Source organism: Magnolia sinica, chromosome 8, assembly GCF_029962835.1.
Source record: "Magnolia sinica isolate HGM2019 chromosome 8, MsV1, whole genome shotgun sequence".
Taxonomy (NCBI): Eukaryota; Viridiplantae; Streptophyta; class Magnoliopsida; order Magnoliales; family Magnoliaceae; genus Magnolia; species Magnolia sinica.
This window is the reverse complement of record NC_080580.1, coordinates 11318750-11390838: the sequence shown is the minus strand read 5'-3', so window position 1 is coordinate 11390838 and position 72089 is coordinate 11318750. Positions and strand designations below refer to the sequence as shown.

At 41.3% G+C, this 72089-nt stretch overlaps 1 protein-coding gene and 1 non-coding gene across 2 annotated transcripts; one reads left to right on the top strand and one right to left on the bottom strand.

Moving 5' to 3' along the window:
* Nucleotides 1-28411: 28411 nt before the first annotated feature.
* LOC131252867 (ATP-dependent zinc metalloprotease FTSH 10, mitochondrial-like) lies at nucleotides 28412-51508 on the bottom strand. The gene is made up of 8 exons (XM_058253625.1): nucleotides 51193-51508; nucleotides 50853-51090; nucleotides 50657-50728; nucleotides 43822-43955; nucleotides 33953-34438; nucleotides 32766-33533; nucleotides 30318-30545; nucleotides 28412-29049 (listed from the first exon to the last, which is right to left on the bottom strand). The coding sequence occupies exons 1-8, from the start codon at nucleotides 51250-51252 to the stop codon at nucleotides 28561-28563; spliced, it is 2475 nt and encodes an 824-aa protein (XP_058109608.1). The 5' UTR covers nucleotides 51253-51508; the 3' UTR covers nucleotides 28412-28560.
* A 16578-nt stretch (nucleotides 51509-68086) lies between these two features.
* Nucleotides 68087-68193, top strand: LOC131254417 (small nucleolar RNA R71). The gene has a single exon (XR_009175532.1). It is a non-coding gene; the product is annotated as a small nucleolar RNA R71 (small nucleolar RNA).
* The last annotated feature ends 3896 nt before the right edge of the window (nucleotides 68194-72089 follow it).

Here is a 72089-nt window from a genome sequence, read left to right as displayed (position 1 = left end):
AACAAATCCGCTCGATCACTTAAACACCCAATTTAGTCACATGATTTGCTCACACAGATCCTAAATCTAAACGACCTAACACTGATTAATCAAAACAATCGTAACTAAATTAAAAGATCTACTCGAAGCCGAGTTAGATAAGGCCCAGATCTTGACTAATGGACCAAATCAACCCCGTCACTCTTTTAGCCTAAAACTGACGGTTTAAAGTAGTCATATCAAATCTCCACTTTCACTAGTTATAAATAGGCCACTTTATGAACATAGTTAATCCAAATCCTAATCATTGCTCACGAGAAATCTCAATACGTAATTCATTTCATAAATGCCTCGATTTTCCGAACAAGCTCTAGACCGCTCGTTAGTGGGCCACTAGTTCCAAAACTATAGAATAACGTCTGTCTTACTGGGCTTGACATCCATCGTGGGAGTCGGACATGGGTACTGTCCAGAACCGCTCAACTTGAGCCAAAGGACGAGTGCATGAGAAGTGCAAATACCCTAAAGGAAGAAGGTGAAACTTAAGTGAATTGGGTCGTCCACTCTTATACAAAGTTGAGGATTTCGAATCATCGGTTTACGAACAAACTCCACACATGGAGTAAGGATATTTTTCTACTTATATTTGTATAGTCGCGGCCCCGATCAACCATCGGTGACCGTTGAACAGACTTCTAATCATATCTGTCGATCGGCGTATCCAAATAGTGGGCCAAACATGTTCATACGTAGATCATCATTAGGGCTAACTATCATACGGTGTATATCAATATGTACACCCCGTAGTGGGCCCTAGAGGCTAGAAAAACCCTCCTATAAGGCTAGTATAGTAAAAACTCAACCATTAGGGCCATTTACACCAAATCTGACATTATAAAAGGGCCTCATTTAGGCACCCCCTCTCCCCATACGAATTTGCCCTGGAGAAAAGAAAGAGAGAAAGAGGAGAAAAGAGGAGAAAGAGAGATGGAGAGCTTGGAAGCATGAGGATTTGTACACCTTCACCCTCTCATCTCCTCTATAGCAACATCGTCCTTCATTGGTATCGATTCGGCGACGATTGAAGGTAAGTATATAGTTATGTTTGTAAGTTTAGGTCTTGAGTTAAATTCCTTCCAATTCTTACAAGCTTGTATGCTTATTTAGGCATTTCAACAATGATTTCCTAATACTATAACCCTACGGGCGCCGTAGATCGAGCGGTTCATCACAAGGTGCGGACTATTATCCTTAGGTGGCCTAGTACCAATTTTACTATGAACTTAATGATTATGAATGTTAGGATGAGGTGCTCGAGTAATCTAGAGAGAGCCTAGCCAAGACCCTACATGATAGGTCCCCTTAACTTCCATGAAATGAATAAGTGTTGTTTATTTATTCTTCAACATGATTGGATTTGATTTTGATATGGCATGTTCATCCCATATATGATTTTACTAAACTCCATGACATGATTGAGTGTTGTTTATTTGCTCTTCAATATGATTAGGCTTGATTTGGTATGGTATGTTCATCTCGTATGCGATCCTAGTATAACATTTCTTATAGCATGCATGATTGCATTAATCCTTGTTGTATGTTTGTCCTATGAATGATGTGTAGCTCTTGTTCTCTTCGTTAACCCCACACAACACACATACACATTTATTTCATATTATTGTTAGTAGTTGCAATTGTAGAAAATCTGAATTTATATGTTTAATGCATGAGTGTATGACATCACTTATGTTAGATGATGAATTCTGATTCGTTGAAATGTTATTGAATGTCATAAACCCCTAGGTTGGTCAGGGAATTGAAATGGGAAAAGGTGGTCCCATTGGTAGGACCATCCTACGGCTAAACTAGCGGGTTTGGGCGGATGCGAATGGGCGACAGTAGTTAGACTACATGGGTCGCTTGCACTCTATGTCATCCGTCACGTATTAGTCTGAACTCGCACGGTCTAGTTCGCTTACCGACCAACCATATTTGTTAGCCATGTCTGCTCACACCTGTATGGAACTTGAAACACCCTTCAACCACTGAAGCCTATTGATAAACATTCGACACCGATCCACTAACTCGAGAGCCGGGCATGGTGGAATGGGATATTGTGTCCTAGCTGTCGGCCTACGCTAGGGTGACAAGCCTCCCTATACTAACCACGAGTGATCCCTCTTCTCAGCACTTCCCATGTACTTGAAATCGGAGATGGGGAACCCAATGGGATCAAGGATCGTAGGGTCCTGGCCTCGCACGTTGAGGGGCCTTGGCCTCGCAATGATATGTGGCTAGTTTCCCCAATCTGCTGGATGAAAATTAATTAAAAACTTGGCTAAGACATTCACAATCGCATCGCACTAGTTAGGTTGGCGACTCGACAGTTGAGGTCGCAATGAGGGAGTGTTGGTTATGCGCGATCATTAGACGAAGTCGTTCAAAGGAGTGTTGTTGCGAGAGCATACATCATATTATAAGACATGCATATGCATTAACAAGACTAATTAGAGATCTGTAAATGTATGTCTTTTATTAAATTTATCATATAATTGATGCTTGTTGTAACTTGAGGCTAATAGTAACCACTGAGTTAGCTACTCACTCCCACTCTAGGATGGTGTTTTAAAACACCAACCAGACCCTTTACTAGATGCAGGTGAGGTAGAGCTCGATGAGTCGAGCGAGGTGAGCATAGATGAGGAAGAGGAGGTTCCTACTTCTAGCTTGTGGGCAGTTCACCGTAGACTGTGTGGGTTGATTATGAGTTATGGAGTTGTGGATCTAGCGCATCATTTCTTTTGGACATTATTTTATAAGAATTTTGTCGGGCGACGCCTTGTGCGACCCGTTTGATATTCTTATAGACTTGTATTTCTTAGTCGTATTTGTTTCAGTAGATTAGTTGTGGTGGTGGTTTATGATCCAGCCGATTCCTTTACTGCTCATTTAAACTGCTTTATATACAAATTACCATAATTAGAATATAAGCGACACTCGAGAATTCGGAGGCTGAGTTTCTATACGACCCCTAGAAACCCGGGGTGTTACAAAGAGAAATATTGACTCAAAGCGAAAGTGGGGGTCAAAAATCAAAGTGATAAAAAATTCATAAAAACTTCAAAAAAAAAATTAAAATGTTATATGGATTATGAAAATCCATATCTATACATAATCTCATGCATTGACATGCATTTATGGCAAAAAAAAAAAAAAAAGAAATCAACATCTTAATCTAAAATTACAGAAATTTGAAATTTCTTAATTTCCTCTATTTTTAATCCTTAAATTAGTAATAGATATGCAAATTTAAGATGTTCGAGGGTGAGAATTTATCTACCAATTAGCTATATATATATATATATATATAATATATATATATATATATATATATATATATATATATATATATATATATATATATATATATAATAGCTGTGCACCAGTTCGCATAGAATTGGTGCGAAATTTTTTGAGCACTTAACATATATGATGTGAGTCCAAAATTTGAACCGTCCATATGATGCAGAACATCATGAAAGCCCCAAGTCCCAACTTTCATTTTGATCCATAACTTTGGTGGCTATGAGAAAAGAAAATAGTTTTCCCCCTTTATTTGCATCTCTCTTTGCTATGGCCTACCAGAGTTTTAGATCAGGGTGAAAATTGGTCCACTGGGGTTTCATAAGATGCCACATCACATGGACCATTCAGATTAGACGCCCATAACATGTGTGTAACGATGCCCATGTGAGCATGCATATATATATATATATATACACGGTACTATGAGGTCAACCTCATGAGATGTAAGACCCGTACCCTAGTCCGTACCGTTCCGTAGGCTTCCGTAGTCCTCCCGGTCGAATTCCGGCAACCCTCGACCCATATCTGACATTTGTGCGCGATCCTAAGCCGAGTCCTGCATACTAAGGTCAGCTCGATTCTAAACTTGTATCTTAGCGACCGCGCCATTGCCGCGGTTCTAACACCGCGACTTGCGCACCGAACCGATACCCATGTCAGAAGATGTGGACCTGCATTCATTCCGAAGAAACGTCACGCGTTGCGAATATCGAGGGAATCTCTACGATATGTCTCATCAATTAATGTCAAGTACAAGTCATACCCCAAGTACAACAACCCATTCCTATCCTTTCAAAAGTTAACTCTCTCTCTCCCCTCACCATTCCTCTTTTTCTCCATTTTCAACCACAATCATACCTCCCATCACCCTTTCCTTACAACCACCACATCACCCCATCCCTTAAGCCACTACTTCTCTTTCTCTCTCTCATTTCATCCCTTCACTTCCTAAGCAACACACCATCCCACGTCCAAGCTCTTCCCCTTCCAAACAACAAGTGTGGGCCACTTTCCCTATCCTCTTATCTCACATCTCAACCATTCATTCATTATCTACCACCATCAAACTTGAAGGCAAGGAGCTAAGGAAGCTAGGGGAGCAAGGAGAAGGCCTAGAGGTGGGTAATCCACCGTTGATTTCAACTTTTGGGCCCACTTGTTGGTGGGACCCATTATGATGTATGTGTATTGTGTTCATGAGGGGCCCATAGTGGCGCCTCCCCCCCCCCCCCCTCTCTCTCTCTCTCTCCCTCCCTCCCTCCCTCTCTCTCTTTCTTTAAATGATAATGATGATGAAGGGGTGAGTGTGGCCCACCATGAATCACATATTTCATGTGAGACCCATCGGATGAATGCGTTGGATCTACACCATTCAGCCCATTAGCGGGCCCGGATGGAAGGAAAATATAAATATCAGGTGGTCCAAACAGGTGGGCCACGTGCATGTGGGACCCACCATGATGTCCCTGTTTATCCATGTCGTCTAGCGTCTCTGGACGCTGGACATGATAAGGGTGGCTAATGTGGAGTGCGTGTACTGACATGGGAGTGTACTAACGAGCTAACCAAAAAAATAAAAAAAGGGAAGGAAATTGTGGGCCGCTCATGCAGGCCCCACCTTGATGTATGTAGATAATCCACACCGTCCATTCTGTTTCTCTGCCTATTTTAGGCGTTGAGCCGAAAGATGAAGCCAATTTGATCATCTGGCGGGCCATAGCATAGAAAACAATAGTTTTCACTGTTACGAATACATTTTGACCTTTCTACACACCGAAAAATGCCAAATATTGGACTTGTTTGGCTTGTCTCGAGCCATAGGAGACAGTTGATGGGGTGGATTCTGCTGATGCGGGCCCCACCTAGGAAAATCCCCAAAACCCAAGGAAAATAAAAAAAAAAAAAGAGGCAGCAGCAGCTGCTGCCGCCGCTGCCAGTTAGAGGACGCCAACAACGTCCTGCTGCCTGATGCTGGAGGCAGCTATGGGCCCCACCGTGATGTGTGTAACACATCTACACCGTGCATTTGAGTTGGGCCCCTTAGGGCAGTGGGCCCCCTCCCAAAAATCAGCCGGATACAAACTCAGGTGGCCTACATGGTTGAAAATAGTAAGGATTGAACATCTGCCATTAAGACCCTTTTTGGGGTCAGAAGTTTTGGATCAATACGAAATTTGTTTTTCCTCCTCAATCCAGGTCCACATGACCTTATGAACAGTTTGGATGGCAGATAAATATTTCGGTGGGCCCAAGGTCCACGTGACCTTATCAACAGATTGGAGGAAAATAAACATTTTGATAGGCCCCTGGTCCGTGTGACCTCATAAACAGGTTGGATGCAAATAAACATTTTGATAGGCCCCTGGTCCATGTGACCTCTTAAACAGGTTGGGTGCAAATAAACAATTCCATGGGCCTCAAGTCTGTATGACCTTATCAACAGGATTGGGTGGAAAATAAACATTGTGGTGGGCCCCACACGGGACCCATTGATGTGTGTGTTCCACACCTTCCATCAGTGTGGTCCCCACCATGAGGTATGTGTATTATCTATGTTATCCATCCCTATCGGACCCACCATAATGCATGTGTTGCATCCAACCCGTCTAACCATTTGAAAGCTCATTTTAAGGCTTGAAATTAAAAGTAAGGCAGATCTAGGATTAGGTGGGCCACATTTCAGGAAAGCAGTGGGTTTGAACGTCTACCATTAAACCCTTGGGAATTCTAATGGTGGAAATCCTTATCATCACTCATTTTTGGGTGTAGCTCATTTGATATACGTGTGGCCCATGTGATGTGGCCCACTTACCTTAATTATGGCCCATGTTATGAGACCCATTGTGATGTATGCAAGGCCCACGGGCTATGGCCCATTGCAATGTATGTAAGGCCCAATTGGGGCGGCCTGTTTGATATATATATATATATATATATATATATATATATATATGAGAGGCCCTTGTGAGGCAGCCCATTTGATGTATTTGAAGCCCTTGGGTCGAGGCCCAATGAGATGTACATAAGGCCCATTGCAATGTGCAATTCCACCATGGTTAATGTGATGATGCCTTGGGAGCAATGTTGGTCTGACATCCACATTGTAGGATGATGTTGGTTAAATGTCCGCATTGTCACTCTCCCTAGGGCCCATTGTCAGGCCCATACTGGTAGTGTAGGCCATCTAAGCCCATCTTCGTTATGAACAGAGCCCATCACCATATAACATGTTTAGTATAGATCCACGATTCATGATCATACGCATCATATGTATACCTGATGTGAGGAGTGACTGATCATAGCATATGCCTTCGAGCGAATCGTTTATAGGCTCCCTGATAGGTGGAGTTGCCCTACATGAGCGCGCGGTACGCACAAGGTTGTTGCATGACTGGTAGTATGATTCATGCACTTGCATTTGTGTGATTGTGATTATTGTATGCCCTAGCGACATCAGGGCCATAGCCTCCGCAGACACATCGTGGATGGCTGGGTTGGATACTAAAAATACTGTTTCTAGCATCGAGACGCCATAGATGTCCCTGGGTGAAAATTCCTAAACCCGATGGTACCAAAGGATGACTCCAACGTCGAAACCGAGTGGATATATGAGCGCACAAGGGCCGAATATCAGGAGGCCCCGTCTCTCACTGTGTCGTGATCGATTAGAAAGGGGTGTGGCCTTACTCGCCCGAGAGTAGGAGGCAATACTAGGTTGAGTTTGACCAGCTCGTGAATGGGTCCGCTATCGACGTGCCAAATAGGTATTGGCAGACTATTGGCCAGGCGGATAGTGAGGTTTCTTACGCTCACTTGGACTGTGCGGCTAGGAGAGCGGCAGTGCCATTTGGAGTGCACTAAACCCCGGTGATTATACAGATTGAGAATTGTACTGATATATGATGAGGATTGGCATGCTTGAGTTACATCTCGCATCGCATGGCCGTGTTATGGCCGAAAGCATTCATATCTTGTACCTCATAACCTTGGTACAGCTGATTGCATTCATGTACTCATCACCATGATTCCGCATTACTCTGACATTGCATTCTGAGCACGCTTATATTGCGCACACACTTACACCACCCTCTAAGCTTTCTATAAGCTTATGCACGATCGATGCATGCAGGTGACGTCAGGACGCAGCCGTAGCCTCATCAGAGTTAGAGCATGCAGTCGAGCTTTTGGAGTTTCTGTTATTATCACTATCTTGTATTTTCCTTTCATATGGCTTGTACTTAAAGTTTTTTATCATAGTGGATTTTGTGAGGTGTTCTTGTGGTTATTGTTCGTGGGTTATACTTATACTAAATCAAAATCATATTTGAAATCCTCCTTGTAAGATCATAGGATCAGAACATGTTGTATAGATGCCGGGAGCCAAGAATGGGGTACTGCGGAGGCTGTCGGCGCCAGATTCGGCAATCGGGAATTTTGTGAGCTCGGTTTTCGAGTTCATGGTGTGACATGAGAGGTCAAGTTGTTTGGCCCCACTGTGATGTGTGTCGATCATCAACACCGTGCATTTGATGGGTCCCCTTTAGTTTATGGGGCATCCAAAAAATCCGCCCTACAAGGAACTAAGATGGGCCATGCCATCTAAAATCATGTGAAGACATGCCTAAAACTTATCAAAGCACTTGGTGGGGCCCACCTGAGTTTTGGATGCTGCTAAAATTTGGTCTAACCCCTTGTCCAATTGGGACACACATAATGGATGGTCTGGATTTATGAACTACATCTTTGTTGGCCCAATAAATTATTATGAATGTTTTAATGGGAGGGTAACCACTCTCGATCATTATCCCACACACTGTGTGTGTGTGATGTTCTATGCGGTCGAGCTCATGAGAACTTCCAATGAGGTCGAGATGTGTGGGCCCCACCATGATGTATGTCGAACATCAACACCGTGCATTTGATGGGTCCGCTTGAAATTATGGGATATCCCAAAAATCAGCTATATACGGAACTATGGTGGGCCATACCATCTAAAATCATGCGAAGACATGCCTAAAATATATAAAAGCACTTGGTGGGGCCCATCTGAAATTTGTATGCATCTGAAACTTGGTCTGACCCCTCATCTAAGTAGGACACACATAACGGATGGTCTGGATTTGTGAACTACATCTTGGTGGGCCCAAAAATGATTACGAATGTTTTAATGGAGGGTAACACCTCTCAACTTTTGTATGTGGTGTGGCCCACATAAGTCACAGATTGACTTGACTTTTAAGCCCTATGCACACCATCGAATGGTGCATGTGACTGATGGGGTAGATGTTCGACATACATCATGTGGGACCCACACAGCTCGATCTCATGGGAAGTTCCCATGAGCTCGACCGCATAGAACCTTTTCCATATGTGTGTGTGTGTGTGTGTGTGTGTGTGTGTGTGGCTCATATCATATATTGGCTCATATCACTGTGTGGCCCACTTGAGCCTTAAATCTACTTAATTTTTAGGCTGATATTCTAACATAATCTGGAAAAATGGATGAACAGTGTGGATAAAACCTATACATCACAGTGAGTCCCACAGACCCCTGCGTGTATCGATTCTATCCAGGCGGGGGCAGGACGTAATCCGCCTCCCCTCAAATAATACCATGTAAACTCAATCTGGTGTGTTTGGGGTTTGGCAGCCCCGGACTTACTTCTACACGTGTCACGTGTGAGACATCTAAGCCGTGCATATTGTGGGCCTCTAGTGTGAAGACGGCCTGGCAGAGAAATCAATCCAGTCCAATGTACTTTGAATGTGAGACCACTGGTGAGTTTCTTGATAATGCCTATTGTTTTGGGACGAGATTGGCTCAACCGATGGTCAGACCGGTTCGCACTGGATCATGGTGGGGTCTACCTGATCAGAGCTGAGATGTGGGAAGTGATAGCTTGGCACGTGCACCGCAGGTGAAGGTGCATGTGGGGCAAGAAAACCTTTTACATGATTCATGTGTGGACTTATAGAAGTGTGGGACCCTAATTGAATCTAGGGTCTTCTACAATCTCGCCTGTACACGTGTCCTACGGAAAGTGATTGAATCCTAAAAAACTGTACCTTGATAAAAAAATCCATCTCAGCAGTGGTTTGCCAACGAAGATTATGAAACATGAATGGCTAGGATTATAATTAGCTTTTGTGCAATTTTTTGGGCCATACCACCCCTGGTGGGACCCACTAGATGAGCAATTGCAATTACTGTACAAGTGGGCCACAGTGCTGGTGAGATTACCATCACATCTACCTACTTTTGGAAGAGATTTCCCAATGGGAAGGACACCGTATCTAGTCTGTTTATTTCTCAATAAGATTTTCTTAAAATTTTAGAGCATAAGTATTTATTATATTGGTGCATGTGACACACACGATAGTCTTAAAGATTAAGAATGGCACATGTGGCATACGCCACACGTGAGGGACTTGAAGTTGAATCCCGGCACATCTGTCACGCCTCGAAATTCGGTACCCGAGTTGGCCAGGCCCGAACCCAAATTTCAGGACTGTGAGTTGTACTTAAACAAAATATACATCGCAACCCACATTATTTTCATGCATTTTCAAGGCAATCAAAGCAACTAAAAAGGATCAAAATAATTATCATTAAATAACATCCACAAATCAATCATTGAATATTTAGTTACATTGATATTCAAAAATAATTAATAACAACATACATTAAATTTTAAGAAATTTTCAAATAAACAAAAAAAAAAGTCTTCAATCTTGTCCAATTGGCTCTTCATACACAGACCCTAGAAAACAATCTAAAAGGGTGTAAGCGCGATGGCTCGTAAGGTCACATCATTCCCAAAATTAAAAATTCTATTTTAACACCAATACAACTCAATAAAATAAATAGGATTAATTGCGAGTATTGAATTGACATTTTACATGATAACAATAACAAGTCATCTAAAATCCTTTTTGGTTCAATCCAGGGCAAAGCACCCATGCGTGTTGATCCTTTTAGGGAATGACCCTCAGCACAGTACCGGTGTTGATCCTTTTAGGGAATGACCCTCGGCAAAGCGTCTGGTGAATAAACTTTTAGGGTAAGTACCCATGGTAGAGCACCCGTGTGTATTAATCCTTTTAGAGAATCCTACAGGGTAGAGCACCCGTGCCGATCCTTTTGAGAATGACCCTGGGCAGAGCACCCATACCGTATTGATCCTTTTGGGAATGACCCTAGGCAAAGCACCCAAAAAAATATAACGATCCTTTTAGGGCAGAGCACCCATAAAAATAACATGGTGATCCTTTTGGGGCAGAGCACCCGTAATATAATTAAAAGCATTTAACAATAATCAAATGAATTTATTTCACATATTAGAAATTAAATAATTGCATTCTACATCATATAAAACCAAAATTAAATGTCTTAAATCAGCAATACGAAATAAATAAATAATTAAATGAAAGTATATAATAATGTAGTCTTTTCAATCGGGAAAATCACCTACCTAGTGTGTTGAGTGGAGGTTGAATGACATAGTTTGGATGTTGCAGATTGGAGATGGATCCAATAAACAATTGAGATTTCCCGATTTATAGGTTGGCTTGAAAAATCGGAAACGTTTCAATCTGTGTGGATTGCATTGTGGAAGCCTTCCAAATTCCTTACTGTAACGGAAGCTAGGTGGGTCCAACGAGATGTTTGTGAGAAATTCATTCCGTCCAACCACTTTGTCGGGTCGTGATAATACATGATTCAAAATGTAAGGTAGATTTGGAATTTAGGTGGGCCATAAGATTGGAAACAGTGGGGTTGAACGTTTGCTGTTAAAACCATCTTGGGTTGATGGTGAGTGGTCTAGATTGTTTGGTGGGTTCCGCCGATGAAGAATGGTGGAAGAAGAAAGAGGAGAGTTTGAATGGGAGAGAAAATTGGGGAGAGAGGTTAGGTCGTGTGGTGACGTGCACTAGCACGTCACTGCATTGTTTTTTTTTTCTTTATTTTTTTAACGACGGTGGGCCCTGCAAAAAAGGCAATATAAATCCACTCCGTCCATTATTTTTGCTCGATCATACTAGGGCATGGGCCCAAAAATGAAATCCATCCGAAGTTCCAGTGGACCACACCATAAGAAACAATGAGGATTGAGATGACCACCATTAAAAGAAATAGGTTGTTACATTTGGTGCATTGGCACATTTGAGGATCTTTACATAGGTGGTTTTTTTTTTCTTATAAATATTCACACCCATATATACCATGATGGACACTTAAACCCATGACCTCATTGTTGAAACTTACAGAATTGACACTTAAACCCAAGACCTCAGTGTTTACCATTGAGCCATCGGTAGGAAACCCACAAGGGGTGTGTTAAAGTGGTTTATAATGTCTTCGATAGGGTAGCCCTTGGGACTATCATATCTTCATTAATCATGTAAACATGAGAGAGAGAGAGGACTAGATCACCGTAGCCCTCATGCCATATAGGTGGTGGACAAATTATAGCTAGTGTTCTCTCTCCCATTTGCTATTATCCATAAGAATGATAGAATATGGTCATCCATAGGATTACCCAATTGAATACATCTTATACCACTCTAATAAGGTGCAAGAAAATTGTGCGGTGGCACATATGAGGGAAAGCAATTGCATACTATTGACCTCGGTGATGTGTAGATGTTACCAAGTTCTATTCGACCCACCATGATGTATGTATTATATCCAAACCATTCATCCATTTAACAAAATCTTTTCAGGGCTCGAGCTAAAAATGAGGTAGATTTAAAGCTCGAGTGGACCACACCACAGAAAGTGATTGAGATCATACGTCTACCATTGAAAATTACTTAAGAGGGTAGTAGAAGTTTTGGATTAATTTGGTATTTATACTTTTTTTCCTTCATCCAAGTTCATGTGACCTTAAACAGGTTGGATGGCAAATAAACATCATAGTAAGCCCTAGGAAAGTTTCAATGATGAGAATCTTTGGTTTCACTCTCTCTTGGTGTGGTCACTTGAGCTTTGGATCTGCCTCATTTTGGACTTGTGACTTGAAAAGATCTGAACGGACAGTTTGGGCATAACATATGCATTATGATGGGGCGTACAGCACTTGGCAATGTCAACACATCACTTCGGTCGGTGGCACACCACACAATCTCTTACCCATATGAAGTGCTTGAAAATGGACAGTGCCATATATATATATATATATATATATAGCACATAGATGCTTGAAGCTGAATCGTTGCACATATGACACGTGGGGTGCATAAAGTTATCTTATGACACATGTGGAAAAAGACACAGATCGGCACATATGAGACTTGAAGTTAAATGGTGACACGTGAGGCATATATGGAATAATTGAAGATCAGCAATGGCGTATATGGCACACCAGCACATGTGGGATACCTTTCACATGATGAGTGCGAGAGAATATGGACACCATATATAGGCTGCCTCGTTACACGTGGGGTGTAAGAGAAGACAAATGGTGACACCTGTGCGTGTTAGCATATATGGCTTCGCGGCATATGTGGGGGCACAGATGAAGATGGGCAGTAGCTCATGTGTCACATCTGCATGTGTGGTACATATGAGATAATTGAAGATGGACAGATTGGACATGTGATCAACTCTCGAGTAATTCATTTTTTTCGTCTACCTTGGAATACAAACTTTTTTAAGAAAAGAGCTGAGAAAATAACATTATTGATTTTTAACTTAAAAAAGAAAGAAAATTGTGTTTCCCACTTATTCTCCCATTGTATCTCGTAACAGTAGAGAGTTACTTTCATGAAAAATGGAACGTCCTTTTCTTTTCGAGTATGTTTGATTTTTTAGAGTAAATGTAAATACATTTGAAATGGATAATAATTATTTCCTTGATAATTACCGCACCGCTCCTGAGGTTGATTTGCCTCTCACTTTTTCTGACATTAGAATGGAAGATGTTGTCAAATACATGTGGGGCTCACCATTATATATGTGGATTATCCACACTGTCCATTTGTCATGCCAATTGAATTTAGGGCATGAGCCAAAAAATGAGGTAGATTCAAAGTTCAAGTGGACCACACCACAGTAAAGATGGAATCGAACACTCACAGTTAAAAACTTCATGGGGCCACTGTTTACTTTGGTGTGGGCCACTTGAATGTTAGATTTGCCTCCTTTTTTGGATTCATGCCTCAAAATATTATGATGAAATGGATGGACAATACAGATATGTCATATACATGACAGTGGAGCCCAAAAATTTATGTCAGTCATTTTGAACCATAGTATTTTCAAACAAGTGAAACCGTAATAATTTGCTATTTATAAGGCATTTACACTGAATTTGGAAAATCAAAGAGGCCCAGTCATGAATCGAAACATCCTACATGAGGAGGGTGAATATGTGCCGGAGATCCAAGATTACAGTACGTGTTAGAGATTTGGGCCATTCATTAGGTAGGGCGCCATGTTTTATTTCCCACACCAATGTGTCACATGCATGGAGCATCCGAGCCGTATAAAAGGTGAGCTGCTCAACAAAGGTTACCTCCATCAAATATTAGAATAATGCACTTTCTAGATGGGCCAAGACCCTAACTTGAGTAAGACCATTGGCTATATATTGATTTCTAAGGTGCAGCCTGCATGATGAGAGAACCATCCTGATTTTAGATCCAAGTGATCTTTATAGTGGGGTCCACCTTCTGCACTGCTTAGATTTTTCGCCCAAGTGACATGTTGGTGAGAAAGAAAGCCTTGCATGTGAAAATGTCATGATATTCTTTTTTCTTTACAAAATAATAAAGTTTAAAAATTAAAATTAAATTAAATTAAATTAAAGCCTATATGACATTCGGTCCGTCAAACATACACATCCAACCATCATAATCACACAGACTAAAATCCTTTCTAAATAAATCACTAAATGATTCCCAAATGCATATAATGTTTTTGAGTGGTGTATATTATTTTTTATGGTGTGAGTTACCAGGTGTTTAGATTGACAGAATTTTGTTGTTCTCGTGATCATTATGGGCGGATTATGTTTATTAGACATGTTAGACATCATAAAAGATGATATACACCTCTCAATTTTCTACTTTACCACTTTCTAAAGAAAAAAGTGCAAAGCGGGCACACAGGTAATGTCCCCTACTCAAAGAGCATTTTGGTTCATAGGATCATTATTTGGTAAAATTCTAATTCAGGAGGAATTTTATTAAAAAAATCTCTAATATAAATAAATTTTTTAGATAAATAAAATGGAATAAATATTCAATAAAATATGTGGAATATTTACCCCAAAATTCTTGTGGAATCTATATTTTACGGAATAAGGCCTCCATGGTCAAAAATTACATGGAGGTGCTTTTTAGGTATGAAATTACAAAAATACTTTAATTTAGTTTTTCTTTAAAAAGTGAAAGTCAAGACTTGTAGGGCCCATATGGTGTGTGTATAACATCCAACCTCTAAAACATATGCAACAAAACATTATATCAATCGGATCAACAAATGGGCTACACTTGAATTGGGATATTTTGAATGATATTAGTTATTTTTTAGGGATTGGTCCACTTTACATTGGATCTACCATATTTTTCATTCATTTAATAATAATGTTGGTGTGCATCTATTAGATGGGTTGAATGTGAGATAGATAGGACGTGAGCCCCACAACTCTCAATTTTCTACTTTGTTATAAAGAAAAAGCAAAGGATGACAATAATGCAAATCCTCCTCTTTTATAAAACATTGTTTAGGAATACTAGTTACTGGTGGTACTATTTGGTAAAATCTAACTCCTTGAGAAATTTTACAATAAAAATCCCAAATATATATTTGCGAAAGAATTATGAATATTTCCAATGTACGAATAATTATCATGCGTCTGAGCTGTGTGGGACTCATTATGATGTTTATGATCAACCTGTCCATTAGATGCACTCTAATGTTAAGCCTAAATTCTAAAATCTAACTAAATCCATATTCTTCATTGGTCATGCCAAGAGAAACAATGGGCTTTGAAGGATGGTGACACCCACCATAGACACTTCTAGATAAGTTGTGGGGCCACCATGTTATGTCATCTAACCTACTCATTAGGTTCACCCCATGAGCATTAGGGGACACATCAAAACTCACGTCCTTCCAAAATTTAGTTCGGCCACAAAAAGCAAATATTTATGGTTTTAAGAGTGATTATACATTGCTCCATATGATGTATCGAATCTTCCAAATATCAATGATATTATAAACAATATAGTTGATATTATCGGTATAGATTAGTGGTATCATTAGGTCACCAATATTGAAATTGCTAATATTTAAAAATCAAAAAATCAAAAAAATGCAATATATTTTGAGAAGGTTTTTTGCTATTGGCAATGCAAACATACACATCCAACCATGATAATCACACGGACTAAAATCCTTTCTAAATGAATCACTAAATGATTTCCAAATGCATTTAATGTTTCCGAGTGGTGCATGTTATTTTTTACTGTGTGAGTTACCAGATGTTTAGATTGACCAATTTTATTTTTTTCCTCATGATCATCATGGGTGGATTATGTTTATTACACATGTTAGACATCATAAAAATATGAGATACACCCCTCAATTTTCTACTTTACCACTTTCTAAAGAAAAAAGTGCAAAGCAGGCATATAGGTAATGTCACTACACAGAAAGTATTTTGGTTCATAAGGCATTATTTGGTAAATTTCTAATTTATAAGGAATTTTATGAAAAAATCTCTAATATATATGAATTTTTAGATAAATAAAATGGAATAAATATTCAATAAAAAATGTGGAATTTTTACCCCAAAATTCTTGTGGAATGTATATTTTCCCGAATAAGGCCTCCATAGTCAGAAATTACATGGAGGTGCTTTTTAGGTATGAAATTACAAAACTACTCTCATTTAATTTTTCTTTAAAAAGTGAAACTCAAGACTTGTAGGGCCCAAATGGCATGTGTATAACATCCAACTTCTAAAACATATGCAACAAAACATTAGATCAATCATATCAACAAATGGGCTACACTTGAATTGGGATATTTTGAATGGTGTTTGTTATTTTTTACGGATTGGTCCACTTTACATTGGATCTACCATATTTTTTGTTCATTTAATAATAATGTTGGTGTGCATCTATTACATAGGTTGAATGTGAGATGGATACCACGTGAGCCCCATAACTTTTAATTTTCTACTTTGTTATAAAGAAAAAACAAAGGATGACAATAATACAATTCCTCCTCTATATAAAACATTGTTAAGGAATACTAGTTGCTAGTGGTACTATTTGGTAAAATCCAATTCCTTAAGAAATTTTACAATAAAAATCCCAAATATATATTGGCGAAAGGATTATGAATATTTCCAATGCACTAATAATTATCATACGTCTAAGCTGTGTGGGACTCATTATGATGTTTATGATCAACCCGTCCACTAGATGCACTCTCATGTTAATCCTAAATTCTATAATCTAACTCAATCCATATTCTTCATTGGTCATGCCAAGAGAAACAATGGGCTTCGAAGGATGGTGACGCCCACCATATAAGTTGTGGGGCCACCAAGTTGATGTCATCTAACCTACTCATTACGTTCACCCCATCAGCATTAGGGGACACATCAAAACCCACGTCCTTTCAAAATTTAGTTCAGCCACAAAAAGTAAATATTTATGACTTTTCTACAATGCTCCATATGATGTATTGAATCTTCCAAATATCGATGATATTATAAACAATATAGTTGATATTATCGGGATAGATTAGCAGTATCATGAGGTCACCAATATTGAAATTGCTAATATTAAAAAAAATCAAAAAAATTATTAGCAATATTATCGACTTAACAATATTTTGAGAAGGTTTTTGGCTATTGGCAATGCAAACAATAATGTTTTGTAAATATCAATAAATACACAAAAATCAATAGAAAATTAGGAAGTTTCATAAACAAGAAAAAATAATAATAATAATTTTTTTATAAAAAAATCTGTTTTCATGGTATCTGGGGGAAGTTTGTTCTTTTCAATCACCCCTTCTGATTTTGGTTGAATAAAGGCTACCAGGGAGTGAAATCTCAAGTGGAAGCCAAGAGGAGTCTGACATTATGGTGATGAGGAATTGATTAAAGCTTCATCTTCTTCTTCTTCTTCTTTCCAAATGTTACATGGATTGCAATGAAAATCCATATCTATACATTTTCTCGTGCATTGACATGGATTTATAAGCAAAAAAGCAACATCTAAGTGGAAAATAAGGAAAACATGAAAATTCTTAATTCTTCTATTTATACTCCTTAAATTGAGAATAATTCATCATTGAGGTTGATCTATCGATTAGCCATAATTTTTTCTTTTAAAAATTATTTTTAATTATTTAAAATATAAAAATTAAAATTTTGTTTATTTGAAAAATATACATTTTTCACTATTAATTAATATAAAAAAAATTATAAATTGACAAGTTTCACGATCTATATTTTTCCAATAACAAATGATTTAAGCCTTTATAAAATAAAAACTTATTATGTATAATTGTTTTTAATACCTCACCAAGTTTTGTCGAAAAATCCACCTTTTTTCAATGTTTCCTTTAGACAACTATATTTCTCAAGTAAGAATGATAGTATCAGCTATACCTATACATGTTTCTGTATCCTTGGCCATTAATACAGTGTACCACTTGAATTTTTGACATGGATGGTTCTTGAGATATAATCCCTCTGTAGTGACAAGTCTTTTAATATACAATTTCTCAAATTGAGGTTCTGTATGGATATTTCATATCAGGATGTTTTTCTCATAGGGAAAATCTCACTAAAAATAAGATGTTGAAAACTATGGATTATAAATTAATAAAGTATGTGTATAAAATGAATTTTTTTAAAATATAAATATTTTTTTACAATACTTTCATGATTAAAAAAATCAAAAATAGCAAGATTTCAAAATCACAATATTATCAAAACCACATCATTAATTCAGTTTTCCACAAAAATGCTATGAGAAATTCAAAAAACTGTCAATATTTGCACAATGCTGCCCACAAGGAGACACACCAAATTCATGGTTTGGATTTCACATACACATCATGGGTGGGTCCTACGCAGCTGGAATATATGGTTATGTGATCATTCTCCTTGTTATAATGACCGTTGAAAATAAAACCATGGGCTATATATGACTTATGTGTAATGGTCTCGCAAAGTCCCAAAACAAGTCATTGGCCGTTCGAAAGAAGAATCAAATGGTCCTCGCAATGAAAAGACATTGATTGATTGAGGAAATGAAATATTTTTGTTTTATTTTAAGAAACTTCTTCTATGTTTGGGTCACCATTAAATGGATGGATGAAAAGGACACCCAAAAAGATGTCATTGGCACCTTTGAAAGAGATTTTTTCAAATGGGTTTTGTAGCAATTCCCTGTTTAGTTTTCTTGAATCTCAGGTATTCAAATATTCTAGATTTCAACGGGGCAGAATCCATATTCCACTCCTCTAGAACCTTTGGCTTGACCTTGTCTGATTACGCGTAAGCAGCTACTATTAACTGAGAGGCACGTGGGGAGAATTTGCATTAGATCCACCCCTTCCATCAGGTGCATTGCCTCGTATTCGTCCTGGGGGCCAAAAATTAGACAGGTTGAAGACTCAGGTGGGCCACACAGTAGGTATGAATTGGGATAGGGTGCATGCCATTAGTTGATTGTGGGGATCACCGTGGTTTATATTTGCCATCCAATACGTTCATCTGATGAGAATCACCAGGATGAATAGACTTTCCAAAGTTCAGGTTTTCCTGAAACTAGGGTGGGTGACACCAGGTTTTAGGCATGATTTTACACCGTTCCTTATGATGTGGCTCACATAAGTTTTATTTGACTTTGATTTCATCTGAAATTATAAATATTGGGCTGCAAACTGATGGACGGTGTGGATCTCATGAACATGAAGTTGTTCGCCCCACAGAAGCGGTAGGCATGCCCCCGTGGGCCTAAGCCGAGTAATACGCTCATGCTAGAGTTCTCCGAAAAGGGGAAAAAAAAAAAAGAAATTGGATGATCTGGGGCATATGATTGGATTGCCAGAAGGAAAATCTCTACCGAACAAAATCAGCAGGCAAAATCAAACGGTTAAGATCTCTTGATATGTTGTCATTTTTCACTGTTGTCCTTACATGTCGGGGCCCACGATTTTAACGGTCTAGATCAGTTTGCAAGTGGGCCACATGAAAGGTGTCAAATGCACGCTGTATTATCTAGCCTGTTTTCCATAATATCCATCTGTACCATTGTTTCGGGACGCGGTTTGGCTAATGACCCCAACACTAGCCAGCTAGCTGTTGTCAAAGCTCTGTGGGCCCCACCATGATGTATGTGTTTTATCCACACCGTCCATCCATTTTTACAGATGATTTTATGGCATGAACGTAAAAATCAGATAGATCCAAATCTCAGGTGGACTGCATCACAGGAAACATTGGGGATTGAATGCTTAGCATTGAAAAAAATTTGTGGACGACATATGTTTTGTATCAAGATGATATTTATTTTTTCCCTTCATCCAGATTTGTATGACCTTATCAACCGGTTGGATTGAAAATAAACATTACAGTGTACCCTAGGAAGATTTTAATGGTGTACATTTAGTCAACATTTTTTCCTATGGTGTGGTCCACCTGAGATTTATATCTACCTCATTTTGGGTCCTGTACCCTAAAAGGATATGAAAAAATGGATGGACGGCGTGGATAAAACACGTACAACATGGTGGGGTCCACAGAGCTTTGATATCAGCCAACTAGCTGATGTTGGGGCCACTAGCCAAACCGCGCCCATTGTTTCCTACGTCGCGACCCCACCTGATGAATTGAATTGACCTGATTTTTAGGTTTGGTATATTTCATGAGTGGGCACGTGTTGGACAGATGTCATGCACACATCTCAGTGGGCCCCACACCGAATTCGAAGCTTCTGGGTCATTGTCCGTTGTTCTCTTCTCTATGGTGTGGCCCACCTGATAATTGAAACAGCATGTTTTTGAGTGCCGCCACGCATGAGTTTGGATCTATCTATTGGATGGGTTAGATGCCATACACACATCATGTGGGCCCCACAACAGCTGGATTGCAGTTGTCAGTCGCCACAACAAGAGGACTTATGGGTTGGCTAGCACCACGTGCACACTGCCACCTACTAGGTGGGATGCATCGGTAGATCCGTTGCCAAAACCTCTGGCTGTTCAACCATCAGGTGGGCCACACATGAAAGGAAAACAAAAGACGATCTGAAAAGGGGGAGAATTTGCAATTGCTTTAAACCCTTTATTATTTTCATTCACTGGTGGACTATGTCTGATGGTTTGGATTATCTGTTTGGGTGGGCCAGGATAGGATAGGGCCCACTCTAACACTTGAGACCCGTGGCCCAACCCTAGCATGACCAGAGGGGGAAATCGGTGTAGTCAATAGCTTTGTGGGGCCTCCTGTGATGTATGGGTCTTATCCACACCGTTCATCCATTTTTCTAGATCATTTTAGGGCAGCATCCTAAAAATTAGGTGGATCCAAGGCTCAAGTGGACCACAGCATAGGAAGCAACAGTGATAATAATGTCCACCGTTTAAACCTTCCTAGGGCCCACCTTGATGTTTATTTCCTATCCAAGCTGTTCATAAGGTCACACAAACTTGGATGAAGGGAAAACACAGATATCAGCTTGATCCAAAACTTCTATGGCCCCCAAGAAGCTTTCAACGGTCTAGATTCAATCTCCACTCTTGATCTACTTGAGCATTGCGTCTGCCTCATTTTTTGTTCAAAGCCTAAAATGATCTGGAAAAATAGATGAACAGCGGGGATAAAACATGGCGGTCCAATCCACCCGTCCAAAAAATCAATAATTCCCTCTTTCCGACTTGAATGTTCTGATTAAGCAAGTTACATATACACGAAGAAATAGAGTTGTAGGAGAATGAAATCAATGGTCTATATTCAAGATGGATGGATCACCGGTCAAAATTATATATTTGTAGGATATAAGATATATATCTATAAATTTGAGTATGATCTGACCAGATTGGGCTAAAATGACATGAGCCTGTGGCCGATCACAAAATCAACGGGCCCAAGCCCGGCCTGGCCCAAATCCAGGTCAAACTCAGGTTGGGAAGGCTCCAAGGCCCACTTCCACCCTTTATTCAACCAGCCTCTTTATTTAGTACTTCATTTCTCTCACGTAAAGGTGTACACGAGTCAAATTGGTGAATGAACAGTCTCAATTGGTGAATGAACAGTCTCAGTACTAAAAACCGATCTTTATTTAGTACTTCATTTCTCTCACGTAAATCACCCCATCACTATAACAATTGGTGAATGAACAGTCAGATCAACTCTTCATAGATATAACTAATTTGACACTCATGATCACAACCGTTCAAACAAGTCGAGTCCAATACAACTCTTAACACACCGGACATTAATCTCATCACACAAATTTAACTAAATTTCCTAAGGCCTACAATAATGTTCATTTGTCATCCGCTCAATAGACCCAGATGAAGGGGGAAAAAAATCAACTTCATCCAAAACTTTTGCTCTCCGAAGAAGTTTTTAACCGTGGGTGTTCAATCACCACTCCTTGTGGTGTGGTCACATGAGATTTGGATCTACCTCATATTTAGGTCCATGCGAAAAAAATTAAAAATGGATGGACGGTGGGGATAAAACACATACAATAGCTACCTGGAGTGTGAGTAGGGCAACCAGCATCCCTAGCAGCTAGATTTTGCATGCTAGTAGTTTTTGAGAGGGTTAAAACTTTGCAATTTTTGAGTGCACATGGCAAAATGCTATATAGGTCATTTTGTTTACGTTTGAATTGATGTCAGTCCACGTTGTCTAGTGAGAAGTTATCACATGCCGGTACTCATATACAGGCCAATCATACTTGGATCACAAGAAATCATTGATCCTCATATCTCTATGACAAAGATAGGAAATATCACTAAGAGGATATGATTGACGCACAATCAGTCCACGTTGTCTAGTGAGAAGTTATCACATGCCGGTACTCATATACAAGCCAATCATACTTGGATCACAAGAAATCATTGATCCTCATATCTCTATGACAAAGATAGGAAATATCACTAAGAGGATATGATTGACGCACGTACGACACGTGTGACCCTTGCATAAAAGTTTTCAAAGACATGTCGATGCCGAATTTCGACAATAAAGCATATGTACGGCATGGCCATCCCCAAATCAGTACCAATAAGTGATTTTCCATGGATGATTATTACTCTCTCTGAAGCAAACAGGCAATTAACAAAAATTCAATTTAGAATTAGAATCATATCATATATGATGTCATAAAAAGCAATAATTCCAAATCCTATTACTTCAATGCAATGCTGCCTATCCTTCATCCCTCATAGATGCTCTTGGTTTAGTTTGGATTTAACTCCTCCATTGTTAGCCAATGCAATGCTGTAGAAAGCATGGATTAATTAGATTACTTATTCCTCCATCCTACGTCTATAAACACACTGCCAGATTGCTAGGAAGTGTTGGGGATTTGGCCTGGGGAATCAAAGATCTAGATCTAGGATAGCAATCCAATGATACTAAGCACTATTTAGTACTTCATTTCTCTCACGTAAAGGTGTACACGAGTCAAATTGGTGAATGAACAGTCTCAATTGGTGAATGAACAGTCTCAGTACTAAAAACCGATCTTTATTTAGTACTTCATTTCTCTCACGTAAATCACCCCATCACTATAACAATTGGTGAATGAACAGTCAGATCAACTCTTCATAGATATAACTAATTTGACACTCATGATCACAACCGTTCAAACAAGTCGAGTCCAATACAACTCTTAACACACCGGACATTAATCTCATCACACAAATTTAACTAAATTTGAGCCATTAATATTACAAGTATGCTACGTGTTTAGATTGAACAGCGACAAACTTATGCTCATCAACATCAGCATACAGTTTAGATTCTGCCCACTTACAGCTAACAAGTGGCTGTTGTAGATTTGACCTGCTCACCTTAAACAATGGCTCAGAATCCTTCTGCTATCATGGAAATCGAATACAAACATGTTTGTTTGAGATCACCGTCCACCAAACGTCAACGCTTATCTCCACCCTACATCTAAAATATCTCCGCAATCAGGTGTAACTCTCAGAAAACTTTGGTGTAAATACACATAAATGGTGGTAAATCAAGCGCTGTGTGTTTTCAAAACCCAACCTCATAACAAGTGGGCCCCACTATGATGCATGTGTTATATTTATACCTTCATTCATTTTTCAAATTATATCATTTTAGGTATTGAGTCCAAAAATTAAGCAGTTCGAAAGCTCAAGTGAACTACATCGAAAAAAGCAAGGATTGAACACCTATCATTGAAAACTTCACATGGGCTACAGAAGTTTTGGATCCGCATCACTTTTGGGCTCATACCTTAAAATGATCGGACAAAATGAATAGGCCAGGCGGATAATTACATCATGATGGGGATTGAACACCTATCATTGAAAACTTCTTATGGCCACAGAAAAAGTTTTGGCTCAGCATTACCTTTGGGCTCATTTCTTAAAATAATATGAGAAAATGAACTGGGTGGATAATTACATCATGGTGGAACTTAAGAGTTTATTATATCACAATTAAGTCTATTTTCAAAATGCATACCTCTATAAATAATTAGGTTATTATTATTTATTTACCACCTTTTACATGCATTTACAGCTAATCAAACATGCTCTTAAAACCTCTATATTAACATGGTATAGCCTACTTAAATTTTCTGGAAGTCACACCTGATAAACAGGTTATATGCAATGTATCCACTATTGTGGGCCCCACACACAAACCTATAGCTGGCGGCCTATTATAATTTTTTACTTTTTCATGTATTGTCGCCTTCCTAAGATGTGGATCGGACAAGTATTTCGTCCCAAGCCCTAACAAAGCGTGATGCATCTGATGAACAGAGTGGATGTTACATGCACGCACAAAACAAAAGGGTGGGCCCCACATAAATTGTGTACAGCCCTAATATTCCAAATTAGGGTTGTACACGAACCAAGTTAGTTTGGTTAACTCGCTCGACTCGACTCGACTCGAAAAAGCTCGATTCAACTCGGTTCGAAACTAAGTTTGAGCCGAGTCATAGTTTGAATCGAGTCGAGTTGATTTTTTGAGCTCAAAAAATTTTCGAACCAAGTTCGAGCTTACCCGAGCTCAACTCAAGTTAGATTGAACCCAACTCGAATCGAACCAATACGATGACTCGGTTACTTTGATATTGATGTTGCTCACCAAGTGTTTGATGAAATGACTCAACGAAGTGTCGGCTGGTGGCAAGGAAGGTATGTTTCGTCTAACAAATACTATTTTTTCTTGATTTTGATATTGCCTATACGGTGTTTGATGAAATACCTACAAAACTGTTGCTTCTGTTTTATATTAAGTGAGAATTTGAAGGTGCAGTCCATGTGTTTGTGAAAATGTTGCACAGGCGAGCTTGACTCAATCTTGGTTTGAACTTGGCTTGAACTAGCCCAAGCTGCTGACCGAACCGATTCAAGCCGAATTCAAGCTGACGTTTATGTGATACAATTGAGTTTGTTTTCAAAATGCGCACCTCTAAAAATAATTAAGATATTATTCTTTATTTACCATCATTTACATGTATTTACGGCTAATCAAACATGCTCTTAAAACCTCTATATTAACATGGTATAGCCTACTTAAATTTTCTGGAAGTCGCACCTGATAAACAGGTTATATGCAATGTATCCACTATTGTGGGCCCCACACACAAACCTATAGCTGGCGGCCTGTTATAATTTTTTACTTTTTCATGTAGCGTCGCCTTCCTAAGATGTGGATCGGACAGATATTTCGTCCCAAGACCTAACAAAGCGTGATGCATCTGACGGACAGAGTGGATGTTACATGCACGCACAAAACAAAATGGTGGGCCCCACATAATCGATTGCTGTTCCAAATGCTTACAAAAGGTTGCAGTCTGCTCTTTTAAATAGCTTTCAGTACACGTACAAATATTGTACTCCTAACATGGAGCGTGTGTACTGACATGGGTGGGTACTGAAAAGCAAACAAATATATATATATATACTCTCTCCACGTGAATTGCCATATACAATACGAAATGTAGTCACATGCACTCGGTTGCATGTCAACTTCGTTAATACAACGGGAGCAGATTAGGCGCGGCCCTGACTGTGTGGTCCACCTTGATGTATGTGATGTATATCCACACCGTCCATCCGTTTTTATAGCTCATTTTAGGGCATGAACCCAAAAATGAAAGCATATCCAAATCTCAGGTGGACCATTACAGTGGTGATTGAACGCCCACCATTAAAAACTTCTAAGGCCCATTTATTCTCCATCCAAACTGTTGATAGGATCACAAAGACTTGGATGAAGGGAGTTTTGTGGTCCACGAGAAGGTTTTTAATGATCAATCACCAGTATTTTCTGTGGTGTGGTTCACTTGTGTTTTGGATCTGCTTCATTTTTTGGCTTATTTCCTAAAATGAGATGGCAACATGGATGGACGGTGTGGATATACAATACATACATTAAGCTGGGCCCCATGGTTAGGGCCGCACCTAATCCGCTATCTAATACAGCAGATATTACAGCACAGCTACAACCGTCCCCAAATATCATCTTCCTCTCCTCAGAATACACAATCGGAATAAAATACTATAACAATCTTGTACTTGTGCTACTGTCAAGAAAAGAAAATAAGGGCGCATCTATCAAAAAAAGGGGTGGTTGTGCTCTATTTATTTATTTATTTATTTTCTATGTTCTTTCCTATCCGCTATTGAGAGAGATCCAAACCACTTCCTAATGACAGCTATTTCCATTCTTCATGTGAGTAGATTGGAACCCAATCAGCTTTTTCTTTTAAGCGGTTCGCTCCAGTGGCACCGGCCAGATGTGGGGGCCACGTGATGTATTCGCACCATCCAATCCGTCCATTAGATATTTCACATCAAAAAATCCCTAAAACCGAACGAGTTTCCTGATGTAAGACTGAGGTGGGCCACAGGAAAAGAAACAAGCTGAGAGGGAACTCTCACCCTTAAATTTCGTACTGGCACACCTGACTAATAAAACAGCCTGATTTTTGGGCCGGCCCTTCATCTGGCCTAGATGAAGGGTCTGAACGGACTGAATTCAATATATACAATACAGCAGGCTCCCAATTATAATCAACGGTAGGCGTTTCCTCTCAAAATGTTCCATGTGTTATGGCCCAACTGAGTTTTGGATCGGGCCGATTTTGGTGGACTAAGGTTTTTTTGAGGTGATGCATCTGATGGATGGGTTGGACTCAGAGAAAACGTCACTGGGCCCCACATCTAAGCCGGTACCAATGGAGAGCTGATCATGTCCTACACAGAGTCTACTGCCAACCTGGATTCCGGACTTCTGAAATCTTGGTTCGATTATCCAAGCGGTTGGTATGATTGTCCTTGCTAAGAGGGATTTTGAAATTATAAATGTTCGATCTTACTTATTGACGGTGTTAGAGAAAAATTACAACAACGGCTCACATTCAATGGAAAATGGTCCAGCGATGAAAGGTTGGGTCTAAGAAATATTTTGGGCGTCCCTAATCCACAGCTCGCTCAGATCGACAGTTTGGATCATTGAACCATGGTCCCACTTTTGCTGATAACGAGGGCCGTAGAATTGGGAAGCGGATTGGGTGGTGTAGGTATGTGTCATGCGAAGACGAGCGCTGACGTTCCTCGAGCTCCGAGTTGTACGAACGGTTCAAAGGAGATCAAAGTTACATGGACCCCACAGTGATGTATTATATCCACACCGTTCATCCACTTTTTCAAATCATTTTAGAGCATTTTACAAAGAATGAATCATATCCAAAGATCAATTGGACCACACCATGAATAGCAGCGGGGATAATGATTTTCACCGTTAAAAAATTCGTAGGGCCCATCATAACGTTTATTTTCCATCCAATCTGTTCATAATTTCACAAACACCTGGATGAAGAGGAAAAACAAATTTCATATTGATCCAAAGCTTGTGACCCCAGAAGGGTTTCAATGGTAGACGTTCAATCCCCACTGCTTTTTGTAGTGTGGTCCAACTGATAGTTATATCTGTCTTATTTTTCGTCTCAAGCCTTCCGACTGGCTCGCCAAATGGATGGACGGTTTGGATATAACACATACCTCATGATGGGACCCACAGAACTTGCTGACGTCGATACATCAGCCGTATAGCTGGTGTGTGGTACACTAGCCAATCCGCTTCCGTAGAATTGGGAAGCGTATTGGAATCCGTGCTGGCAGGTGCTGTGGGGCCTACGATGATGCTGCGTTTTATCCATGCCGCCCATTCCTTCCCACCCCACCCCCCCCTTAAAAAAAAAAAAAAAAAATCAGGCTGAGTGATTACCCTTCATCCAGGTCTGTGACCTTCTCAACAGGTTGGATGGCATAAACATCGTGGTGGGCCCTACGAAGGTTTCAACGATTGGTACCATCATCCCCACTCTCCTATGGTATGGTCCACTTGAGCTTTGAATCTGCTTCATTTTTGGGCTCATGCCCTAAAATGTGCCAGCAAAACGGCACGGACAAAACACATACATCATGGTAGGCCCCACCGCATCTGCCACCAGGGATATCCCTTCGAATCCGCTTCCATATCATTCCCACCAATGGAAAATCCAATTGCATCCATATGAATTGATAATTCCCCAAAAACCTTCCCAATGCAACTACCCTGACCGTTAATCAATGGCCTGCAATTAGATGGCTGAGAAAAGAAGGAAAATTTAAAAAAAAAGGAAAAGCCCCCGGTCGAAGGCAAAAAAGACGTAGTATTTCCATGGATAGGATATCCCAATCTGGGAGTTCTGGGAGCATCCACCGTCGAGAGTGCGGCCCATGTGATCAAGTTTCAGATCATTGATTGTAGCCCAGCTCCTTGGAACGGAAGACCAAACATGCCTATGCATAGAGAGATTAAATGACTTATTCTAAGCACTATTTTAGAACAAATAAACACTTGTAGCAATGTGAATGTTGATTTGTACACAATTAGTTTGCGCAAACAAAAAGGGTGAATTTTCTCATCTCCATCTCATATACAAAAACATAAACCTGTCTTTTGGCTATGTGGGGACCACCACCGGCCCGAGTGGTGATGGCGTCGATGTATCATCATCATCCACAGTCCCACCCTCCGATGGCTGTCCAACCTGCTCGCTCTCCTCTTGAAACCCTTGCTTGAACCTGTCATAGTTCGTGGGCTCGCTTGACTTGAACGGCCGCTCTCCCAGGACCCGGAGCAAGTCTTCCTGGTGCAGGACCTCCTTCTCAAGCAGCAGCTCCGCAATCTGTGCGACATGCTCCTTGTGCTCCTCAATCAGCTGCACTGTCCGATCATAGGCCTTGCCGACCCATTCCCTCACCTCACTGTCGATTATCGCGCCGGTCTTGCTGCTGTAGGGCTTGGTCATCTCAAAGCCATCCTCCCTCTGGGGGAAGGAGAGGAGCCCAACCTTGTCGCTGAAACCATAAACCGCTACTTGGGCATACGTCATCTTGGTCACTTTCTCCAAGTCATTCTGAGCTCCGGTCGAGATCTTCCCTATCAGGACCTGCACCCAATGGGAAAACCAATCAAATATTAGGAAAGCAAAATGACATTTGATGTGGACCACTTGATGAATGGACCGCCCTGATGTTTGGTCCAGGGATTTACACAGCGAGGCCCACCTGATGGACACCTTAGATCTCAAACCTGTGTAACATTTGCATGTGCAGTTGGGTTTTGTCTTGTAGGTTCAGTCTGGAAGTAGCAAACTACCAAAGAGTTAGCTTTTCCCAATCGTAGTCATAACCGTTTGCATGAGATTTGAACCCACAAGCCCCTCTCTTCATGCACCTCTGCAAGTATGGGATACAAGTGGTGCAACAGGTGGGCCCTGCTCTTTAGATGACCTGAACCATCAGACCGGTGGGGTGAGCTTTGAATATGGACCATTGGAATTTTCTAGAACCGTATAACTAAGCAAGCGGATACAAAAGGAATTCAAGAGCAAATTGCATGGCACATCAACAGAAGAAATTGCATGTATTGAATAGATCAGAGAAGGTAGGGTTCCCCTACAAACCATTCGATCTAAAACTGATCATTGTTCCTGTACGGTTCGAACATCTACAGGGTATTAGGCTGTAGGCACTAGGCACCAAAAATTCAATATTTTTAAATGATTCTTATAGTACCGTTTGAGGAGTGGATGAGCAAATTCCTATGGATGTTTATTTGCCGGGCTGCCCACCTAAACCCAGAGGCAGATATAGATGATATAACAAAACTTCACAAGTGTGCCGAGATATCCATGAAGATAGAATTGGGTCTCAACACGATCCAATCACAAGTGTTTCATGTTGGACGCAGTACTCATACTGACCATCAGACCAATCGGGTGAACTTCGAATATGAACCTTTGGAATTTCTTAGAACCATCCCCCTCCGTATGTATGTGAACCACCTGATGAGTTGAACAGCCTGAATTTGGGCCAGGTAATCTGGATCTCTAATTCACGACTCAGATGTCGTGAACTGGCTGCATGCAGAACTGCACGGACCCAAGCAAAGCACAGACCAATTGGGTGAACTTGGAATATGAACCATTTGAATTTTTTAGAACCACCCCCCTCCGTATGTGTGTGACACACCTGATGAGTTGAACGGCCTGAATTTGGGCCAGGTAATCTACATGGTGAAGGATCTCTAATTCACGACTCAGATGTCGTGAACTGGCAGCATGTGGAACCTCATGTGCCCAAGCAAAGCTCCTACCTGGCACACACTTGAGTATTGCAGGAAGCTGTAAGGGTAAAGAGGGAAACATTACTGTACCTGTTCAGCTGCTCGTCCGCCTAGAGTCATGCATGTCATGTCAAAGAGCTGTTCTTTGGTCATCAGGAGGTTCTCGTTAGGAACATATTGAGCAAATCCCAAAGCTGCAGTCCCACGGGGAACAATTGTGACTTTAAGTAGGGGCTCTGCATGCTCCAAAAACCATCCAGCAACCGCATGCCCCGATTCATGGTAAGCAACGGTCCGGCGTTCCAGCTTGCTGATTACCTGCCCACCATCAAATGGATATAAAAGGCTTAGCCTAGCTATAGTAGTTATAAAGGAATCTGGTGCTATCATGTTTTCTAGGTTAGCTATTAAGCATTAAAATCAGGAGGAAAAAATTTTGATCGTCTGACAGAGTGTGATAGATGCACAGGCACATAGAAATTGCACACATGGCATTCCAGCAGTCAAATTAAACTGTCCTTTTTTGAGCAAATAATGATAATTATAAATAAATAATTTTTAAAAAAATGATGAGAATGAAAAAACATACGGAGTGTTTATACTAATAGAGAATGAGAAAACAAAAGAACCAGAAGGCATTCTGGAGTAACAACGAAAAACATATGGCAAAATAAAGTCCTGAGTTAAACGAAGTGTTTAACCTGCCCAAAAACACTAATCTGAGAACATAGATCATTCACACACTCTCAGTTATCAATATCCCTACAAAATGCTGAGAAAGCATCTCCTATTTGATGACTGCCTGCATATCCTTGAAGAAATCTGCATATCCTTGAAGAAATCGCACCTCTAAAAATCCTCAAGAAACTGGTACCCGCCGAAGATGTATCATGAACCAAACATTAATCATATTTGATTACCTGACAATCAGATTGGTAGATAGTTGACAGTTAAAAATGAAAAACATCCAATGGTCCTATTTCCTCGAGCAAGTGCCCACAAATCAGAGGTTAGGATTGTTGAACCAAACCGATCTTTGGTTTATGATTTGCCAACAGTGGGCTGCACAATCTTGTTGGTTTTATTTAAGTTAATATATGCCACGTACAATTTCCGAGTGGCTGTGTACCAAGCACCATATGCAGCCTGAGTATCATATAACTCCTCTATTTAGGGTCAACTTTATGGATCCAGTTTAACCAATCATTCCTCCATGTCCTGAGGAAGAGAACAAGCCTTCATATCCACACACCACACCCCAAGGTAAGTCCTTTTAGGTCTTCCGTTACCCTCCTTTCAGGCCCTTTGACCTAATTGAAGCTCCCTCGCCCCCGCCACTGCCCCTCTACAATTTTCATTGCACATGGTCAAAAAATCTTGAAACACTCACCACCATTTTCTCATTTTGGGGTTTACTCTTATGCTTCAGATGGCCCCTCCATAGTAGTCTTCTCATGCATCCTCCTTTCAGTGCTTGCTAATAATTCATAATTTCAGTAACATTGCTATATTTCAGTAACATTGCTATATTCGAACCGGTCGATCCGGAAATGAGTGGGCTGACAGCTTGGCTAAAGAAGGGGTTTCTCGATTATTTTATTTTATTTTATTTTTATTTTGGATAAATGTAGAATTGTACAAGAAATCATCTGTGGACTTGGAACCCCTCAATATTGTAAAAATTTTCTCTTTTTCTATTAATAAGATTACCATTCATCCAAAAAAAAAAAAAAAAAATCATTTCGCAAGTTAAAAGACATTGCAGATTATATCTTCACAACATAATGTTTTACTTGCAAAATCAGGCATACCCGGTGTTTTAAATAGCTTACGCTACGTAGCATAGCTTAGCCTTAACACTACATAGGTTATGAAAATAGCTTGAAAGTCGTGTGTAGCCTCCTATGCTGCCTGAAATTTGCATACACCACACACTACATAGATTACTCTACAAGCTACATAAGCTCACATTGCAAGTTATTTTTCACTACAACATCAAAATCAATTAATATTTTCAATGATTTGTTACATTTTTCTATTTTCAATAAAAATTAGTAAATCGTTTCAATGCCTTCAGTAATATATATATATATATATAAAAGTAACAGTCTTAAATCAATTTTGTAGCTCTTTCCTTACCTTTATACTTTAGCCATTGCCCTTTCCTGTTACTTTAGGTTGTGTTTGGTTGCACCAAATATCATGAAATTTCATTGTTAATTAGTCTAATTTGGAGCAAATTATCATGAAATTGGTGCAACAGCACAAACTTTATTAAAAATCTAGAAGTAGAGTGTAGCTTGAGCTACAAGCTATGCAGCTTACGCCTCATGCTTCAGAGGGGTGAACACTACGCAACACGTTAGTTGCTATTTAAAACACTGGGCATACCATTCAATAGCAAGTTCATATAGAGACTTTGAGTTTAAAACAAAAGCATATATAAAAGGATAGAAAATGCCAGAAAAAGAATGGGTGCAGAGAAGGGGGGAGGGCAAAAGAGTAAATCAGCATGTGGAAGAACTCAGACAAAATTACCTTGTTTTTCTTTTCCAAACCACCAATGATACGATCTATAGCTGACTCAAAATGCTCCATCGTGACCTGTGATTGCTCATTCCTGGCAGCAATTAGAGCAGCTTCATTACAAACGTTTGCAATGTCAGCTCCAGCAAATCCAGGAGTGAGGGCTGCCAGTCTCTGAGAGTAAAATGATGGTTCATTATCAAGTTTAATCTTCTTTAAATAGACCTGAAATATCTGATCACGGCCTCTGATGTCAGGTTTATCAATGGTGATTTGACGATCAAACCGACCGGGCCTCAACAGGGCCTTGTCTAGAATGTCAGGTCTGTTGGTGCCAGCAAGGACAACCACCCCGGCAGTAGTTCCAAATCCATCCATTTCTACAAGCAGCTGATTAAGAGTACTTTCACGCTCATCATTGGCACCTGTGAAGCCACCACGTCCCCTTGCTCGACCAATTGCGTCAATTTCGTCAATGAAAATTATACTAGGTGCACACTGTCTAGCTTCTGAAAACAAGCTCCTCACCCTGGATGGTCCAACCCCAACGAACATTTCCATGAAATCTGAACCAGAAATTGACAAAAAGGGCACACCAGATTCGCCGGCAGTTGCTTTTGCAAGAAGTGTCTTTCCTGTGCCAGGAGGGCCTACAAGGAGAGCACCTTTTGGAATTTTTGCTCCCAGATCCTCGTATTTCTTTGGATTCTTGAGGAAATGTACAAATTCCATTATTTCTTGCTTTGCCTCATCACAGCCAGCCACATCTTTGAAAAATACCTGGAGAACAAAAGAATTTCAAGCGCATTGACAGTAAGCGGAAGAAAGATCATGGAAAGAACAGTTTTATGTGAGAAAGAACCAATCAGGAGATTTTGAGGGAATGTATTTAGTGAAGGTTTAACCACAAGCATACAATCGAGCCACATTTGGGATTTTGCAGTTCCCAAGGCTGACAGGATGTGCAGTGAATGCATGGTTGAGATAAGCCCATCCTTCTCTCAACTGTGAGTTGGAGAAGAAAAGCAGGAAAATGCTAGTCCACTTACTGCATGTTATTTTTCCATGGTTCCCCGAACACCAGAAGCACTAGTTAATACTCGGGAGGCCCCATCAACCACGATGTCACAGAACAGCCAGACGCTATGATACAGGCTAAAGTAATCCCGAAACAAAGGAAAGTGAAATGCATAGCTGACCTTGTTTTTGGCATTCTTATCCAATTTTGTCACCTGAGCTTTTCCAATATTAAATATTCCCCGGCCACCCTTTCCTCCACTACCACCAATGCCAAACCCACCTTGCATCCTTCGCCCCATGTACCAGAGAGATCCTAGAATGAGGGCAGTTGGAACAAACCTCAATAATTCTTGGTACCAAATCACTTCAGAGACATAAGTTACAGGAACATAATCATGGGAGTCTATTCCTAATGCTTCCTGAGCTTCCTCCAACTTCTCTTCAAATGAATCAACACTTCCAATATTAAAATAAAACCTGTACTGGCTGGCAATTCCTCTGGCAGGTGTGCCAGCTGTTGGTACTTGGATGTCATCATCCTTGGTTTGATTGCCAATTTGTGGGGAATTCCTGACAAACACTTTTGCAACAGATTTATTGGAAACAACAATGTGATCTACTAAACCAGGTTCCAGAAGCTTGTTTTTGAACTCCTGGAAACTAATCTGTGAAAAAAAAAAAATCAAAGTATCAGATATCAGAAGTTAAGCATGGCAATTTTTAATTTCATAATCACATACAAAACTAATCAACAAGTTAATACTAGGTTTCAATATATCCAATACAAAGAAAAGACACAGTAGTGGACCACACAGTTGCATCTAGCATGAATCTGGATGGATCTACTTGATTCCACTGCAAATATCAGCACCAGGTGATCCCTAGCAATATCAGCCAATTTTGGCAAGAGACTCAAACAAGCAATTGAATGCAGTTCTTTCACCAAGCCCCATAAATAAAATAAAATAAAATAAAGCAGTTTTCCAATCATAGTATTTGGACCAATCCTTTCACGGGATTAGATGACCGCACTATGAAGTAATTGTTTAATAATCACGGGCACGTGGTATGCACAGATCAACAGCCAATAGAAGTAAGCTCACTTCTGGTGGAGGGTATTTTTTGGGACCCTATGAGGGATTTGGAGGGAACAGGACAATAGGATATTTGAAAACAAAAGGAGTCTTCTACTGCAGTCCTATGCAGGAGTATCTCATCAATGATCATCAACTGGGACCTTGTTACTCGGCAGTTCAAGGGATAGTTGTTTGGAATGGTGATTTGAGCAGGACTAGATAGCAGCCTCTGGGCTATTTCTGGTTGTTAATTTATATCTTCTCCTTTTGGGGGGCTGAGGGTCCTGTGTTTCTTCTTCCCTTCTTGTGTGTATTTTTATTTTTTTTGACTAGGTGGGAGGTGACAGGCTCCTGGTATAATTTGTGCTGGTGGGACTAAAATCTTGAGTCATCATTCAAAGAAAAGAAAATAATAAATAAATTTAAAAAAAACAATAACACCGTCATCAAGAGTTTCCAGTTAAGAGAATAACACAAAATAGATTGACTTAACCATTGAACGCAAGTTCTTCTATGCTTATTCTTGTATTGGCTGAACATTCAGATCTATGATTCAGATAACTTTTCTGCATCACCGAGTCAGTTTTGTATGCTAATTTGCCTATGCCAACCCCTCGATGTGTTCTTCTAAGCAAAAGAAAATTTACTGAGAGTAAAGAAAATACAGGGCAAACTTGGGAGCCAAAGACGAAGGCACCAAGCTACTAGAAACAGCTGCAAAGCTCAGAGGCCAAACCCAAAAAGGAGGATACGAGAGAACCATGCAAAAGGAAGTCTTAGGAGGAGGCCAGCAGCACAGGCCTCGCACCCAAGTTCAGGCCATAAAGAAGAAGATATGGCTGCTGCTAAAGAGGCCTCTCCTCATCCAAGCTCCAAATTAAACTGAATTTATACCAAGGAAAGCTTGGCATCTTTAGGTGGGACTGGGAGAAGCTTATTTGAGGCCTACACCATAGCTGCCAGGCTGAGAGAGAGAGATGCGAGAAACAGAAGCAACAAATATATTGTTTTATTAACCATATGTTATAGTAGATATGCAATTACATCAAACAAATGTGGAAAACAGGTCTCATGCATTTTTATTCCACTTTGTAATCTCTTGTTCCCTCTTAATAGAAGTTTTGATTGCCTCCCAAAAAGAAGCAGAAAACAAGAAACAAGAAATGCAGGTATTTGGAAGGGTAAAAAGAATTCTCTGTTACTATGGTGTATACCCTATCTTTTCTATCCACAAGACCATGATAAATAACACAAGTTACACAACTGCTCTACAGCCTTCCTGGTAGACATGGGCTGTGTATGAAACTGCTTGTGTTACATGAACCAAAACAGTAGTACATGAAAGGCTAGATTGAAGGGGTAGATTGTACAAGATGGAAAACACATTGAGGCTACATGAATAAGCCATAAATCAAGCAGAATCTCAGATGAATTTGATGTTTCACCAGTGACTTGCCTAATAGCTACAACCTGAACCATGAGATGTCGTTCTGCCCTCTTAGATGCAGTACTTTTAAGGTTAGAAAAGGTGAATTGGTGAATATCGGATGCAGGTTGTGAGTAGCAGAATAAGAATTAGAAGAAGATTTCCTTAATTTTCCAAATCTTTCCCAAAACTCACCAAAGTTATTGATGGGGACATCGGAGGACCCACTCGGGTGTACCAGAGATGGAGATGACCACCAACATCAACGTAGCTTTCTTTGTGGATGAGAGATGGGCTCCAAATGGGGCTCGCCGAGCCATTTTGAAGACCCCACATGCATTGGACGTGCATCAGGAAGACCTCACCTTAGGATGATGCATGTCGGCTGCTTAGGAGAGTATTTTAGTCATAGGATTTCTATTTCGTGTCGATCCAGCCGTTGGATCTTGTTGATCAGGCCATCGGGCCACCAGATCTTTTAGATCTGGGCCCCTTGGACTCTGTTCTTGCTTTCTTTATGGTTTTTAGTATTTTTAGGAGTTATTTGATGGTTGAGATTGATAATATATGTTTTAGTTTTTTATTTTGGATGATGGGACACTTTACTCAAGTGAGTAGCATAGTTGTAATTATGCTGGATTTTAATTCCAAATTTTTTATTATAAAAGCACGGGAGGTGGAGTTCCAACCCTAGTAGTGTTATTGAGAAGGAAAAAAAGAAGAGTGGAGCTCTCTTGTGTAAAGGAATTTTCCTCCTTATTTTCTAGAGTTATATATATATATATATATATATATATATATATATATAAACTCTCCCTTCCAATTAAATTGTGGAATGATAGAATCTTGTTTGGTGGTGGATTCCAGGGTACATCATTCCTCTTCCTCTTCTTCGAAAGGTATTCTCTTGTTCTCTCGTCTTCCTCTTTTCCCTTCCATTACAACCTTCTAAATTCTATATCTTCAACTTCTTATTTTCCCCAATTTCTAAAAACCCTAATTCCAAACTCCCCAGTTCTCATGAACCCTAATTCTCCATATTTCAGATTTTCCCCTTCCTAACCCTAATTATAAAACCTACTAGTCATTCCCTTGAATGTGAAACGTGCCTACGCTAGATTGGAAGTCCCTACTTCCAACTGGGCCACTCTTGAACTATTTTATATTTTCGTACACCGTGTATGTGAAAACCTAGGATCTTTATGTTATAAATCTGAATTTTTTAATCTATTATGAGAATATGCTTGATTTTACATGTTGATTGCTGAAATTAATGTGTAATTGATCTCTTATCATGCATCCTAGGATAGTTTCCATCATCCTGCATCAAATTTGGTATCAAAGACCATAGGTTTAGCATAGGATTTTTGTGTTGCATCTAGGCTAGAGTCACATCTAGGGTTAGTAAAGCATTCATTGCATATAGGATCATATTGCTGAATTTTTGTTGGAGTATCCTATTGCTGAATTTTCAGCTAGCGTTTCCCCTTATACCAGGATAGTTTCCATCATCCTGCATCAAATTTGGTATCAAAGACCATAGGTTTAGCATAGGATTTTTGTGTTGCATCTAGGCTAGAGTCACATCTAGGGTTAGTAAAGCATTCATTGCATATAGGATCATATTGCTGAATTTTTGTTGGAGTATCCTATTGCTGAATTTTCAGCTAGCGTTTCCCCTTATACCATTGCTGAAATTTCAGCATAATAATATCAAGTTGTCACATTGCTGAACTTTCAGTTTATAATTTTCAGATTACACTTTTACTGAATTTTCAGTTTGGCACCGTTAGATTACTATTCTACTGAATTTTTTCAACATAAGATTTAAGGATAGCAACTTGCTGAATTTTCTGGTTAGTATGTCTAGTGTGATCTCTAGGTTAGTACTATCATTGTCATCACATTGTCCTATGACCTAGGGTTTCCTTTAGAGTGTCCTTGTGTATGCCCACTCGTTCAGGACGTGGTTTTGTCCTACATCCCACTATGAATCTAGAGCAGATTGACGAGACCCTTAACACTATCAAGAACCGTCTGACGGCTATTGAAGTGCACAATAGGACCACCACAACTCAATTGATCGTAATCAATGCGCGTGTCAATCGGCTTGAAGCCTCCCTTCAGGCAAACCCTGACACTTGAGAAGATGTCCAATCACAAGTCAGGGATCAAGTTGAGACCGTGCCACTTGCAATTATTAGCCGCGCCTTAAGCCAAATTGTAAAAAGTGATGATTGGAGCAGGGATTCAATTTTCCACACCTATGCCAAGTGTGGTGGCAAAAACTGCAAGGTGATCATTGATAATGGCAGTTGCATCAATGTGGTATCTGTTCGCACTGTGGACCACTTAGGTATGCTAGTCGTTCCTCACCCTCAGCCCTATCAAGTCTCATGGGTTGATGCATCTTCAATTCTGATTTCTCAGCGTTGTCCCATTCTCATCCAGTTTTGTTCCAATACGGACACGTTGTGGTATGATGTTTTGCCTATGGATATAGGCCACGTCATTTTGGGTAGGCCTTGGTTGTATGACATGGACGCAACATTATTCGGTCGCTCAAATACGTGTTCGTTTCTATATGGAGGTAAAAGGATTGTCTTGAAGTCTCTCCTGCCCAAAAGCATCCCTAAAAAGGAGGATGTCAAGACATGTGGTCCTAAAGATGTGACGAAACTCCAACTTGAGTCTCTTCCTATAGTTAGTGCCAAAGAGTCTGAAAGAGAGACTAAAACTGATTTGACGTTGTATGCACACGGGGCAAGTGAGGTCACACCTAAGATTACTATGGAGATGCCACCTGAGGTTACACCCAAGGTTAGTGTAGAGTTACCATCTGAGGTGAGTTCGGTATTGGAGGAGTCCAGTGTTATTATTCCAGAGGACATACCGGATGAGCTTATACCCCTGCGAGACATTCACACATTGACTCTACCAGACCTCAATCACAATCAAATGAGTCCTAGGGATGACATGGATTTGGAAAGACAAGTAGATGAGCTTAGGACCCCTATATATTGCATACCCATGTCTATGTTCCATAGGCTTTCAGAGTTTGCATATGCATCTATACAACATACGCATGACTTGCATGTGGAGATTAGAAAAATAGTCAATACAAGTAGTGAAACATACGAAATGATTGTTGACTCACACCATAGGTTTAAAGAGTTTGTTATGAATGATGAAGTCATGATTAAAATATGTCCAAAAACGTTTCCACAGAGAACCATAAAAAAAAAATTTACAAGCTCGTAGCGCTGGACCATATAAAATCTTGAAAAGACTGGGTTCGAATGCTTACTTGATAGATCGTCCACCTAACATGGGTATCAATTCCACATTTAATGTGGAAGATCTTGTACCGTTTCATGGACATTCCCATAACCCTCACATGAACTTTGATGATGATACCCCTGACATGTCCCAAAACTCATGGCCATTACCTGACTCATCTTCTCAACATTTACCATTCGTACCATCCATAGTTCCATACCTATGAGAAGAAAGGAGATGGAGGATATATTAGATGAAGAAGTAGTTTTCACACGACATTGCGGTTACCAGGAGTACCTTGTCAAGTGGAAGGGCAAACCAAAATCAGACAATATGTGGATCACAGAGTCGAAGCTTCATCGACGAGACCCAAATCTCCTTGAGCATCACTGCAACTTTATTTCGCCAGAGGCAAAATCTCCTCAGTCAAGGGGAATTGATGGGGACATCAGAGAACCCGCTCAGGTGTACCAAAGACGGAGACGACCATCCACATCAACGCAGCTTTCTTTGTGGATGAGAGACGAGTTCCAGATGGGGCTCACCGGGTCATTTTGAAGACCCCACATGCATTGGACGTGCATCAGGAAGACCCCACCTTAGGATGATGCATGTGGGCCGCTTAGGAGACTATTCTAGTCATAGGATTTCTATTTCATGTCGATCCGACCGTTGGATCTGGTCGATCAGGCCATCTGACCACCAGGTCTTTTAGATCTGGGCCCCTTGGACTCTGATTTTGCTTTCTTTATGGTTTTTGGTATTTCTAGGAGTTATTTGATGGTTAAGATTGATAATATATGCTTTAGTTTTCTTATTTTGGATGATGGGCCACTTTACTTAAGTGAGTGGCATAGTTGTAATTATGCTGGATTTTAATTCCGAATTTTTTATTATAAAAGCACAGAGCTCTCTTCTGTGAAGGAATTTTCCTCCTTATTTTCTATGGTTTTTTTTTTATTATTTTTTTTTTAAAAAAAAAAAAAACTCCCTTCCAATTAAATTATGAAAGGGTAGAAGCTCGTTTGGTGGTGGATTCCAAGGTACATCCTTCCTCTTCCTCTTCTTCGAAAAGTATTCTCTTCTTCTCTTGTCTTCCTCTTCTTCGAAAGGTATTCTCTTCTTCTCTTGTCTTCCTATTTTCCCTTCCATTACAACCTTCTAAACCCTAGATCTTCAACTTCTTACTTTCTCCAATTTCTAAAAACCCTACTTCCAAAATCACCAATTCCCATGAACCGTAATTCTCCATATTTCAGATTTTCCCCTTCCTAACCCTAATCATAAAACCTACTAGTCATTCCCTTGAGTGTGAAACGTGCCTACGCTAGATTGGAAGTCCCTACTTCCAACTGGGCCAATCTTAAACTATTTTATATTTTCATACACCGTGTATGTGAAAACCTAAGATCTTCATGTTATAAATCTGAATTTTTTAATCTATTATGAGAATATGCTTGATTTTACATGTTGATTGCTGAAATTAATGTGTAATTGATCTCTTATCATGCATCCTAGGATAGTTTCCATCATCCTACATCAATTATGAATAATTGCCTCGCCAAAATTTCCCCATGCCCAAAATTTGTAACTATTCATAGAAAGTCAGAGGTGAAGGTGAACATGATGCATAACAGTTTTTTTTTATCAGCGAATATAAGATTTTCTTCGAGAAAAATGGACCTGAAGGACAGTACAAGCAAGCACAAAAGCAAGAGAGTTGATCGAGGGAAGGGATCCCCAAATACAAGAGGGGGAAACCCGCTGCTTCTACTCACAAGTAAACAAGACATGTCAACCTACATATTACATCAGAAAGCTCACCAGGACCCTCAAAAGTGCGACTATTCCGTTCCTTCCATAACACTCAAAGAACCTCCACAAAATACAGGTGCCAAAAGGACCTTGTGCCTCTTGCAGGAATGCCGGATCCTCCAACAGTTGAACAGCAGTTGTATGCAAGGTATTCCGTATCGGTAACGGTGGCCGTAACGGTCACCATCGTTACCAATACGGGGCGCAACGACCATTATGACCCATGTAATGGTTGAAAAAAAAAAAATTTGCCCAAAAAAATTCTGGAAAAATATTTTTAAATCCAAAATAATGTAAATGTCCTAAATATATATATATATATATATATATATATATATATATATATTCATTTTTTATTTTGAACATGTTTATGATAGTGAAATGGTCCACTCTTTGATGAGAGTGTTGTATCTGGTTGTCTGGTGAATTTATGAACATATTTATGTCTCTAATATTTACACATCACAACCAAGCATTAGAACGAGAAATTGGGGGAAAATGCATAAATAACACTTTTTTGATTTTTTGAAAAAATGACCCTCGGAGCTTCTGTTCGCCCAAATCACTTCAATTTATGGTTTTAATCCTAAAAACTATAGTAAGAGTGGATGAAATCTACTATAGAATAATCTAGGAAAGTTTTTTTTATGATGTCATGGTCACCACCCCATTTTGAGGCGAGACTATTCCCTGCAAATGCACATAATCACCCACAACCACGTGCATCAGGTACTGTCGGGGAGGGGAATTGAACCCACGTCTATGGGGAGCAAACCCACGACATTGGTTGTTTGCCCAAACCCCGTCGAGTAAGTTTTTGGAATGAAAAAGGTGAAACAATGAGGAGAAAAATAAATTTAAATAGAAAAAAGTGGTTGTTTTTTTTACTGTTACGAGGGTAACAGTCCCCGTAACAGCCGTTACAGTCCTCAAAAAAACAACTACCACATTTCACCCATGTATCATGTACTGGTCAAGGCCGTTACCTATACATATCAGCCTTTATAGCCATATCATAACGGATGTGGAACACCTTGGTTGTATGTTACCAAGTATAGACCATGAGTCCATGACAGAGGGAACTGCAATAGAACCCAGGCCCAAACCGAATATGAATAGCTGCAACGCATAAGAAGGGGTTTACAATATCAAGATTCCTCATACACAAACAGCACCATTGATTATCTATACACGCGCATGTGCACACACTCCCATTAACTATAATCATGTTGTGACTTCTCAAGGAATCCACAATTAGGATGAGATCACAACACTGGCGAGCCACACACATTGTGGTTGTAGGAGGGGCTTTTGATTGCCAATCCCATCTTGTTGACACTGTAGAATCACCTTACGAAACCAGCCTTTTGGTTAGAGACTTGACCGGAAATGATTCAGATAGGTCCGACTGCTAAATGAGGATCTAATATCACTGATGAAAGACTCGTCATCTCCATATACTATGACCCATCTAGCTCAGTCAAAAAGGTATTCAATAATGGTAACAGTGGCCGTCAAGATACGGGCCGTAACAGCCATTATGGCCCTGTAATGGTCATTGTTTTTAAAGAAAAAAAATGTATCAGCCCTGTATCGGCCATTATGGATGTGTTATGACCATTACAGCCCTTCTTCCAGAATCGGAGGTGAGGCCCCCTATCGCGTAATGGGCACGTCCTTTACCTTTACGTAACAGCCATAATGTGGCCATTTTTTAACACCATGCTCAAATCCCTTTTGAATATTGGGTTCCAAACTATACTGTTGCCCACTATTTTGAAGCAAATGCACCACTCTAGCATCCTTCCACACATGCTGACAAAAGTACCATGGCAGAAAAGGGAAAGAGTACCTAATAACTTTTCTCAAATAAGTTCAATAAATAGAAAGAAAAATACAGAAAAGGGGCCATGAGGATCCCTAGAGCATCAATCACCATCAGGCAAAAAAAGAGTAAGTCGAACTAGCCACTCTTTAACACCATGGTCAAATCCCTTTTGAATATTGGGTTCCAAACCATACTGTTGCCCACTATTGTGAAGCAAATCCACCACTCTAGCATCCTTCCACACACTGACAAAGTACCATGGCAGAAAAGGGAAAGAGTACCTAATAACTTTTCTCAAATAAGTTCATTAAACAGAAAGAAAATTACAGAAAAGTGACCATGAGGATCCCTAGAGCATCAATGACCATCGGGCCAAAAAAAGAGTAAGTCAAACTAGCCGCTCTTTAGCCTTACCCCCTCACAGCCTCACTACACCATCGCATCGTTAAGAAAGTCAATGGATTAATCATTAATTTAAGTATCCTAAACATCCATGGCTAATAAATAAAAAATCTATAGATCCACCATCAAAGGTCAAGGGTGCGTTACCAATCATACCGATGCAAACTAGTAAACAGAGAAGGAGAAAACATGGGTTTAAACAGTTGTAAAAGAGCTGCTGACCTGTTTTTGATCTCGAGGACCAAAGGAGAAAGATGAAAGTACCAATCCAATCAAAAGTAGGGGTGTGAGATAATTTTGCAACTGCTTCACGAAATTTTCCTGAAAATTTCCATGATCATCTGTGCTAGATTTCTCTGAAGAACGACCAAAAAACATTACATTATATTTTGCAAGTAAAATGGACAATAAAGTATGAAATAATTTGCCTGACCAAAATCCTACCAGATACAAAATATATTCTCAAAGATTTGAATGAGTCCCAAAGACAGAATAATTGCTGAAATAAAATATGTCTCAACTCTTAAGTTGCTAAAATACACAAAAACAGGTAGTCCATGCTTGAGACCTCAAGTTCCACCTAGGGGGGGAAAAACATCCAAGACGCTGTGTTAAAGAGAACTGCATCTCAAATCCAAAGGGAACCCCAACCCCAAACAGATATAGCATTTTGCAAGTCAAATGGCAAATAAAGTATGAAATAATTCACTTGACCAAAATCCTACCAGATACAAAATATATTCTCAAAGATTTGAATGAGTCCCAAAGGCAGAATAATTGCTGCAATAAAATATGTCTCAACTCTTAAGCTGCTAAAATAACACAAAAACAGGTAGTCCATGCTTGAGACCTCAAGTTCCACCTAAGGGGGGGAAAAACACCCAAGATGCTGATTTAAAGAGGATTGCATCTCAAAATCCAAAGGGAACCCCACCCCAAACAGATATGGTATCATACTCCCCCAGAAAGGAATCCCTTTAAGGCGCCAAGTAAGAGGACAAAAAGTTCAGGATTAATCTTAGTACACTCTAACATCCTAAACTGCATCTTCCACTAAAAAGCAGACAGCTGAGATGCTTTATCCTAAAAAATCCTAAGGTTCCCTTCTTTCTAAACACCCCTAAGCAATGCAGGAGGATCTCCCATAGGATAGACCCTGTATGGGTAAACAGGCCTTTGTCCCACCCATTTAGCAGAGCCGGGATAGAATCGTTCAAAACCCAATAAAATAGAATCATTAGGAACCCAAGAAACTATAAAGAAGTTAACAAATCACACCATGTTACCCCCACAATCTCACAATGTATAAATAATTGGTTCAATGACTCTTCCTCCTTGCACATGGCACACATGTTTAGGATGGAGACATTTCCCTTTTTAAGATTATCAATCGTGAGGATCTGGTTACCCACAGTTATCCACATGAATGCTTGCACTATATGAGGTTACCCCTCTCAAGCAACAACCAAATATAAGACTTTGAAGAGAATTTCCCATCTTCCATTGACAACCAAATCTTGTTATCTACAACTTGAGGTTTGAGTCTAATGTTGTATAACTGCCCCATAAGCCTACTAAAAGGCTCGATGTCTTCATCTCTAAGGTTTCTCCTATTTAGCACACCCCAAACCACCACACCACTCTCCAATATATAGACAGATGTGGCAAGTGACTCACTCTCAGAATAGTTGGGTAGCATAAGTGAGGTCTACTATCCAGGAATAGGCTACATATAGAGTTCTGAAGTGGGTATCCCCTGGAAAGCTTACACCTGAACTGATTTTTCTACTGAATGTTTATTCCTTTTGGAGGAGACCCATGGTGGATAAAATTCTCACTGTTGATTGCCTACAGCAGCAACAAAGATTTTCCCAAGCATGTACGTTGTATGCAGGGTGGAAGAAGAATCATTGAATGGCTTATTTGTACATTGAAAAATGATGAGATAGATACTGAATCATTTTCTATTTTTTTCTAGTATCATATGGATGTTCCAAAAGAAAATCAGAGAGTCGATGGCTGGCAGGGTCCACTTGGTTTTAGGGGTTCAAATAATGTGGAAAATGCTCCCATTTATGATAATATGGGTCATGTGAAAGGATATCAACATGCAAAGAACTACAGCTCTGAGATTCATAGTTTGCATGCTGGGCTTCTGCATGAGGTAGGGACAAAGGGTATACATGCTTCATCCTAAATGCATGTAAATTTGTATCTTCTCTGATTTAATGCTCCGAATTTAGCTTTCAGGAAAAAAAAAAAACTAGAGAGGTAAAGCTTCAAACCAGAAGAGATGGTCAAGCTAAAATGTTGTTGTCAATGTGTAAAAAGTCAAAATCAACTCAGAATTTAAAAAATATATACATATATATATAGAAAAGAAAAAAAACAAACAAAAACTGGAAAAGGAGTTTCTGCACTTCATAATATCTGCAGCATTATTGCAAAAACTCTTCCAACCAATCAGCTTCTTGATTTGTAGTCTTGGCCAAATATCAGTTGGCTTCTGCTTTAGTATACAAGCATGGGAAATTAGAAAGCATCCTGTAATTGTTTATGTGTAAAGGAATCCAAAAATAAGCAGTAACAATAATTAACCTAAGATCTTTTACATCTTGCGTGTGTCATTGTGATCATATACACAAAAATCCATCAGTTTCCCTCACAAGTAATTCATTTACGTTAGCTTTCAAAAGGGGGGAAAAAAATAGTTCAACTTTGAGCATGATGTAGCCATTAATTACATTATGTTTAACTACACTGAAAAGAAACGCCACTTATTATCCATCAAGAAGTTCCCTAACTTAGAACATCTTGAGGCGTTTGCAAACTTTTGTAACAGACCATCCCTTTGGTAGAGGGGTTCTTTTTTTCCTTTTCTTTTATTTGGCTGTAATTGGAATTCATTCCCCAAAGGGCATTTATGGTATTAGAACCTCAAAATGGAGATTTCTAATGAATATGAAAACCTTCTGAGGAGGAATTTTTTGTTATCAAGGCCATGGTAAACATGGGAAGCATTCTGGGAAGCTCGGGAAATGGCTATGGAGATTTGAGAGGAAGAAGGGGCTCTTTGGAAAGAGGTAGTAAAAGCAAATATGGCTCCATGGTTGGGGGTTGGTGGTCAAGAGACTCGTCAGCCTATAGAGCGTCGGTATAGTGGAAAGGAGTCTCTTTTGTAAAGGCGACTTTCTTGAAAGATGTGAGTTTCTCGGTGGGAAATAGTGGAAAAATCAAGTTTTGGGAAGATGTGTGGGTGGAGTTTCCTAGTATTTTCTGCCCAACCCCGGGTCCCTCCATTATGGTGGCGGTTTGTTTCTCCCGAATTGGAGGGGCGGTCATGTGAGAGCCCCCCATCAAGCGATTTCTTCATGACAAGGAAGTTGAAGATTATATAGCTCTCCCACCTTGTTGCCCCGGTCGCTTCCGACTCAGACAAGATGATGTAAGCACCTTCCGAGGAAAATATTTCGGTGTTAGAGCCATGGGAGAATGGGCAATCTGAGCACCTTTCCTAGAAGGAGGTTTTGTGTGAAAGTGATGTAGCAAATCGAAAGTCAATTGAACTTAACAAAGATTAGATGTAAACATACAAATTCGGAGACCAAAATCCTCTCTATATGCCACGATTGACAATTAATCCCAATTAATGGAATGTTGAATGTTTTCAGCAGCCATACTAGTATAAACTAGTGATCACACACTACAAAAAATTTCCTTGAAAGGTAACTATTACTAAAAAAGCACCAAAACAGCAGAATAAACTACAATCCAAATGAAAAGGGGAAAGTAAAATCCTTGAGATCTTTTATAAAAGAGACACATCCCAAAACAAAAACCTTTGCCCTCCCAAAGACCACTGTATTGCTTATATCGCGGAAGCGTCTACCATTCATTACTTCCCAAACTGCCCAAAGACTTGCCAACAAGGCCAATCTCCAAATGCGTCTTTCTTGTTTTTTAAGGTCAGCCATAGATTCTAGCACACCTCCCAATGTGCGACTTGCACACCCTTTCCCAACTCAGGAGACCAAACCTTCTTCTTTTCTTTTGTACCCTACCATAGGAATTCCTACCTCAACCTATCCAGTCTAGCCAACACCGATCTTGGACATTTGAATAAGGACACAAAATACAAAGGCACGTTTGATAACGCTACTTTGATTAGGGCTATCCGGCTGCTCAACAACAAATACTAATTTTTCCATCTTGAAAGTTTCCTTTCGAACCTTTTCATTACTTTGTTCAATAAATGTTTCGCTGATTTCCCAAAGCAAAGAAGGAGACCGAGACAAATGAAAGGTAAGGTTCTTATGCTGCAGCAAAGATCCTTGCCAACCGCACCACCTCTTCCTTATCCATCAAAACTCCCAACATCTCACTCTTTGCAATATTAACCTTTAAACCCAAAATCACTTCAAAACATCTTATTAACGTTCTGAACTTGTCCATCATACACGCCTGCTTTGCAAAAAATGATAATGTCATCTGTGAACTAAAGGTGGAAAATCAAGGGGCTCATCCTCCCAACACAAAATCCACAAAAGAGGCCAACCTCCTGCTCCAATATTCTGCCCAAGGCTTCCACCACCGCCACAAATAAGAAAGGTGAGAGTGGATCGCCTACGAATACTGGTCGAGCTTTTGAAGAACCCTTTAGGGGATCCGTTGACCAAAACTCAAAACTTAGCCAACTAGATACACTCCCTCGTCCACCCTCTCTACTTCAAGCCACAACCCAATCACCCTAACATGTAGTAAAAAAATCACAATCCATATGGTCGTAATCCTTTTATATATCCGGCTTACACATTGTGCCTTTCAAGCCTTCCCTATAGCAAGAGTCAATGCATTCGTGGGCTATGAGTGCACTATCCTAGAATATGTCTTTCCGCGATAAATGCTTCCTAACTTTTGGAAATGACACTCGCCAACACCTTCCGGAACCTAGTTGCTAATGTTTTAGCCAAAATCTTATAAGCCCATCGATCAAGCAAATTGGTTCGAAATCCAAATCCTTTAAGCTCTCCGCCCCATCACCTTTGGAATAATCACAATAAAGGATGCCCCTAGCTCCATCGGTAGCCAACCGCTTTTGAAGAATTCCGCAATGAAATTCAACATGTCACCTTTCAATACTTCCGAGAACAATTGGAAGAACGCAATAGTGAAACTACCAGGACCCAGGGCTTTATCCCTCCTCAAAGAATCCACGAAAACCTCAATTTCTTCCATAGTGAATAGGCTCTTGAGTTAGTCGGCCTCTATAGGAGAGAGACTGTTGAACTCTTATCCAAACTTGGCTTCTCCCACCCTTCCTCGGTTAACAACCCTTTATAAAATTAAATCACTAACTCGCACACAGTCCTTGCAATCTATTCTTCTTCCCTCCACCATAGCACTAGTAATCTTGCTGCTTCTAGCCTGGGCATTTGCAATATTATGAAAGAATCTCGTGTTTTTTTTGCCCTTCTTAAGCCAAGTAGCTCATGAACTCTACCTCCACTTGATTTCTTCCTCTTTTAAGCGATTCGTGTACTCGTAAGATAACTTTAGCCTTAATGCTCTTCTGTTCTTCCATAAGCTTAGTCTCTTCTGCCTTTATCTTAATGACCTGGATTGCTCAAGAATGTTTCCAATTTCAGCTTCCCGATACCTCCCTCTTCCAAGTGTTGATTTTGCCCTTCAAAAGTCTTCAGTTCTTTACTTAACCTGAAGCCAACAAAGCCCACTACCCTCTCACCAACTCCAAGAAGCCCTCCACCTCCAGCCACATAAGCTCGAATCTAAATGACCTCAAACCCCAATTCTCTTCCTCTAAATCCAGGAGAATAGGGCAGTGGTCAAAAACAGGCCTCGGCAGCCCCCGCTAGGGAACCATCAAAAAATTTATATTCACCTTGTCGACATCAGGAATTTGTCGATTCTTGACACAACAACCTTCTCCTACCCACTTGACCAAGTATTTTTAACATCCCCCATCAGGAGATCAACCAGCTTGCAAGACAACACCCATTCTGAGAGATCTTTCATGTTGTGTGTGATTTTTCCGTCACTAGATTTTCCATAAGTGAACCTCATCACAAACTCACATTAAAATCCCTGCCCACACATTATGGAAGATCATACCTGTCCTCCGTTGGGTCTAGCTCAGCCCATTCTTAGAGACCATTTGATTCACCACTTTGGGCCCATACATTGTCCGTTGAATCAACAGATTTTCCTGTTCATTGCAGCCACTGCCTTTGGCATCTCTTCCCACGACTCTAGCCAAACAAACACAGATCCACAGGTCTTCGAGGATCCCCTCCCGAGGGATTATGACCTCTTTTGCCAAACTCACGCTATCAAAACCCCTCTTGAAATGAATCTCATTCCATCCCTCTGGGAATTTTTTGACGTATGGGGTGGGAAGCTTCTCAGAAGGAACCTCAAAGAAACCTTCATTCAATCAATAATCAATAGTATGGTTCATATATATGGCCCTGTGGTCTTTTATATAGGCCACAAGTCAGCCTAAGATATCGTGTTCAAAACCACGGGCTTAGGTTAGGATTGGATTTAGATTGGGGTAGGATCACTTAGTCAAATTCCTGCAAAATCATAGAATGAAACAAGGCCAATTCCTACAAAATAATAGAATAGGAACAAGACCTCTCCCACCTAAAATATTAAATGAGTTGACAAGAGGGATGTCTAAGGCATTCTAAGTTCTTATGAAAATAGTTCAAAAAACTTCTCTTTATTCAAACATATACAAAAGCATTCTATATCAATTCAGACAAACCCATTGTCTGTACCGTCCCAACATGCCATGTTTTACGCACCAAAAAAAAAAAAAAAATCCCCAAACTAAAACCCATCTCAAAAATAATATATATATATATATATATATATATATATATCCAAAACTAACCAAGAAGAAAAGGAAAATGCGCAAAACAAAATTACTTCCTTCCAACCTCCATCATCAACAAAACATCCATCAAATCAATTCCTTTCCGCAAAAAGACATAGGACAAAAAAATTATGAAAAGGAATGTGAATGCTAGCATACCTTTTGATTCCGACTTGTGCTCATTCCCTTTTGGTATCTCCTTCTTCTCCTTGGGATAGAAATTCTCATAATCTACAAAACCAAATCAAAACTCAAACCAAAAAAAAAAAAAAACAAAAACAAATAAATAAATCTACGACTTTTCCGCATTTACCCAGAAAAGCAAAAGAACTTTTTTCCACATTTTGAATCTTACTTTTCTTCTTTGGAGCTTCACTGGAGAAAAACCGCCGAATTCTCGGGTTCGCAAGAACAGCGTTCAAATCCGACAAAACGTATTTCTTCGGAACGAGGAAACCCTTCTCAACCCCAGACGCAGACAAATAACGCCTCAGAAACCCTAATCCAACATCGCCGCCGTGAGCATGCTGCGATCGCAGGATCGATTCATTCAAATACGCAGATCTTGCACCGAAACTGCCCGAAAAAACGTTCTGGAACGCAGAAATTGATTGGCAGAGAAAATGTCAACAAAAATCGGAAAAAAAAAAAGTAGAAATTAAAGAAACAGCACAAAAAATGAAGAAATATCTTACGGATTCGAATCTTGAACGAGCGGAGCGTGAGAGAGAACGACCGAGTCTAGAAAAAATCATCTTCCGACGAGAGGGAGCATGAATCGGTGGAGGAGGTTTTCGTACCCTTCGAGAGGGTAGTTTGGGAAGAAGGATAAGGGGTAGAATGGGAAGATAATGGGGGAGATTTTCGGGGACGGGATTTGGAAAGTCTAGGGTTTCTGTCTGGTTTCTGGTTTTTCGGAAGAAGAAAAATGGGAATCTTGAGGCGCGAGAGTTGGCTTCGCGGAGCTCGGAACAACCACAGAGTCCTTGGGCTACTGCGACTTTGATGACGTAAGTGCTAACGGGTCGAACTCGGTTTGGCTGGGGACCCAGACAACAGCCCGCTAGCTGGTGTCAAAGGGGAACGGATTGGCTACTCCCCCTGCCACCAGCCCCGTGGCTGATGGTCGGTGCTCTGTGGGGTCCACCATGAAGTATGTGCTTCATCCATTCCGTTCATACATTTTTACGGACCATTTTGGACTGGATCCCAAAAATTATAGGAATATAAATCTCTTGTGGATCACACCACAGGAAAATAATAGACATGAGATATCCACCATTGAAATCCTTCTAAGGCCCACTGTACTGTTTATTTGACGTCCAATATATTGATTAGGTCATACAGACCCAGATGAAGGGAAAAAACAAAGATCAGCTTAATCCAAAACTTTTATGGCCTTCAAAAAGTTTTTTCAAAGTTCATTCAACAATGTTTCCAGTAATGTGGTCCACTTGATATTAGTATATCCCTCACTTTTGGTTTCATACCATAAAATGATCTATAAAATTAGGTGGACAACATGGATGAAACACATACATCATGGTGAGGCTCATAGAGTACCAACCACCAGCCATTGGCAGGTGGCAGGGGGAGTAGCCAATCCGTTTGTGTCAAAGCTCAGTGGACCGGAGTGGATTGGCTGTTGTACCTCACACCAGCAATGTAATCGCTTAATTGACGTTAGTAAGTTCTGTGGGCATGATCACAAGGTATGTGTAATATCCAAACGGTCCATCCATTTGGCGAGCTCGCCTTAAGGCTTGAGATGAAAAATAAGATTGATCTAACTATCAAGTGGACCACACTACAAAAAACAGTGGGATATTGAACGTCTACCATTGAAACCCTTTTTGGGGTTACAGAAGTTTTGGATCAATATAAAATTTGTTTTTACTCTTCATCTAAGTCTTTGTGACCTTATGAATAGATTAGATGGAAAATAAACATTATAGTGGGCCCTACAAATTTTTTAACAGTAAAAATCATTATTTATGTTGTTATTTGTGATATGGTCCATTTGATCTTTGGATGTGATTATATTTTTGAATAATGCTCCAAAATGATTTCTAAAAATAGATGAACATATAGGTATAATAAATGCATAACTGTGGGGCCATGTATCTTTGATCTCATTTGAGCCGTTGTAAACTTGAAGCCCAAGGTGTATTAGTGCTCATTTTCGCACAGCACGTACCTACAACATCTATATAGCTGGTATGTGGTACACCAGCCAATCCGCTTCCCAGTGGACTTGTTTTTGCATTTTATACACACCGACTATCCATTATCATGAGGAATGCTGCCGTGCGCACCATTCTCACCAGTTCTCGTGATAACTTGTTTTGGATGTGATAGGAGGTTAAAATCTAAATGGAAAATGTGATGTAGCACTCATGGATCTCTCAAGCTTAATTTTCATTATCAAATTAACCTTTGGTGGGAATAATAAAATAAAAGCAAATCAAGAGAGAAAATTGTTTTCTTTTACCATGGTTTAATAAAGTTTTGAATCAATGTAAATGAAAATTTGAGCCTTAGGGTTCCATGAGGCGCCGCATTGTGTAGACCATTTAAATTTCGTGTTTATTTCGTACTGGATGAGTTTTCAAAAAGTCCTTACAAGTTGTCGTGAAAACAGTGGTGTGCATGTGATCATTTCACCCATTTTCATATCATGGTTTATCCCTTGATCCGAAAATCAAGTTGGATCTAAATATCTAGTAGACCACGCCATGAAAAGATATGGTTGAATGAATGTCCACCATTTAAAACTTTTTAAGACCCACTTTAATATTTCTTTGGCATCCAACCGATTGATAAGGCCATGCAACATGGTCAAAGAGGAAACACAAATAGCTTGAGACCAAACTTTTGTTGCACATTGAGAAGTTTTAAAAGCCAAATGTTCAAATCCTATTTTATGTAGTACACCTAGGTTGGGATATGCTTAACATTTTAACTCATGGTATAACATGAGCTGAAAAAATGGACAGACGAAATGGATAAAATACATTGGAGACAAAAAATACAAGTCCGCAGACTCGGACTTAATGCCTCGGGTCACCAAAGGATGTGTCAAATCCGAGGCATGATTCGCTAAACCGAGACAAAGGTTGAGTCGGTTCGGACGACTCATCAGCATTCCGGGCATGCGTCGGGCGGACCTCCTTACCAGATCGACCATCGCAAGATCAAGCCTCATTCCGGATATCTTGGGATAAGATCTCCGACCCCGAAGCTCACGGGATCGGATGAAGGCTCGAGATGGGCACGATCCTATCTCCGTGATACCAGGAGAAGATCCCGCGCACAATATCAGGAAGAGAATCCTCGTGCGATTAAATGCCCCAGCAGCTATAAAAGAGGGACCCCTGTCACCTTGAGAGGTACGAAGAAGAATTCTCTCTAAAAACTCTATCACTTTAACCTAGAGTCCTAGGCTGACTTTGGCATCGGAGGGTCCCCGCTCTAGCCGGGTCTCCTTTGTCCTCTCTTTGTGCGGTATACGAAGGTCTAAGAGGACGAACTGGATATTTTCATCAACACTTGTAATAATTTGGGAACGTGCAAAAAAGCCATCTCATATCTCTATATTGATTTCAATGGTAATGACTAGAAGGCGGTCCCAGAGGAAGATTTGAATGAGATTGAAGGGTCGGTGGGTCCAGTCGGGTCCCCGCAGCCCCGAACCCACCTAACAACCGCCAACGAGGAGCGACCAGGACAAGCAACAATCCGGGTCGCGACGATGGGCGGTTGGATAAGGAGGTTCAAGAAATCCGGCCGATATGAATATGATGAAGCAGATGCTAGAACGAATGTATCAGCAACAAATGCAACCGCTCCCGCATCCTCAAGGGGAGAGCGCACGTACCAACTACGGCGATTGATCCTCAACCTTCCGCGCCGCAGCTTTTCCGGCCGAGCCAACCCCAAGGCGAATCAGAACCATCCGCAGTCGGCCAACGCTTCCCTACCCCGACCGATCTTCGCACGAGATAGAGCGAAGAAGGCGCAATCGCCCATCCATGGAAGGCACGACAGAAAGCAGTGAACCTTGGAAAGCCGATATCCAAAATTTTAAAAGAGAAGTGCGGGAAGAGATGGCGAAAGAGATGGAGGACATGAAGCACGGCCGAAATGTATATTCAACCGGGTCCGAAGCGAAGGCGTCCCCCTTTGTGGACTCGGTACTGGTTGCCCGAGAGGTTTCGATTACCTCAAATCACTCCTTTCACCCGCAAGACCGACCCGACCGAGCATATTGAATGCTTCAGAACCTATATGGAGCTCCACGATGCCTCGAATGCGGTAATGTGTCGGGCCTTTTCACTGACATTGACCGATGTAGCTCGATTGTGGTTCAAACAGTTGAAACCAAAGTCCATCAGTTCATTCGCTGAGCTGAGCGACGCCTTCCTCACCAACTTCATCCGCGGAAAGAAGAAATTGAAGCCCCCTGCACATCTGAACAACGTAGTTCAAAAGCAGGAAGAGCTACTGAAAGATTATATCAAGCGTTTTTATTTCGAATCCCTTCAGGTTCGAAAACATTCAGAAGAAACGGCTCTCAATGCGCTCATGCAAGGAGTTAGAGATAAGCCATTCCTGGCATCTCTAGACAAAACTCCGCCCGATACTCTGACAGAATTTATGGCACGGTCGGATAAGTATGCGAATGCCGAGGAAGCGCGAATCCTGCGTGAAACTAAAACTTTGGCCAAAGAGTCGGCCAAAAGGGAAGCCGGCCGGAGGAAGGAAACGTAAGGATGATCAAGCGCGTGATGAGGGAAGGTCAGGCAAACGGCCGGATCGAAGATTTTCCACATATACTCCCCTGAACAAGACTCGGGAAGAGGTATTGATGGAAATAAAAAACGAAGGCTTTGTTAACTGGCCCAGTAAGCTCAGGAGTAATCCTAATCGGCGGGATAAGGATAAATACTGTCATTATCACCGTGATCACGGGCATAACACAAGTGATTGCCGTCACCTAAAAGAAAAGATCGAACGACTCATAAAAGACGACCGACTCAGAGAACATATAGCTGGGGCAGCTGAGGCACGCCCGACCGAGAGTCAGCCTATGGAAGAAATCCGGACGATTATCGGCGGTCCACAAGGTAGGGGCGACTCAAACAATGCACGAAGGAATCATGCAAGAAAACTTAGTCAGCCTCAGTCCGAGCTCATGATTATAGATCGGCCACCAAAGGAGAAAAAAAGGAAAAGATATTTCATATCGTTCACTGAGGAAGACGCCCGAGGTATCCATCACCCCCACGATGATGCGTTGATCGTCACCCTGGCGATCGCTAACCGAAAAGTGTTCCGAATACTCGTCGATACGGGATCATCTGCAGACGTGTTGTTTATTCAGGCGTTCGACAAAATGGGGATCGAACGATCCACGTTACGCCCAGTCACACCGTTGATCGGTTTTTCCGGAGGACAAGTCTGCCCGAAGGGACTGTCTCATTACCACTCACCGCTGGTAGTGCCCCACATCAGACGATGATGATTGACTTCCTGGTCGTCGATCAACCCTCAATATACAACGCAATACTCGGCCGACCTTCATTGAGTATCCTCCAGGTCGTGGTATCCACATACCATCTTTCAATGAAATTCACGACCGAGTCGGGAGTCGGGTCAAAGGAGACCAGAAAGATGCGAGGCGATGTTACATGATAGCCGTAAAGGAGCCACCGACAAGAGTCCGACCAACATATTAACGATCGAATCATTGGACCCTCTGGGCGAGAATTATGAACGAGGACGTGATCGAAGATCTTGTCTCGGTCCCCTTGGTCGAGACAGATGGATCCAAGACGGTACGAATTGGCTCGTCTCTGCAGTCCCCTTTGAAAGAAAAGCTGATAGCCCTGCTCCGTAGGTACGCCGACGTATTTGCCTGGAGTCATGAAGATATGCCCGGGATCGACCCCTCTGTGGTGACTCACCGACTCAACGTCGATCCGTCGTATCGACCAATCCGACAGAAGCGACGACCGCTCGGCCCCGAACGATACGCCATCATTGAAAAAGAAGTCAACAAACTCCTCCAGGTTAATTTCATAGAAGAAATACACTATCCAGAGTGGGTCGCGAATGTCGTGCTTGTAAAGAAATCCAACGGGAAGTGGCGAGTCTGTATTGACTATACCGACTTAAATAAAGCCTGCCCCAAGGATAGCTTTCCGCTTCCGAGGATAGACCAGCTAGTAGACAGTACCGCCGGACATGAGCTCCTTAGCTTCATGGATGCATATTCAGGGTATAATCAAATTGTAATGCATCAAGCAGATAAATCAAAAACTACCTTTGTCACCGACAAAGGCCTTTATTGTTACCGAGTGATGCCATTTGGTTTGAAGAATGCCGGCGCAACTTATCAAAGGTTAGTTAACAAAATCTTTGCTCGGCTTATAGGCCAAACCATGGAAGTATACATCGACGACATGCTCGTCAAAAGCATACACGCGGCAGATCATGTGAATGATTTGGAAGAAATGTTTCTAATCCTACGGAAGTTCCGGATGAAGCTAAATCCGAGTAAATGTGCTTTTGGAGTAGGCTCCGAAAAATTCCTCGGTTTCTTGGTCAGTCAGCGAGGAATAGAGGCAAACCCTGAGAAGATAAAGGCTTTGATTGATATGGAATCCCCCAAAACCATTAAGGACATCCAAAGGTTGACCGGACGAGTCGCAGCACTTAATCGGTTCCTGTCCAGAGCCACGGATAAATGTCTCCCTTTCTTCAAACAATTGAAAGGAAGGCAAACGATGGGTTGGACGGAAGAATGTGAAGCTGCATTCCACACTTAAAATCATATCTCGGTTCTCCACCTCTCTTAACAAAACCCGAAGGGGAGTCCTGCTCCTTTACCTAGCAGCATTCCGAGGCAATGGCTCGGCTGATACGAGAATTAAGGAAAGCAACCGGTGTATTACGTCAAAGTGCAGCTGCCAGAACGAGATACCCAAGCTTGGAGAAAGTCGCCTTGGCTTTAATAACTTTCTCTCGCCGACTCAGCCGTATTTCCATGCCCATACCATCATCGTGATGACCGATCTTCCGCTCCGCCAGGTATTGCAGAACAGAGGCTTCCGGCCGACTCACTAAATGGGCTATCGAGCTGAGTGAGTTTGATATTCAATACAGACCAAAGGCAGCAATCAAGGGGCAGGCCGTAGCCGATTTTATCGCCGAGGGAACGCCTCCAACCGAACTCTCAGTGAACGATACGCCAAAGGACGGTGCAGTTCCGACATCAGTCGCTCCCCCTTGTCCTATTCCATGGAATCTGTATGTCGACGGTTCTTCCAACTCGAAGGCCAGTGGGGCTGGGGTTGTGCTGGAAACTCCCGATAATACCTATATACAGTATGCCTTACGACTTGGATTCCAAGCGTCGAACAATACGGCAGAATACGAAGCATTGTTACTCGGCCTCCGACTCGCCGCTAGTATGGGAGTTACGCACCTAAGCGTTTTCAGCGACTCTCAGTTGGTCGTTAACCAAGTTACCGGTGTATACCAGACACGGAAAGGCCAGCTAAGGACATACATGGAGAAAGCGAAAGAACTTATCAACGGATTTCAACTCTGTCGTGTCACTCGGATCCCTCGTACGGAAAACAGCAAAGCCGATCTATTAGCAAAGCTCGCCTCAGCCGATGAAGATGATATACCCAGGTCCGTCCCTGTCGAATACGTCGATAAGCCTAGTATAGATGAACCAAGTAACGAGGCCGTCAATACAATCGACGCGGAACCATCCTGGATCGATCCAATCCGCCAATACCTTGACGAAGGAAAGTTGCCTGAGGATCGGGCCGAGGCTCGATAAATTAAGATCAAAGCCTCTCGTTACCCCCCTTGCCCTAGTCCGTGGAATCTGTATGTCGACGGTTCTTCCAACTCGAAGGCCAGTGGGGCTGGGGTTGTGCTGGAAACTCCCGATAATACCTATATACAGTATGCCTTACGACTTGGATTCCAAGCGTCGAACAATACGGCAGAATACGAAGCATTGTTACTCGGCCTCCGACTCGCCGCTAGTATGGGAGTTACGCACCTAAGCGTTTTCAGCGACTCTCAGTTGGTTGTTAATCAAGTTACCGGTGTATACCAAACACGGAAAGACCAATTAAGAGCATACATGGAGAAAGCGAAAGAACTTGTCAATGGATTTCAGCTCTGTCGTGTCACTCGGATCCCTCGTACAGAAAACAGCAAAGCCGATTTATTAGCAAAGCTCGCCTCCGCCGATGAAGATGATATACCCAGGTCCGTCCCTATCGAATACGTCGACAAGCCGAGTGTAAATGAACCAATTGGCGAGGCCGTCAACACAATCGACTCGGGACCATCCTGGATCGATCCAATCCGCCACTACCTTGACAAGGGAGAGCTGCCTAAAGATCGTGCCGAGGCTCGACGAGTTAAGATCCGAGCCTCTCGTTACACCATACTCAACGGAACCCTTTACAAGAAAGGCTACTACGCTCCGTTGCTGCGGTGCCTCAAACCCAGTGAGGCGAACTATGTATTACGTGAAATCCATGAAGGAATCTGCGGAAACCACTCTGGAGGGCGATCTCTCGCCTACAAGGTCCTACGACAGGGATACTACTGGCCCACTATCCAACATGACGCTCGCAAGCTCGTTCAAAAATGCGACAAATGTCAACGGTTCGCGGCAATTCTGAGGTAAGCACCCGAGGCACTGACACCGATGACTGGTCCCTGGCCTTTCGCACAGTGGGGCGTCGACATCATAGGACCGCTCCCTACGGGAAAAGGTCAGACCAAGTTTGCTGTGGTAGCAGTGGACTATTTCACGAAGTGGGCCGAGGCGGAACCGTTAGCTAAAATAACCGAGCAGAAGATCACCGAGTTTGTATGGAAAAACATTATCTGCCGATTCGGAGTGCCCCGTACCATTGTTACAGACAATAGAAGGCAATTTGATAATAGGAGCTTTCGCGAGATGTGTGACAACCTCGGAATCAGAAACGTTTATTCTTCACCTCATCATCCTCAAACCAACGGACAAGTTGAGGCGGTTAATAAGATTATCAAGCAACATCTTCGGACCAAGCTTGGCCGGGCCAAAGGAGCATGGGCCGAAGAGCTCCCAAAAATTTTTTGGGCTTACCGAACTACAGCTCGAACAGCCACAGGAGAGACTCCGTTTTCACTAGCTTATGGCTCGGAAGCCGTCACTCCCGTTGAAATCGGATTAGCTTCGGCTCGAATCACCTCATTCAATGCAGAAGAGAATGAAGAACTCCTTGCATTCGGACTCGACCTTCTGGACGAACAAAGGGAAGTGGCGCGGCTGCGCACGGAGGCGCGGCAACGACAAGTGGCTCGGTTCTACAATGCCCGAGTTAAGATTAGGAGGTTTCGAATGGGAGATATGGTTCTCCGAAAAGTATTTTCCAACACCAAGGAATTTGGGTCGGGCACGCTGGGACCCAATTGGGAAGGACCCTATATCGTCTCGGGCACCATCCGACCAGGAACGTATCGGCTAGAAGACCTAAACGGACAACCATTGCCTCACCCTTGGAACGCTGAACACCTTAAGGTGTACTATCCTTAGCTCTGTACTCAATGATTAAAGACTCTAAACTAAGAAAGATTAAAGCCAAGTCAAATGAATAAAGGTAAGCATTTTTCTTTCATTCATCAAAACACATGCAAATACAACGTGTGAATACATCAAAGCAAATAGAAAGAAAAAATCGAAGGGCCCTGGTAACTGTCCTCATGCACCGGCCTCGTCCCCAGCAGCAGTGTCTTCAGCAGCGGCGTCCGGGTTCTCGGATTCCGAGGCTGCTCCACCCTCGATTTCTGAAAGGTCAAGGTCAGGAAAAGATTTCTTTATATCCTTGACGCATTCCAGATAACCGCTTTGGAACAAGCGGTCCCTCTCATCCTCGAACTCAGCCGATTCAAGGAAAGCTTGGACGGCTTGGTCCCTAGCCTTCTCGGCCTCCCGAGTCTTCTCGTCGGCCTGCTGGATGTGCTCCGCCGCCTCAAGCTTAGCCCGAGCTAAGTCATCTGCGCACGAAACATGAACTGCGAGGACTCGCGTTCTCTTCTTCAGCTTCGGAGAGAAGAGCCTGTACCCGAGCAACCTTCGCTTTCGCTTCATCCAAGGCTCTTCTGGAGGAAGCCGCCTCTGCTCCCGCATCTTCGGCAGCCTTCCGGACAAGGGCCCCCTCACCTGTGGATGCCGACCCCGATTTCGGCCTCCTCGCGTCGCCCTTCGGCTTCCTACAGAAGAGTCTGCAGCCGATGAGTCGAGGATAGCTCCTTGCTGGCCTTAATCAAGCAGGGAGCGAGTTAAAAAAGCACCCTTGCTGCATGACCGACGGTTTGCGATGACGGAGCGTTGTAGAGCCTCACGAACTCTCTTTCGCCCCCGTGGGCTAAGGCCCAGGGAACCATCCCCGATACCACTTGCTGCAGGACAGACGACCCTTCCCCTCTGGAGGATGCGGTCCTCGTCTCACCTTCCCCTCTGGAAGACGCGGCCCTGGTCTCTTCCTCCTGTCTCGGAACATCCGTCTCAACGTGTACCGAGTCGGGTGCCGCCTGAGGTTCCGAGGCAGCGACCGCCGTCTCTTCCGCCCTTTCTTCCAGGTCGGGAATTACGACGACGGAAGTGGCAGAAGACTCTGGCTCTTTCTCCTTCCGCACCACCCTTTGCCTCTTCGGCGGCCGAGGCTCCGGGAAGAACCGACCGCGGAGGAGCCTTCAACTTCGTGACCGCCCTAAGGGGAGGAACTCCAGTCATTTCTGAAGGAGCCGGTTCGTGAACAATCCTGAGATTGGGACAGATTCGAGATCTTTAAAAAAAAAAAAACGAATAAGAAAGAAGATTAGAAGATACACGAAGATACATTTTCAATTACCTGTGACTTCCGAGTCTAGACCTGCAAGATGAAGGCGTTCCGGCTGTAAAAGTACCTTCTAAGACCTATCTGCCGGATCCAACGTCCTCAACTCTTTGATCCGAGCCGAGGCACTGGAGCCGAGCTTCGGCCGCTTCTTCGGAATATCTGCCGGACACAAGCCCGTCAGACTCAGAATATTACAAAAAATGAAAAAGGGCGAGAGAGAGAAGACCCAAGTCACATGCTCTCTGGAATGTCCGAGGAACACGAGCCTCGCAAGACCCGGACTCATCCGTCTCCCAGCGACCACATGCCCAAAACCAACGCTCTCTCCAATGTTTGTTGGAAGTGGGAGGGTCAGTTATCAGGAAACCACCTCCGCCTCGCCAAGCAGCGAAGACGTAGAAGCCAGGGTAGTTCGGATTCACTGGCACTTGGTACAGGTGGAGAAATTCGTCGACTGTAAGCGGTGGCTGTTCCATCTCGGCCCATAACACCGCACACCCAAATAAGTTCCTCCACCCATTCGGGACTATCTGCCCCGGGGCAATCTGAATGCGAGACAAAACTCCCCGGACGATGGCCTGAATGGGCAGACGCAAGCCGCATTGCATTGACACTTGGTAAATCGCGACCGCCCCAGCAGGAGGGTGATCCGGCAAGTCATTCGGACGGGGGAGATAGGTGATGACCGACTCAGGGATGTGATACCCGATTCGGATTCTGTCTAAGTCCGCCTCAGTTAAAACTGAGGGAACCGGACCGCTTAAATCTTCCCCCGATCCTTCTCCTTCAGACTCGGCGTGCGCCGATTCATCGACAGGAACTGGATCAGGTTCCTGATGTTTTATTTAAACCAACATGATTTAAATGATTTTTAAACTCGCAAGTATACGAATCAGATGTAAATACGGTACGTATTACGAGATCGTTCCCACGAGGACTGGTCGTCACAATTCAAATCTACGATTCTCCTTAACTAATCCAACAAACAATGGAATGAATTACTAAGCATAATTTTATGAAAAACAATTAATTAAGAACAGGGAAGAAAATTCAATCAGAGAGAGAGCACTAGGACCTTCGAATCCACCCCTAATTATCCTAACCCTTGTTTTGTCTGTTGATTCACCTTGATCTAGATTGATACCACTTAAATAGAGAAAGCACAATCTGTCTCCTTAATCGGGCATACAGACTGTCTAATTCCTTTAAGCAATGCCATGAATGATATATCCCATATCCTTGGTCGGGTACATGGAATGTACATTCATTAAAGCACCCTGTTTCTTCCTCTATAGGAAACTTGTTCTTGATCAGACACAAGTACCTATAATAAGCATCCAAACAACATCTATATATATACTTTAATCAAGTTTATAGATGGAGAAGTATAGAATTTAAACCCATAAAGCCCACTTAAAAAAAGAAACAAATTAATTGAAATTCAAAGTAAATCAACCAATACAAGAGCTAATCAAATTAGGGGCTTCATCTCAGCCCTAGATGAGAGATTAGTGACCAATAAACTTCATGAAAAATATTAAATAAAATTAATAAAAATTAAACACCAAACCAATCTATGTCTCTCTTCCTTCTTCTCTTTCTTCTCTTTCTTATATTCCTTGCTCAAGATCTGGAATCCCATTGTTCTGAATGACTTTCCAACGTCCAAAACTACCCTTTTATAGCTGCTGGATGGCTGAGGTCGGTGGCAGAGTCGTAGAAGGACTCGAAGTGCAATTTTTCGCAGCCGTGATCGGTGGGCCCCACAGAGGCATTTTCTGAAAAATCTACCCCGTCCATTGGATTCAGGACGAAATTTCAGTAAAGAATAGGTGGTTTTGAAGGTCCATTAGCACGGCCCACAGAAGAAATCTCAAAAAAACTCAGTTTTGAACGTCCCGGGGCAGTCTACTTTTGGCCTCTGTACCGCACACGTGTGTACGCATGGGCGAGGAATATCAACATGGTTTTGAAGCTCTCGACGCCCTCTACACGATGGACGGATCAGATCTTCCATCTGATCGAAGATGGTGGGCCACAACCGCCCGGAAGTCAGCTCTTCGCGGACGTGCGTAAGCCTTCGCACGTCCGGCGCTGTGATGCTCGGTGGGCCCCACATAAGCATTTTTGGAGAAATCCACCCCGTCCATTGGATAGAGGACGAGATTTCGTTCAAATATGGATGGTTTTGAATTTGCGTGGACGCAGCCCAGAGAAGAAATCAGAACAAAATCAGTTTTGAACGTCACAAGACGGCCTGTTTGTGGCCTCTGTATCACGCACGTGTGCACGCATGGGCACAAGATGAAAACATGGTTTTGTAGTTGTCAAAGCCCTCTACACGATGGACGGCTTGGATCAACCGTACGTGCTACCGGTGGGGCCCACAACGGTCCGTAAAAACGGACTTCCGTCCGTTACGCGCGCTGGAAACGGAATTTTCCGTTTTTGAAAAGGAAAGTCGGGTCAGCGCTGCTGACCGACTTAGGTGCATTCGGTGCTCCGATAGTGCACATGTGCACTATGTACATACATTATACATATGGGTCCACTGTGATGATTTCGAGAAATCCAATCCGTCCATCCTATTGCTCATCTTCTTTAAACCGTCAGGACCAAAATTGATGTATATCCAGATATCCAGCGGACCCCACTTAATGAATTAAGGGGCTGATCTGGCCGTTAGACCACTTCCCGAGATTATCAATGGCTGAAATTTAATATGTACGGTTAATTTACGGCCCTCATCCCATGTATGAAGTTTCGAACTGATTGGATAGCGGGAACCATGTGATCTTGCATTCTGGACCCTTTTCGGGCCCCTTTGGCTTGCTTTCCTCAGATCTCAGGCGTGTAAAATCTTCATTATTGGTTCTCTTGAGTCCATCCCGTGCTCTGGAGACTTTGGATCATGAAATCCATGCCTTTAACATCAATTTTCAATTAACGCTCCTGACTTCATCCTGTAACAAAAATACAATTAAAATACTCCATTAAGCATTATCATATACGTAAAATCTGGTAATTACCAAAAACTTGATGTTTGACCCTGATCACAACCCCCAACCAGCATTTTGCTAGTCCCGAGCAAAGTATGCGAAAAATAACTTTAGAAATAAAAGATGATTCCTGTAACTCAAGTAACTTGTGAACAGATAGTTGAGATGTGAAAATTCTAAGATTCATGAATGGTAAGTAGAATTTTCTCCTGAAATCAAGCTCACAGTAAACTTCATAATCAAGTTCAACATATTAATCCATTAATTAGAACATTTCTGAACATCGAGCTCCATGAATGTAAAGTGTAATCTCGACTTACAAACATTAAGAGATCCAATTGTCAACCTCATGATATCATTGGTAATTCGTGACAACCAAGCTTGAAACCAACACTTATCTCACAGATTTATTTTTAATTTTACCAACCTTTGATTTTCTTTATGAGCAGTAACGTAAATGAGGGGAATCAAATTCTTACCTATAGGGAGCAAACCTATGGCGAAAACTCGTCGCCTCATTTTTTATAAGTCAACTATGGAGAATCAAATCTATACCTATAGGGAGCAAACCTATGGTGAAGATTATGTGACTTAGCCTTTTAATTCTTCTTTTTACCAAGTTAATCATTCAGTTATCGAACCGAAAGCTTAATGTGTAAGCGAGATGTGATATGTGAAATCATGACTCAATCAATGTTCACAACGTCTAATCATGGATTAACAAATCAAAATGGACTGTGAAATCAAGCAGATGGCCGAATCCAAGAGTCATTAGTTACCAACATCATGTAGCTTATAATGGTAAAATCACAACTATCCTTCAAAATCACTTTGAATTCAATAGAAATTAAAGAAAAAAAAAATTTAAAAATTTTGCTCAAGACCAAGAAAATACTGATTAGGTTACCTAATCTCCCACCCCCAACCTAAAATCTACATTGTCCTCAATGTAAAAGAAATAATCATACGATGCACATGGGACAACGAATAATAAAAGAGAAATGAGGGAAAGATAGTACCTGGACGGAGAATCAAGAGGCTTCCCAAAATTATCAATGTAAGAGCAAGTTAGGGCAAGAGAGAAATTAATAGAAGCGAAAATAACAAAAAGGAAAAGAAGATCCTACCTATACCACTTTCGCAGGTGCTCTCGATTGCATTTAGCGCATGCAACAAGCCTTTAAACCCCTAGGTTACCCCTAGTGGACGAGTTGTAGTCTCGTGAGGGTTTGCAGTAATGTTACCCACAAACATTGAAGTAACTAACTTAAGAAAAATGAAAATGAATGAAATAAAAAGCAATACAATAAAGCAAAAGGCTGGGTTGCCTCCCATGAGCGCTAAGTTTAACGTCTTCAGCCAGATAAGAACGGACCATGAATGAAATAATCTTTATAACCAGGGTCCGCCAAAGAAATTACCTCAACACTTTCATTAACCGATCCCAGATAAGTGATGTGAGTTCCCATGAACTGTGCTATCTGAAATAAGGCAACTGACACTGTCGTCAAATAATTTAAGGACTTCGGCTCGAACGACTTCTTCTATGTTAGGATCACGCTTCCTTTGCATGTTATGCGACATTTCCACAACAGCATGATCCATACATATCGTGGGGCATACTCCATTTAATTCCACTATCTTCCGTTAAATTTCAGCCTTATATGCTCTAAGAACATTAAGCAGACTGATCTCCTTTGTCTTCTCAGAGTCGGAAGCTATGATGACAATAAGGGTCTCAGAGGGATGGAGAGGTTCCACTTTCGCTCTCCATTTTTCAGTCTTCAATATAGGAGTAGAGTCGAGCAATGCATTGACTTCATGGATGGGACTATCAATGTCAAAATCCATGCCCGATTGTGCTAAGCCGGTCTCAAGAGGATCTTCAAAAGATGTACGGAAGGAGTCCTGCACAAGGCTCTCGATCATGTCCACTTCAAATATGTCATCCAAATCTGAGGGTTGTTGTCCTGCATTGAAAACATTGAGTTTAATATTCATGTTACCAAAGGACAATTTCATAACTCCATTCCTGCAATTGATAATAGCATTAGACGTGGCCAAAAATGGACGACCCAAAATGACTGGGATCCGACTATGAAGATTCTGGACAGGCTGAGTATCTATAACTATGAAATCCACCGGAAAATAAAATTTATCAACCTGGATTAACACATCTTCAATAACACCCCGGGCCTTGACAGATCTATCGGCTAGTTGTAATGTTACCTTAGTCGGTTTCAACTCACCAAGTCCTAGCTGCTCATAGACCGAATATGGTAACAAATTGACACTCGCCCCTAAATCAAGTAATGCCTTCCCGATCTTATGATCTCCTATGCCGCAAGAAATGGTGGGAGCTCCTGGATCCCTAAATTTAGGAGGGGTGTTATGTTGAATCATGGAGCTGAGCGCTCTGCAAGGAAGACTTTCTTATGAACATTATGCTTACGCTTTTGAGTGCATAAATCTTTAAGAAACTTAGCGTAAGCAGAGGACTTGCTTGATAGCGTCAAGCAACGGGATGTTGACTTGCACTTTTTGAAACACATCCAAGATTTCATCAAAGTTATTTCTTTTCTTTGTTGGTGCCGACGTTGAGGAAAGGGTGCTTTGGGCACATAAGGTGGCACATTAGTGGCTCTTGGAGAGTCGAGAGCTTTTGGACTTTGGATGCATTGGTATGACTCTCTGCTTCATCTTGATCTTTTGTTTTAGAATTTGATTCATCCCCAAGCATCTCTATTCTGTTATCAATCTACTTGCCTGACTTAAGGGTAGTGATCGATTTGGCTGTTCATGATATTGCCCTTGGTTGGAATTAGAGCCAATCTCATCTTGTCCCTTTGGATTAGCCTCGGGTTGGCTAGGAGCTTGCCCTTCTCTCTCTCACTCAATGTGGCGCTAGTTGACCCATTTGTACTTCCACTTGGCAATGGATTGTGCATTTGCATGTAAGCTTTCCTGGTGGCCAGTTAGGTTTGTTGGGTGTCTTTTTGGAATTGGAGAGAACTCGCATGAAAAGATGGAGTGTATCCTCAAGAGATGGTTTCCTTGATTGTGTAGGCCGTTGTTGATATTGTGGAAACTGTTGAGGTTGTTGATTGCCAACTTGGAGGTGCGGTTGCATGGGAGGATTTCCAGATGGTCCTCCTTGTTGTGGTCCTTTTGCCCAAGAGAAATTTGGATGTCTAGCCCACCCGGGGTTGTATGTGTTCGAGTAAGGATCATTCCCAGATTTTTGAAAAGTGTTCATAGCATGAACTTGTTCAGAGAGAAGTTCTGGGAATGCTGCACCAGATGGACAAGACCGCATAGGATGGGACAGGATTAGAACATGTGGCATATGCCTCGACTTGAGCTGTTTGTGGTGGTCCATTATTTAATACCAGAGCATCAACTTTCTTTGTCAGGTTATCAAGCTTGGCGCTCAGCTCTGGCATGACTCCTATCTCATATATACCACCTCTCTTTTGTGGTTGGGGACTTATGTCACCTCTATTTGAATAATCCCATTGCTGTTGGGAATTTTCGCACAAGGTTTCAAAGAAGTTCCACGCTTCGACATCACTTTTGGTCATGAATGACCCTCCACTGGTGGCATCAACCATGGACGGTTCTGTGGTGTCAGACCGTCATAGAAGTATTGAACTTGTTGCCACTTCTCAAAACCATGGTGAGGACATTTAAGAAGCAAGTCCTTCCATCTTTCCCAACATTCATGAAAGTGCTCGCCCTCTTTTTGTGTGAAGTTAGTAATTTCTCTACGGAGGGCATTGGTTTTGTGAACGGGGAAGAACTTGTTTAAGAACTTCTTAGACAGTTGGTCCCATGTAGTGATAGATCCAACTTCTAGAGAATTCAACCATGCTTTCGCCTTATCATTCAAAGAAAAAGGAAACAGCGTAGGCGGATCGAATCGTCTGAGAAGTTTTGGAACTTAAAGGTGGAGCAAATGTTTAAGAATTCTTTCACATGATGATATGGGTCCTCCTTGTCCAATCCATAAAAGGATGGCAACAATTGTATGACTCCAGGTTTAAGTTCAAAGTGTGCTGCCGTAGTGGTTGGCAACACTATGCATGAAGGCGCATTAAATTGGACAGGAGCTGAATAATCTTTGAGAGCTTTAACTTCAGTCTCATTCGCCATTTCAACAGGATTATTTCTCAATCTTTCACGAATTGTTCTTTCAATCTCAGGATCAAACGGTGCTAGTTCTATATTCAGAGATCTACGTCCTAGCATAAACTATGTTATTGCAATAAGAAAGAAAACTAAACTAAGATGCAACCTAAAATGAATAAAACTAAAGGAAAAAGTTATGAATTCCTAAAAACAAGAGAAAGCTATGCAAACGAGAATTGGAAAGAAGAACCCGAGAAAAGGAGATGATGAATGTCTGAAGATTTGAGAGCTCCTCCTTTTGAAGACAATGTTATTTAGCAGCTTCCTTCCTTAATTCCTGTAAACAAAAAGAAAACAAAAATAAATTAAATTTACTAAGATAATGCTAGAAAAAAAATCCTAAGCAACGGTTAATTTCTAAAAAATAAAAATAAAAAAATAAAAATAAAAATAAAAAAAAAAATTTATAATCTTAGAAATAAAAGCTAAGTTAGTTTCTAAAAAGGGAAAATTTCTAAAAAATAGGAAATTAGAAAATAAGAGAGAAACTTTCTAAAAAAATAAAACCTAAAAACTCTTCTAATAATAAAACCTAAACTAGAAAATAGAAAGTTACTTGAAAGAAGAATCAGAATCTAGAATTAGAAAATAGGAAATAAAAAAAAATAAAATAGCCTAGAGATAGAAACTTTCTAAAAAAAATAAAACCTTAATTCTAAAAATAGAAATTAGAAAAAAAATAGAAAATTTGGAAAGAGATTACCAAATTAGTAGTTTATGTCAGGTCCCTACAAAACAGGAAATAGGTTAGTTTCAAAAAAAATTTAACCTAGAGTTAGTAAAAAACCTAAGACTATGAATTATGATAAGAGAGAATCCTAAATCCAATTGGAACAAAACAGTCCCCGGCAACGGCGCCAAAAACTTGATGTTTTATTTAAACCAACACGATTTAAATGATATTTAAACTCGCAAGTATACGAATCAGATGCAGATACGGTACGTATTACGAGATCGTTCCCACGAGGACTGGTCGTCACAATTCAAATCTACGATTCTCCTTAACTAATCCAACAAATAATGGAATGAATTACTAAGCACAATTTTATGAAAAAATAATTAATTAAGAACAGGGAAGAAAATTCATCAGAGAGAGAGCACTAGGACTTTCGAATCCACCCCTAATTATCCTAACCCTTGTTTTGTCTGTTGATTCACCTTGATCTAGATTGATACCACTTAAATAGAGAAAGCACAATCTGTGTCCTTAATCGGGCATACAAACTGTCTAATTCCTTTAAGCAATGCCATGAATGACATATCCCATATCCTTGGTCGGGTACATGGAATGTACATTCATTAAAGCACCCTGTTTCTTCCTCTATAGGAAACTTGTTCTTGATCAGACACAAGTACCTATAATAAGCATCCAAACAACATCCATATATATACTTTAATCAAGTTCATAGATGGAGAAGTATAGAATTTAAACCCATAAAGCCCACTTAAAGAAAGAAACAAATTAATTGAAATTCAAAGTAAATCAACCAATACAAGAGCTAATCAAATTAGGGGCTTCATCTCAGCCCTAGCTGAGAGATTAGTGACCCATAAAATTCATGAAAAATATTAAATAAAATTCATAAAAATTAAACACCAAACCAATCGATCTCTCTCTTCTTTCTTCTCTTTCTTCTCTTTCTTCTCTTCCTTGCTCCAGATCTGGAATCCCCTGGTTCTGAATGCCTTTCCCACGTCCAAAACTCCCCTTTTATAGCTGCTGGATGGCTGGGGTCGGTGGCAGAGTCGTAGAAGGACTCGAAGTGTAATTTTTCGCAGCCGTGATCGGTGGGCCCCACAGAGGCATTTTCTGGAAAATCTACCCCGTCCATTGGATTCAGGACGAAATTTCAGTCAAGAATAGGTGGTTTTGAAGGTCCATTAGTGCGGCCCAGAGAAGAAAATACAAAAAGATCAGTTTTGAACGTCCCGGGGCAGTCTACTTTTGGCCTCTGCACCGCACACGTGTGTACGCATGGGCGAGGAATATCAACATGGTTTTGAAGCTCTCGACGCCCTCTACACGATGGACGGATCAGATCTTCCATCTGATCGAAGATGGTGGGCCACAACCGCCCGGAAGTCAGCTCTTCGCGGACGTGCGTAAGCCTTCGCACGTCCGCGCTGCGATGCTCGGTGGGCCCGACATAAGCGTTTTCGGGGAAATCCACCCCGTCCATTGGATAGAGGACGAGATTTCGTTCAAATATGGATGGTTTTGAAGTTGCGTGGACGCAGCCCCGAGACGACATCAGAACAAAATCAGTTTTGAACGTCACAAGACGGCCTGTTTGTGGCCTCTGTATCACGCACGTGTGCACGCATGGGCACAAGATGAAAACATGGTTTTGTAGTTGTCAAAGCCCTCTACACGATGGACGGCTTGGATCAACCGTACGTGCTACCGGTGGGGCCCACAGCGGTCCGTAAAAACGGACTTCCGTCCGTTACGCGCGCTGGAAACGGAATTTTCCGTTTTTGAAAAGGAAAGTCGGGTCAGCGCTGCTGACCGACTTAGGTGCATTCGGTGCTCCGATAGTGCACATGTGCACTATGTACATACATTATACATATGGGTCCACTGTGATGATTTCGAGAAATCCAATCCGTCCATCCTATTGCTCATCTTCTTTAAACCGTCAGGACCAAAATTGATGTATATCCAGATATCCAGCGGACCCCACTTAATGAATTAAGGGGCTGATCTGGCCGTTAGACCACTTCCCGAGATTATCAATGGCTGAAATTTAATATGTACGGTTAATTTACGGCCCTCATCCCATGTATGAAGTTTCAAACTGATTAGATAGCGGGAACCATGTGATCTTGCATTCTGGACCCTTTTCGGGCCCCTTTGGCTTGCTTTCCTCAGATCTTAGGCGTGTAAAATCTTCATTATTGGTTCTCTGGAGTCCATCCCGTGCTCTGGAGACTTTGGATCATGAAATCCATGCCTTTAACATCAATTTTCAATTAACGCTCCTGACTTCATCCTGTAACAAAAATACAATTAAAATACTCCATTAAGCATTATCATATACGTAAAATCGGCTTAATCGGGCTTCGACAAGAACTGGATCAGAGGTTCCCTCGGCAATCAACATTTCATCTTCTTCCTCCTCATCTTCCTCCATGCCCCTTGGAAAGTTAGGCCTTCCCGGGCGGGTTAATAAAGACGACCCACCACGAGAAGGAACAACGGACGCAGGGCGCTCCGCCGGAGCTTCAGTGACTCTCTCAGATAGAAAAGCAGCGTTGGCATCCACTGCTATCTCCGTCAGTAAGGAAGGCGATTCCGCAACATTCCAAAAACGTTGCGCTTCGCCTTCGTCTCCGGAAGCTCCCCCCTGGGGACTTCGAGAACCCCTATCCGCCATTATTACCTAATAAAGAGGAAGGAGAAACTCACCGGAGGGAGAAAGGAAAACGGAAATGGCGGAAGGAAGCGCTGACGGTTAAGAGAGAGGAAAGGAAGAAGATGAA

What these genes read in the sequence shown, in the direction of transcription:
- LOC131252867 (XM_058253625.1), bottom strand. Translation starts at nt 51,252, where the DNA reads ATGATTTTTTCTAGACTCGGTCGTTCTCTCTCACGCTCCGCTCGTTCA. An exon ending in GCACAAGTCGGAATCAAAAG is followed by an intron (nt 43,956 to 50,656) that starts GTATGCTAGCAT and finishes GTCGTTCTTCAG; the next exon opens with AGAAATCTAGCACAGATGAT. An exon ending in ATAAGAATGCCAAAAACAAG is followed by an intron (nt 33,534 to 33,952) that starts GTCAGCTATGCA and finishes TTTGTTCTCCAG; the next exon opens with GTATTTTTCAAAGATGTGGC.